The sequence below is a fragment of the Cryptomeria japonica genome, chromosome 8, assembly GCF_030272615.1.
Source record: "Cryptomeria japonica chromosome 8, Sugi_1.0, whole genome shotgun sequence".
Classification (NCBI taxonomy): domain Eukaryota; kingdom Viridiplantae; phylum Streptophyta; class Pinopsida; order Cupressales; family Cupressaceae; genus Cryptomeria; species Cryptomeria japonica.
This window is the reverse complement of record NC_081412.1, coordinates 135,537,368-135,609,456: the sequence shown is the minus strand read 5'-3', so window position 1 is coordinate 135,609,456 and position 72,089 is coordinate 135,537,368. Positions and strand designations below refer to the sequence as shown.

General features: G+C 38.5%; 1 protein-coding gene across 1 annotated transcript; it reads right to left on the bottom strand.

The window, feature by feature from the left end:
* Positions 1 to 45,498: 45,498 nt before the first annotated feature.
* Positions 45,499 to 47,274, bottom strand: LOC131041645 (E3 ubiquitin-protein ligase ATL6). The gene has a single exon (XM_057974802.2). It carries the CDS (start codon positions 47,008 to 47,010, stop codon positions 45,886 to 45,888), a length of 1,125 nt encoding a protein of 374 aa, XP_057830785.2. The 5' UTR covers positions 47,011 to 47,274; the 3' UTR covers positions 45,499 to 45,885.
* Positions 47,275 to 72,089: the final 24,815 nt, after the last annotated feature.

Sequence of the window (72,089 nt, the reverse complement as noted above, 5' to 3'; positions counted from 1 at the left end):
TACCTGTTCGTGTGCGAAGCATAAGTTGTACTAAACAAATCAAAAAAACAATATATTTATTTTTAAATTGTAAAGAATCAAGTGCACTACAATAATATATAATTTTTAAAAAATTTGGATAAGTATATCAAAAGTTATTAAAAAAATGGTGCACCTATGTCTGTGAGAACTATGGAGACACTGGTAAAAGAAATTCAATAATAATATGTTATTGTTGTTCAAATTGAAAAAAAATTATATGGTTAGAAATCTCAGAAGATGGGTGAAAATATGGTGGCAATTTTAGAAATACCCACTTGATGAAGTGTAAACCTGATGATGACAAAGTCGATAAACCGAGTTGATAAAATAAAACACGTCAAAAATGAGAGAAATGGAGGGAAATCAAACTTTCAAACCATAGCTTTTCATCCAGGCCTATTTCCAAGTCTAAATAGTCAAAAGCGTGTACGAGGTACTTATGGTTTAAAAAGTGTGTACGGGGTACTTATGATGTAAGAAGTGAGTATGCGCTATTGTATAATATGATATTTTATATATAATGTGTATATACATATAATATATGTAATATATAATATGTGTATATACATATAATATATAATATTTATATATATATATATAATATATAATATATTAAGTATATATATACACATATAAGTGTATTGTCTCCCCCTCTCAAACGCATACAAGGTCTCTCTCTCTCTCTCTCTCTCTCTCTCTCTCTCTCTCTCTCTCTCTCTCTCTCCCTTTCTCCATACCCCATCCCTCTCTCCCTCCCTCCCTCTCTCCCCTTCTACCTTCCTCCATACCCCATCCCTCCCTCTCTCCCCTTATCCCTTCCTCCATACCCCATCCCTCTCTCTCTCTCTTGCTCTCTCCCCTTCTCCCTTCCTCCATACCCCATCCCTATTTCTCTTCTTCTCTCCCTCCCTCCCTCCATACCCCACTACAACTGTGTCTGCACTTCTATAAAAGTAAGTAAATTTATTTCTTGTCTGCAACTTCCTCTTTGATTTTTATCATGTAGGCTCTCCTAAGAAAATTAACTGATGGATTTGTGTGTGTATATTGAATAGGAGGAATAGGGTTTGAAATTGAACCATGGGTTCATTACCGTGACAAACAAGAAAACCTGCAGCAATATTCTTCTTGAATGTGTTTTTAATGAGCTGAGCAGATGTGGAAAATAGTGTCAACAAAGCAACATGATGAGTCAGAGTAACTACAATATGTTTTTCAAAAGAAAACAACCGGTAGGAAGAGAAAGAGGGAGGGTAACATAGATGATGTCTTGGAGAATGATAGTGGTGGGTATGCGAGAGTTCCCATATTTTTACACAACACCTGTCACCTAAAGAAATTAAAGTTTGTTGTATGCATGGCAGTGGTAGTATATGATGATCATCACTTGTCAAACGGCTTGGAACGGTACATACCCATGAAAGAAATCAAGTGTGTAATTCCTATAGTCACAATCGAGATCAATCCTATAACCTTGCAAATTTAATAGCATCATATGTTTTAGAACTTAGGCAGTACTCTTAGGGTTAGGTCAATCTCTTACACTTTCTTTTTAGCGAAGCCTCATTGTTTGTTCTCTTGGAGTCTCTCTTATGCTGACAATGGTCTAACTTAGCTATATCAAAACTAAACTACTGATGTTCTATTGTATGATGTTCTATTGTATGATGTTCTATTGTATGATGTTCTATTCATAACTTTAAATTTAATATATCATTTTATTAGCCCACCATATGACCCCGTAGGTGTCATTAGAGGTCGTATTGTTTCCTAAGAGGTCATATGGTGTTCTGTGACCCCTTAGGACACCATATGACCTCTTAAGACACCGTACAACCCATAACAACACCATATGGTGTCCTAAGGAGTCATAGGATGCCATATGACCTCTCGACCCCTTAGGACACCATATGACCTCTTAAGACACCGTACAACCCATAACAACACCATATGGTGTCCTAAGGAGTCATAGGATGCCATATGACCTCTCGGGACACCAATGACCTATAACAACACCATATGGTGTTCTAAAGGGTCATATGGTGTTCTATGACCCCTTAGGACACTATTTGGTGTCATTATAGGTCCTATGATGTGCTAAGGGATAATATAGTGTCATATGACCCCTTAGGACACCCTATGACCCCTTAGATGTTGTTAGGGGTCATATTGTGTTCTAAGGGTCATATTGTGTCCTAGATTTGATCTCTCTTCCTCTCCCTCCCCCCTCCTTCTTCTCTCCCTCTCTCCCTCTCCCTCTCTCTCTCTCTCTCTCTCCCCTTCTCCCTTCCTCCATACCACATCCCTCTCTCTCTCTCTCTCCCCTTCTCCCTTCCTCCCTTCCTCCATACCCCATCCCTCTTTCTCTTCTTCTGTAATTCCTATAGTCACAATCGAGATCAGTCCTATAACCTTGCAAATTTAATAGCATCCTATGTTTTATAACTTAGGCATTACTCTTAGGGTTAGGTCAAGCTCTTACACTTTCTTTTTAGTAAAGCCTCATTTTTTGTTCGCTTGGAGTCTCTCTTATGCTGACAATGGTCTAACTTAGCTATATCAAAACTAAACTATTGATGTTCTATTGTATGAGGTTCTATTCATAACTTTAAATTTAATATATCATTTAATTAGCCCACCATATGATCCCTTAGGTGTCATTAGAGGTCATATTGTTTCCTAAGAGGTCATATGGTGTCTTATGACCCCTTAGGACACCATATGACCCCTTAAGACACCATACGACACATAACAACACCATATGATGTCCTAAGGGGTCATAGGATGCCATATGACCCCTCTGGACACCAATGACCCATAACAACACCATATGGTATTCTAAAGGGTAATATGGTGTTCTATGACCCCTTAGGACACTATTTGGTGTCACTATAGGTCTTATGGTGTGCTAAGGGATAATATAGTTTCATATGACCCCTTAGGAGACCCTATGACGCCCTAGATGTTGTTAGGGGTCATATTATGTTCTAAGGGTCATATTGTGTCCTGGATTCGATCTCTCTTCCTCTCCCTCCCCCCTCCTTCTTCTCTTCCTCTCTCCCCTCTCCCCTTCTCCCTTCCTCCATACCCCATCCTGCTCTCTCTCGCTCTCTCCCCTTCTCCCTTCCTCCATACCCCATCCCTCTTTCTCTTCTTCTCTACCTCCCTCTTTCTTTTCTTTTGTAATTTCTATAGTCATAATCAAGATCAGTCCTATAACCTTGCAAATTTAATAGCATCATATGTTTTAGAAATTAGGCAGTACTCTTAGGGTTAGGTCAAGCTCTTACACTTTCTTTTTAGCGAAGCCTCGTTGTTTGTTCACTTGGACTCTCTCTTATGCTGACAATGGTCTAACTTAGTGTGTGCGAGAAAAAGTGACACTAAGCAAACATGCCCTAATCTCACTTTCAACCACACACTTGTGAAATACGAAAGAGCCTAGAGGTATCACACAATTGGCTACTTCTTCTTGTGGAAGAGAGAGCCACGGGCTACCTATTAGGATTTCTATTCCTTTGTTGTAATTGAAAGATGAAATGATGCAAGTTCAATCCCTAACCCCAAAGTGCAAGTATGAACTAATAACAAGATTGCACAATTGAACTTAAACAATGGAAAGCTGTAAACACAAGGACAAGACAAGAATGCAAATGTGTACCCGAAGTTAAAATCTGACTGAAAATGTTCGGGACAGGGGCGTGGGCGCCATTGTCCTGATTCTGCCCCTGAAACTGCTCCGGAAACTGCTATTTTGCAAAGCTGTCAAAAATGCTGAAAACTGCTGTCAGAAGGACCAGGGCGCCCAGCGCCCCTGTCCTGGCAGGACCAGGGCGCCCCACGCCCCTGTCCTGGTCTTTTGCTCTGAGATTTGGTGTGAAGTTTGGTCTCCGTTTGCTTCTTCCGGATCTGTAACTTGCGGCGTCGTCCGAATTCTGAAACCTGCACTTATATCTGAAAAGGTGTGGTGGGCAGCTATATAGGGTTTTGCCTTAGTCAAACCCCCGCTTCGGTGATTTCCACCTCCACGAATAGCCAAGTTGTATTGTAAAATGTATTGTGTGTGCAGACCTAGTGTGTGTGCAAGGTCCTTAAATGCAAGAAAGCAAACTAGAGCAACCTAGAAAGTAAACCCTGATTGCTTGTAAATGATAATGTAAATGCTCTAAATCAAGATACAAAGTGATCTAAAGCATGAATAAAGGATATATTGAAGCTTATGCAAAGACATGAAAACAACATGAAATCATACCCAACCCTCAAGGGAGGAGTACAAGCCAATCTTCAGTCGGTAATCTCCTATTGCTCTTCAATGTCTTCCAAGCCCTAAGTGGATGAATGAAATTGATGAATGCTTGATGAATGAATGTTGAATGTTGTTGAAGCCTTCAAAGATCTGCTCTTTCGCTGCATATGAGGTTCCTGAAAACAAAAGTCGGATCCTTTCAAATGAAGAAAGAGAGCTCTTATGTATGAAACCCTAGGTCTTAATTTCAACTTTAGGCCGACTTAGAGATTGAATCTCTCGCCAATTTCTTGGGGTTAAGCTTTATTTTATGATTGGATCGCGCTCCTAAAATTTCGGGAAAAATGTCCGGGACCATGTTGCAATCCGGGCGCCATGGTCCCGACAACTTTTCACCAAATTTTCAGGGCCGTCGGATATGATGATTTTAGAGAGAATCCCAAAGTTATAGCTGATTTCGAGATGTTTTGACCCCCGAAATCAAGCCCCCAAGTTCAAAATAGGACCTAATTAGGGTTTTTGATTAAATGATGTATTGGAGGAAAAGGGCACACTTTAACGAAAGGGCCCAACTTTATGATGTGAAAGATGATGAAATAGAACCTTAGACCTAATTAATTTGATTAATTAAGTGCTAAAGGGGAAATGCAATGCAAAATACAAAATGCGCCAAGGCGGGTGCTAAACTAGGTGTGAAATTGTACCACCCTAGCAAGTGCGTACAATTTACGACGCTACATTTAGCCCCCACTTTAGCGGTCATATGAACACTACGTGCATATGCAAGCTAAAGTACAGAAAAGTAAACATTATTTGAAAAAGGATATATCCATAAGTCTGTCGAACGAAGCCCCCAGCGGTATCTGCAGTACACAGTTAGGAACCGCACCCTACAAAACACACGTTAGATCACAAAATCACCTAATGCTTACTAAGGAAGGTGATGAAATTCGAGGGTAGCTATATGCCCCCCCCTGTTTCGGCTTGCTAATTTTAGTGAGTTGAAACAGGGTATCATGTTTACCACTTCGAATTGTTAAAGAATATTGATGACAAATTCTCACAAGAAGATTTGATATGAGATCAAAAACTAATGGAGAATCATTTGGTAAGAAAGAGGACTAAATCTCAATTCCAACACAACAAAGAGTGTGAGGATTTGAGAGTTCTCTAACACAAGATGAAGGATGTAAATGGAAACAAAATGCAAAGAGAAGAAAAGAAAGGAAAAAAAAGTATGAATACACACATTGGTGATCCATGAGAAGAATAGTGAGAGAGAAAACATGGACTTCTCGCCCCTAGATCTTGTCTAGGTGATCCATGAGAAAAAGGACATGGAAAACTAGCCCCTAGAGTCTGTCTAGGTGATCCATGTAAGGGAGGAGAGTGAGAAAGTCTAGCCTTATGCCGCTAGTTCCACTCCACCTCATGCATGTGTGTGTAAGGGAGGTTAGAAGCATCTCATAGGAGTCTATGCCCGAGTATGCTACAACCTATATATGTATAGTACAAAAGCGTGACATCTCGCTCTAAGAGTCTGTGCCCTGGTTCCGAGAATAATCACCTTGCATAAAAGAAAAATGGAGACATCTCACTCTAAGAGTCTATGCTCTGGTTCTGAGAATGACCCATTGCTCAAAAAGTGTAATGTTTATGTCATAAGAAAAGTAGAACAAGGATACCTACCTTCATCACAAAAGAAGATACCCCAAAAATGCAACAATGTCATAGATCCAAGCAAGAGAGTTTTGCACTCTTTAAGCAAGGATAAGATAGTTGGAAAGGGATATCTTGTAGTATGTGTAAAGGAGATCCTTAGAGGAGAAGAGATCTTTGTACAAAAGCCACCTATCCCCGAGAGGAATTGTCTTAGATAAATATAACATCTCCTAGAATAAGACAAAGCAGAGAATAAGAATGCAATACTTCCTTCTTTTGCGAGGTGAAAGTGATTCTTAATGAAGGATGACGCTCTTTTTAACCCAATTAGGAGAGTGAATTCGTTATGGATGTATTTTACCAAGTGCAAAAGAGGTTGTAGTCAAGGACTTACACCTCTTGTAAGAGAGAATCCTTGAACAAACAACAACAAATGCATACAAGGAATAACATCAAGTAATAAGGTTCACACCATCCACGAAATAGGAAAAAGTGGATCCTTAGATAAAATAAGGAAAGATCATTGCCTCAATGAGAAGGACTTACATAATCTTCTAGGGAGAGATTTGGACATAAGCAAAAGAAGAGATGTATGAAATCACTCTTGTCCCCATAGGAACAAGAGATAACATAGAAAATTAGGCTATTATGTTGCTTCAAAAATATGATTGCACTTGAAATTGTACCATCATGAATGACAATGAGCCCCCAGTTAATGAGCTACCAATGTCACATAATGATGAGCAACATAATAGCCATTAATGTTATTTAAAGACATGATGGATTGAATGAGGTATTTGAATATGACATGCTAAATGCTCAACTATAAGTGAGATCAAAAACATGTGTAAAATGATAAAAATTGAACAAGAAAAGTCACAAGAAATCTTAGGAGAGGGATGAGTGTAATTTATTAGAGCCTTATCCTTGGAGGAAAGGACTTTATGATGAATAGGAAATAAAGATTCATAAGTGGATTTAGAAATTTGAGGGGAGTCATAAAGAGATTTGTTCATCGCCAAGATTTCCTTATGAGGGGAATGAGAGTTGATAGAAGTAGAAGATGATTTAGTTGAAGTGAGATCATCATCACTACTAAATATAGCATTCACATTAAGAGATGGTCTTTTAGATGCTTTAATGTGTTTTCAGGGATTATAGCCAAGTCCAAAGGCATAATTGTGAAAATTAGTCTCTAGAGGAACTTTTATCCCTTGTTCATGAGCACCACAACCATTTCCATGATACACATGCTTAGCAAAAATGCGAAAACCATGACCATAACGATCAGCCATTTCAGGAAGAGAGGGTGGTTTTTCATAAGACAAAGAATCAAACTCTTCATAATTAGAGGTGTGAGGAGAAGAAGTTTGAGAGGTGGCCACAAAATTATTTCTCATAGGTTCAGGTAAGACTGATTGATCTCTAGTTTCTTCCTTCTCTTTAACTTTAAGCACTCTAGGAGGAACCCTATACTCACCTACAAAGGTGGGATTAAAGTCAAGAGATCCCCAATCATATTCTGCGAGAACCTTCTTAGGATCAAAAGCCTTTTCATGTGTAGATTCAAGTTGAGAAGAATCTTCTTCAGGAACTTCAGACTCATCCAAAGAATTTTGATTATCAGAGGATGATGATTTGTTCATAGGTATCTTGTTTAAAGAGTCATCATTAGAAGAGGAAGATTTAGAAGAACTCCCTCTGGAAGTAGATGTTTGCAAACAAGCCTGAAGATTAGTATCACCTATCAAGGTATATGTCTTATTGTTATAGATAAATTTAACTTGTCTATGCAATGTAGAGGGGACAACTTGCATACTATGAATCCAAGGTCTCCCTAATAACAAGTTGTATGTTAGATTCCCCGACATAACATGGATAGGAGTAGGCAAAGTAACAGGTCCCACTGTGATGGGTAAGGTGATAATACCTAATGAAGACTTAGCCACATTATCAAAGCCTCGAATGGGACGAGAGTCAGGCTCAATAAGGGATGTATCCACATTCATCTTATGCAATAGATTAATGCTACACACATTAAGGCCAGAGCCATTATCTACCAGTGTTCATCTTATAGCAGTGTCATTTATGATAACCACAATCATCAAGGGATCATATTGATGTTGAATTTCACTAGTAGGCAACTAGTCTTGGGTAAACACAATTTGAGCTTTAGGATTCATCAGAGAGTTAAGCAAAGATGCTATATTACTAGATGTATTCGGTGGAGGAACATTCAAATCTTTCAAGGCATCTTGTAACATTCCATGATGAGTGGAAGAAGTTTGAATCAAATCCCAAAGGGATATCTTAGCAGGGGTAGCTTTAAGTTGTTCTATGAGATCATATTCCTTACCAAGAACTTGTGAAATACGTGGAGCTTGCGGAAGAATTGGTTGGGAAGGAGGAAGTGAAGTTGGGATAACTGGAGGAGGATTAGGTTGCCTATTGTTTCTTGTGTTATAGGTATGAGCAACCGCATGATAACTCTCTCTAGTTAGTTGCTTAGCATACTCATAAGGGCTCTTAGAAGAATAACCTCCTTGCACAGTAATAATAGGTTTCTTAGGAGTGCAAAAAGAATCATTAGCATAACCACCTTGAACCACTAAGATAGGCTTATTTAAAGGTTGATAATTTTGAGAAGGACAAGCACCTTGGATAGTGAAGAGAGGTTTGTTAGGTGTTTCATTCACATGTATCAAATTGATTGAGGATGGTTTAGAGGAATGGACAAAAGTGTTGGAAGAATTATTGATAGTCTTCTCTTGCACTAAAATCTTATCACAGATTAAATCAATTTTAAGAGAGAGACAAGGGGTAGGCATTGATGTTCTAGTAGGAAGAGTAATACTAGGAAAGGTCATATCATCCTCTATCATCAAAGGATCTACCTGGGGAATGAACTCTCTAGGAGAAAGATCAACATTACTCTCTAAAGTCTCACTTTTGAGAGGGAGATCTTTGAAAGAGATGTTAACCATCTTTCTTTGAACTAGGGTTTCCTTATGAGTAGAACCAAGTTGAGGAGAGGGAGATGCTTTATTTTTAGAGGGAGAATAATTGAGATTCAAGGAAAGTGAGGAATTATCAAGGGAGAGAGAATAATCTACACCTTCTTCTAATGGTTCATCCCAAATAGTGAAGTGGTTGAAAGGAATGTTTGAAGTATTGTCAATTTCGGGAGAGGGGATAACTTTGTTTATTAATTCCTCATCCTTAGGAGGAAGAGCATCAATAGATGTGTTAAACTCATCCTCTTTCCTCAAAATATGTTCAATATGATCTTTAGGGGAGAGAGAATTAAGGAAATTGCTTATTATTTCATCTTCTTTCTCTAAGGGATGCTTATGTGTAAGACAAACTTTAGGAGAAGGGTAAGCATTTATCACTAATTCATCATCTCTAGTGGGAATTTTGTTGGAAAAGGAAATGCCATCACTAGGAAATGTAGGGATAATGGCATCTTCTTGCACAAAAGGATCCTCATGAAGGGAGTGTTTTTTAGGAGGAACATGAACATATGTCTCCAAAGATTCATGCTTAGGAAGGAGATCTTTGAAAGAAGTGTTCATAACCTCTTGTTGCACTAACATGCCCCCATTGGAAGGACCAACTTTAGGAGAAAATAAGTCAATATCCATCAATGCCTTTTCACTTAGAGAGGCATCATGTAGGGAAGATGAAGTAACATTAAGAAAGGTATTTATGATATCACTCTCTTCCTCTAGGATAGCTAAATAGGAAGGACACATTTTAGGAGAATTGTCAAGATCACTCTTAAAGTCTTCATCCTTAGAGCATGGGAGAGTCTCAAAGGGATTGGTAGCAACTCTTTTAGGCACTAAAATGTTGTTATAGATGAGGGGAGGTTCTTTAGGAGAAGGAAAAATTGAAGCAAAGGAAGCTAACCCATTATCACATCTATGAAATGAATGCATCATGACAACAATTTTCCTCTTTCAAATGATAACACATGCAAAATAGAAGGAAATGTTTAACCAATGCAAGCACTTAGAATGTAGATTTAGAAAATGAAATTTATGATTCAAATGAGTTCCTAAATCAGATTTGAAATTATTGATCCCAATTAAGCTATCCACAAGTTCAACTTTGAATTGAAAAAAATTAGGGTTTTAGCAAAAATTTCCTCTAATTTTTTTTTATTTTTTTTTTTTTGAATCTTGCAAGAAATTAAAACTTGTAAATACAAATTTGAATTTGAAATAGCATAAACACTCAAATTTGAAAACATAAATCAGAATTAGAGAAGATTGGAGTTCACGTCGGGTTCACCAAAATGTGTGGGAGAAAAAGTGACACTAAGCAAACATGCCCTAATCTCACTTTCAACCACACACTTGTGAAATACGAAAGAGCCTAGAGGTATCACACAATTGGCTACTTCTTCTTGTGGAAGAGAGAGCCACGGGCTACCTATTAGGATTTCTATTCCTTTGTTGTAATTGAAAGATGAAATGATGCAAGTTCAATCCCTAACCCCAAAGTGCAAGTATGAACTAATAACAAGATTGCACAATTGAACTTAAACAATGGAAAGCTGTAAACACAAGGACAAGACAAGAATGCAAATGCGTACCCGGAGTTAAAATCTGACTAAAAATGTTTGAGACAGGGGCGCGGGCGCCACTGTCCTGATTCTGCCCTTGAAACTGCTCCGGAAACTGCTATTTTGCAAAGCTATCAAAAAAGCTGAAAACTGCTGTCAGAAGGACCAGGGCGCCCAGCGCCCCTGTCCTGGCAGGACCAGGGCGCCCCACGCCCCTGTCCTGGTCTTTTGCTCTGAGATTTGGTGTGAAGTTCGGTCTCCGTCTGCTTCCCGGATCTGTAACTTGCGGCGTCATCCGAATTTTGAAACCTGCACTTATATCTGAAAAGGTGTGGTGGGCGGCTATATAGGGTTTTGCCTTAGTCAAACCCCCGCTTCGGTGATTTCCACCTCCACGAATAGCCAAGTTGTATTGTAAAATGTATTGTGTGTGCAGACCTAGTGTGTGTGCAAGGTCCTTAAATGCAAGAAAGCAAACTAGAGCAACCTAGAAAGTAAACCCTAATTGCTTGTAAATGATAATGTAAATGCTCTAAATCAAGATACAAAGTGATCTAAAGCATGAATAAAGGATATATTGAAGCTTATGCAAAGACATGAAAACAACATGAAATCATACCCAACCCTCAAGGGAGGAGTACAAGCCAATCTTCAGTCGGTAATCTCCTATTGCTCTTCAATGTCTTCCAAGCCCTAAGTGGATGAATGAAATTGATGAATGCTTGATGAATGAATGTTGAATGTTGTTGAAGCCTTCAAAGATCTGCTCTTTCGCTGCATATGAGGTTCCTGAAAACAAAAGTCGGATCCTTTCAAATGAAGAAAGAGAGCTCTTATGTATGAAACCCTAGGTCTTAATTTCAACTTTAGGCCGACTTAGAGATTGAATCTCTCGCCAATTTCTTGGGGTTAAGCTTTATTTTATGATTGGATCGCGCTCCTAAAATTTCGAGAAAAATGTCCAGGACCATGTTGCACTCCGGGCGCCATGGTCCCGACAACTTTTCACCAAATTTTCAGGGCCGTCGGATATGATGATTTTAGAGAGAATCCCGAAGTTACAGCTGATTTCGAGATGTTTTGACCCCCGAAATCAAGCCCCCAAGTTCAAAATAGGACCTAATTAGGGTTTTTGATTAAATGATGTATTGGAGGAAAAGGGCACACTTTAATGAAAGGGCCCAACTTTATGATGTGAAAGATGATGAAATAGAACCTTAGACCTAATTAATTTGATTAATTAAGTGCTAAAGGGGAAATGCAATGCAAAATACAAAATGCGCCAAGGCGGGTGCTAAACTAGGTGTGAAATTGTACCACCCTAGCAAGTGCGTACAATTTATGACGCTACACTTAGCTATATCAAAACTAAACTACTGATGTTTTACCTTCCCTCCCCCCTCTCTCTCTCCCTCCCTCTCTCTCTCTCTCTCTCTCCCCCTCTCCCTCCTTCCCTCCTCTCTCACTCCCCCTACTCTCTCTCTCTCTCTCTCTCTCTCTCTCTCTCTCTCTCTCTCTCTCCCTCTCCCTTCCTCCATACCCTCTCTCTCTCTCTCTCTCTCTCTCTCTCTCTCTCTCTCTCTCTCTCTCTCTCTCTCTCTCTCTCTCTCTCCCTTCCTCCATACCTCATCTCTCTCTCTCTCTCTCTCTCTCTCTCTCTCTCTCTCTCTCTCTCTCTCTCTCTCTCTCTCTCTCTCTCTCTCTCTCTCTCTCTCCTTCCCTCCTCTCTCCCTCTCCCTTCATCCTTACCCATTCTTCTCTCCCACCCTCCCCCCTCTTCTCTCCCTCTCTCCCTCCCTCTACCTCTCTCCCTCTCTCTACCTTCCCTCCCTCTCTCTCTCTCTCTCTCTCTCTCTCTCTCTCTCTCTCTCTCTCTCTCTCTCTCTCTCTCTTACTCTCCCCCCCTCCCCTCCTTTCTCTCTCCCTCTCCCTCCCCCCTCTCCTCTTCTTCCCCCCCTCCTTCTTCTCTCCCTCTCTCCCTCCTTCCCTTCCACCCCCTCTCTCCCTCCCCCCTACTCTCCTCCCTCTCCCTCTCTCTCTCTCTCTCTCCCTCCCTCCCTTTTCATTCACATTTTTTCTACTACCAATAGCGTGTATGAGGTACTGAACCTATTAGTTCACTGCCTACCATAACTTTTTTAAGGCGCAGGAGCGCATACGTGGTACTTATTACTTGTAATCACATACGAGGTATTGAGTCCATTATTCACTACCCTGTAATAACATTTTTTAGGCTTAGGAGGACATACGTGCTACTTATTAGTACAAAATGGGGAAAAAATACCGTTGGGCTTGCCAACATTTTATGTACTACCAACCCATATGCGATTATTAATGTAGCGCGTACGTGGTACATAGACATAGTTTTAGTTGCCCAAGAGCCTCAATGGCCTCAAAAGAAGTTTTTGAGGTCGTTGAAGGCCCCATTGGAACTGTGTCTGCACTTCTATCACTGTTTTATACATAGAAGTAAGTGAATTTTTTGTTTTTGCATGATTTCAAATAATTGAATTGTTGTTCTTATTAGTTTTGTCAATAGTATTGTGAATGTTTAATAGTTTGATTCCAAAAAATAGTGATAAGATGCATATTTATGGTTATTTGTTTGTTTATGAACTTTTGTTTACATATATATGTAATATGATTCTTTTTAGGACAACTAATATCAACCATGGGAAAGAACAAGTGAGGAACGATGGAACAACAAGAGGTTGAAAAGGAAAGACAAAGGTAGCGTATGAAGAAATTACATGACATAAGAACAATGGGAGAAGAAGGTATTTCATCCTCAACATCTCAATTCGATTTACCAAATGAACATAATGCACCTAATGCAATTGAAGAAGAGACATTTAATTTACCATATGAACCTAATGCAATTGAAGAAGATACTGCATTGAATAATCAATTAAATGATGAACATACACCTTGTCTATTTGATGAATTGAATATACATAATGCACCGATGTTAACACCTCCTAGAATCATTCAGAGGAAACCAAAGTATCTAATTGACATTGATTAGAATATATTGAAGCCAATGCCCAATAAAAAGAATGAACAAGCTTGTAGGAGAATGGTTAAAAGAATATGGCAAAACTATTTTGAAAACTTAAATCAAACCGCAAGATGTCAATTAATTGTTTAAATGATTAAAAATTTGAATTTTAGAGACAATGAAAATTCTAGGCCTAAGATCATCTGAAAGTAACAATGAAAGAACTATTGTGACAAATATATTTGATGCATATCAAGCTATTGGTTCAAAATCATGTACTAAAGATTCTAATGCTACTCAATGTGTCATTACATCAACCATAATGAGCAAGAAAATAAAAAAAGATCGTTTGATAACTAAAACAAGTAAGTCATTCAACGTTAGTAGAACAACATTAAGTAAAGCATTAAAGAGGTGGGAAAAAATAAAGGAACCTAACAATAATTCTCTTTGGGCATTCTCGGGTAGACTACCACACAAAGACAAGGTTGTTGTTGATGCACTAAGAACATTAATTAAAAAAATTTGGCATGACAACACAAGAGTATCTCCCAACCAAAGAGATGTTGTTAGAAGGCGAATTGGGTCTAAAAATTATGAGTCACATGCCAAACACTACTTGGATATGACTCAAACTAAATTTTATGAAGGATTCCTTCAAAAGTTTCCTCAAATAACAATTTCTCAAAGATTTTTTGAAATGACAAAACCTTTTTATATTAAGATCAATCATGTACGCACCACGTGTTGTTGTAGGATGCATATTGAATTTTCCATGCACTATGATATTTTTTGTCATATTTGTTCTACTTTGCACACTAACGATGTTTTGCAGGAATGCAATATACAACCACCTCCTAAGTCAGTATGAGAATTTATTTCAAGTGTGCTATGTAATAGACATGATGGTTGCATTTATTATAAGATGCCTTGTTTGGAAGGTTCTTGTGCTATATGTGGTGGTTTGCAACGTTTACCAAGATGCGTACATTTTGAGAGCACACATGAAATTGGTACGAAACTAGTTTCTTTCAAAAAATACAAGACAATCACATATGGAGTTAAAGATGGAAAAGATTTGAAGAGATGTGAGCTAGTGAAAAATGATATATGTGTAGCTGAATTTATGAAAATGTTTCAAGAGAAACTAGTTTATGAGTACATAATGCATACACATAGAGCTCGATGGTTAGATGAGAAATTCAAGTTATGTAAGGACACATTTCCTCTTGGCACCATTGTCTCTATCGTTGATTTTGCTGAAAATTATACACTACAACCTCAAAATGAAGTGCAATCTATGTATTATCACTCTACACACGTTTTTATTTTTGTACACATAGCATTAATGCATGTAGATGATAGCACAGAGAAGGATAGAAAGGTTGTAAGAGAGTATCACTTCTACATAAGTGATGATCATATGCATTCATCGAAGTTTTTACAAGGATGCTTTAAATTTTTGTATGATAGTTTAAGGGAAAGGAACATACAATACAACCGACACTTAATATGGTCAAATAATTGCACCACACAATTCAAGAATGCAAGAATGTTTTATTGATTGATAAGGATGCATATGACAAGCGGTGTACAACATTTTTAGAATTTCACTAAGGCTGGACATGGTAAGGGAGAGCATGATGGTGCAGGAGCATGTGTGAAAAGAGCCCTAGCTAGAGAAGAATTAAAGTATGAAGGTGGTGCTAAGTTGATAGATGCAGAAACAATTGTGCGATGGTGTAAGTCTACGATGGGTCAAGGTGATCCAGGTACGTCAATGGTTCATAGATATTTTTGGCTGATCATTGAATCTAACATTGAAAACTATCTAGATTCTTGTACAGTTGCAGGATCGAGTGACATCCACTCATTTATGAGTTCAAATTCAAGTTCACTGGTAATTTATATGAGACAAATGGTATTTCTCTTCATGCATGTATTATTTGTGGGAAGAATGTGAATCACAAGGGTGGTTGACAAATGGTCTTGTAGACCGTTGGTTCCCATTGATTCATATCAAATTCCCAAAGCACTACAATTGAACCAGATGGAGACATCAATGGATTTTGACCATGTATCCGACCTAGTGGATACGGGTGATTTTTTGAGTTAATTTTTTTGCAAGTATTCTTTTTGGTTCATTTTGTTGTACATCATACTTTACTTTTGGTATTAATTAACACTTTATAAAATGCAGGTCATGTGTATGCAATTGTTGCAGAAGAGAACAATGAAGAAGGAACAGATTACTATTTGTGTTGTTATGTTGAGCCAAAAAGAAAATTGACAACCACAATCATTGATGGAGAGGGTATTGAGTACCCAATAGGGTTTGTTGTCATGACAGGAACATGGCTTCGGAGATACCCTATCAAGAATTCTGATGTTTGGTTGTTTGAGAACTTTGAAAAACATAGACATATTCTTCATTTCTCTAGCCTTGTTGTTGCAACAAATATTCATTTGATGAAGTATCGTGGTAGACCTCATAACAAGTTTTTCTAGAAAGTTCATGAATCTGACCACGAGGCAATACTTGACACAATATAGGTTAGAGCTGGTCTTGAAGGCTCACTTGATTGATTCTACAGTTCAGAGTACAATGATTTTGAGAATTTTATATAAATCATCGACAAATTGTTCTATATTCATTTTTTGTATATATAAATGCCCATGGGCTGATTTTTACATATTTAGGGGCATAATTTTGTATATTTAAATGGCAATGAGCTGATTTGTACATATGTACATGCCAAATTTTGTATTAAAATGGCGATGAGATGAATCACACATATTGTAATGCCAAGTTTTGTATAAAAGTCCATGAGATGATTTGTATATTAAAATGGTGATGAGCTTAATCACACATATTATAATACCAAATTTTGTATAAAATCCCATGAGATGATTTGTAAGACATTTTTTTGTATAATCAAATAGCCAAGAGCTGATTTGACCATATTTAGAGGCAAAATTTTGAATAATATGTGACTATTTTGTGTGTCAATGTTTTGTGACTATGTTTTGAGTATATGTGATGTGTCCCTGATCAATCATGAGCATTCTTGATTCTTGTATAATCATGGAGAATTATTTGAATCATTATCAGGTCATAGGAGTCATAGATTGAGACTAGATACAATTTGAGCAAAAATTGTCATTGTTGTCAAAAAAATTGTCAAAAAAGTTGTCAAGCAACTTCTACATTGCGTCGGTAGGGTATGCCTCTCGATGTTCTGGTGCTTTGGGATGCATGATAGGGGCATGCCTAATGTAAAACAGCCCACTTGGATGCGCTCATGACGTCAATTTGTGCACACAAAGAACCGAATCAATTCTAGCCAATCCTGCAACTTTGCATTGCATGCAACTGACGACTTTTGCAGCAGGCAAAAAAATGCTACCAATTGAAAATGGCTCCAAGTCATCCAAAACCAAGATAGGCCATTGTAGAGGAGCCTTACATGACCCAATGGGTTCAAACGGATTGACCATATGTGTCATGAATTGGAAGAAACAGTTTGTCAATTTTTGACAATTTTTTGGACTCATGGCACTTGAGAGATTGCCCCGGTACAGTATGACTCTCAGTGTTCTAGCATTTTGGGATGCATGATAGGGGCATGCCTATCGTAAACATGCCCACCTAAACGTACTCGTGACGCCGGTTTGTGCACACGACGAATTGAAACAATTCTAGTCAATCTTGCAACTTTGCATTGCATGCAACTGACAATTTTTAGAGGTGCCTCACATAACCCCAGGGGTTCAAATGGATCGACCATATGTTTCCTGTATTTGAAGAAACAGTCCATCAAATTTTGACAATTTTTTGGACTCAGGGCACTTGAGAGATCGCACCGGTATGGTATGACTCTTGACGTTTTGGTGCTTTGGGATGCATAACAAGGGCATGCCTAGCATAAAATTTCCCACCCAGACATGCTTGTGATGTTGGTTTGTGCACATGACGAAACGAATCAATTCTAGCCAATCTTGCAACTTTGCATTGCATGCAACTAGCGGTTTTTGCAGCAGGCGAAAAAATGCTACCAATTGAAAATGGCTCTAAGTCGTCAAAAAATGAGATAGTCCATTGTAGAGGAGCCTCATGCAACCCCACAAGTTCAAATGGATCAACCATATGTGTCCTAGATTTGAAGAAACAGTCCGTCAAATTTTGACAATTTTTTGGACTTATGGCACTTGAGAGATCGCCCTGATAGGTATGACTCTCAACATTTCGGCGCTTTGGATGCATGACAGGGGAATTCCTAGCATAAACTTGCCCACCCAGATGTGCTCGTGATGTCAGTTTGTGCACACGACGAACTAAATCAATTCTAGTCAATCTTGCAACTTTGCATTGCATGCAACTGACAATTTTTGCAATAGGCGAAAAAATGCTACCAATTGAAAATGGCTCCGAGTCATCAAAAAAGAGATAGGACATTGTAGAGGAGCCTCACCCAACCCCACAGGTTCAAAGGGATTGACCATATATGTCCTGGATTTGAAGAAACAATCCGTCAAATTTTGACAATTTTTTGGAATCAGGGCACTTGAGAGATTGCGCTGGTATGGTATGACTCTTGATGTTTCGATGCTTTGAGATGCATGATAGGGGCATTACTAGTGTAAACCTTCCCACCCGAATGCACTCGTGATGTCAGTTTGTGCATACGACGACCCGAATAAATTCTAGCCATTCTTGCAACTTTGCATTACATGCAACTGACAGTTTTTGCAACACATGAAAAAATGCTACCAATTGAAAATGGCTCTGAGTCATCAAAAACCAAGATAGGCTATTGTAGAGAAGTCTCACACGACCCCATAGGTTCAAATGGATCAACCATATGTGTCCTGGATTTGAAGAAATAGTCTATCAAATTTTGACAATTTTTTGGACTCAGGGCACTTGAGAGATTGCACTGGTATGGTGTGACTCCCGATGTTTCGGTGCTTTGGGATGCACAACAAGAGCATTCCTAGTGTAAACCTGGCCACCTAAATGTGCTCGTGACATTGGTTTGTGTACACGACGAACTGAATCAATTCTAGCCAATCTTGCAACTTTGCATTGCATGCAACTGATGGTTTTTGCAGCAGGCAAAAAAATGCTACCAATTGAAAATGGTTGTGAGTCATCAAAAACCTAGATAGGCCATTGTAAAGAAGCCTCATGCGACCCCACAGGTCAAATGAATCGACCATATGTGTCCTGGATTTGAAGAAACAGTCTGTCAAATTTTGACAATTTTTTGGACTCAGGGCACTTGAGAGATCGTACTGGTATGGTATGACTCTCAACATTCTAGCACTTTGGGATGCACGATAGGGGCATGCCTAGCGTAAACCTCCCCACCCATATGTGCACATGACGAACCGAATCAATTCTAGCCAATCTTGCAACTTTGCATTGCATGCAACTGATGGTTTTTGCAGCAGGCAAAAAAATGTTACCAATTGAAAATGGCTCTGAGTCATCAAAAATCGAGATAGGCCATTGTAGAGGAGCCTCACGCGACCCCACAAGTTCAAACAGATTGACCATATGTGTCCTGGATTTAAAGAAATAGTCCGTCAAATTTTGACAATTTTTTGGACTCAGGGCACTTGAGAGATCGCACCAGTATGGTATGACTCTCGACGTTCTAGCACTTTGGGATGCACAACAGGGACATGCCTAGAGTAAACCTACCCACCTGGATGCACTCGTGACGTTGGTTTGTGCACATGATGAACAAAATTTGACCATTGCAAGCGTGAGGGTGCTCTCGCACCAAACACATATTGTTGTTTATATTCATATTGTCGATTTTTGTTGTTTATATTCATATTGTTGATTACATATGCAAATATTCATTTAAATTTATAAAAGGGAAGTCACCAAATACAACAAATACATAATAATGAGCTAAATACAAGGAGTTTTGTAGGGTTAATTCAACATTTTAGAAATTTTATCAAATCATATTCCACGATTGCAATGTTTTATATCATATATTTTTGTTATTTATATTCATATTGTTGATTACATAGGCAAATGATCAATTAAATTTATAAAAGGAAAACCACAAAATACAACGAATACAAAATAATAAACTCAGTACACATTTATTGGATCGAATACCAACATTTTTATATATATAAAAAAGGCATGCCTGCCAAGTAAATACAAGTAATACAAAAATGTGGCATATGCCATGTCCAAATCGATATACAATTAAAATGTAAAATATATCTACATGTATTGGTCATTATATTACCAAAAATAACACTATATAATCCTAAACTTGTGGTGGATCATCAAAACCAAGCCTCTTTGATGTATTACACGACTCTATAGATGGCTGCAAAACCACAATTCAAAAGCCAAGTTAGAATTCTTTTGTAGAAAATAATTCACAATTAACAACATAATTATGCATTTAACTATAATTCCTTTGCAATTGAAATGTAGATTACCTCATCGGCTGATCTAGGAGCTAATGTCTTCGCTCTCCTCTCCTTGTCACTCTTAGGAGTTTTCTTGAAGACATACTTAAATGGATCCACGTTATGGTTGTACCGTGAAGGGGTCTATTGTAGATTTAATATACTAACATAAATATATCAAAAACACTTAAAATCTATAATATAGAGCACAATGGCGTACTTGTTCCTGAGATGCTTCTCCAATGGATTGAGGATAGCTCACCATCCATGGAGAAACTGTTGCTATTACCTATACAAAAAATGTTCAGAGATTAAATACAATTAATATAATGATAAGTATTGTAGGTTAAAAACAATTAATTTTACATATCAAACAAAAGTGTACCAGATCCTGAGATGCTTCTCCAGTGCACAGAGGAGGGTTCGCCATTGATGAAATAGGTATGGATATTTCTTGTATGAAAAAATTATAAGATTATAATATATCACAAGTTCACATGTACGCGTGCATATAATCATGAAATCAAGAAAATAAATTAGAGATACATACCTCTGCCCTCTCTTGATCCACGGGCGAATCAAGTGCATTCAACAAATCCACATAGCTCAATGGTCATTGTACATGTAAAATAGACAAAAACACTAATCAATCTAAAAACCTCAACTAATACTTGATTTCAACATTTTCAAACAATTGTACAACTAAAAATGTGTTCAATTACCTTCTTCCCACGTTTTGGCGTCTTCGAGGAATTCTTTCTCTTAGGACGAGCCCTAGACGTGGAGGGGGTACCCTATAAAAACAAAATTAACATGAGATATTAGTACAGATAATAAATTAAACATAATTTTAAAAATCTAAAATGAAATGACTTGCATATTCCATCAAAACAATACACAAAAAGGGTTGTACAAAATATGATACTGTATAGCCTTGTAGGCCAAAATCGATCGCTAAGAGTGTGATGTCAACAATTTGAGATATTTGGTCCCCTGTCAACACCTACAAACCAAAAATTGGACCAAGCATTAAAGATAGTTAGTATATCTTGTATTTTTTTGAATTCAAAGTGCACTATTCTATTTTAACATGTTACAAAAATTATACCTCATGCATCGAAGTTGTAGTTATAGTAACTAGGGGAGGATTATGAGATACCGCTGCTGCATCCTGAAATGCATATTATTTGTCTCAATTTAAATTGATGTATAAATGAAAATTTAGTTATGGAATTACAAATTTAAAGTGACTAATAAATAAAATGCTATGAATTCAAATAAACACACATGTGTCTGTCACTCATGGGCAAACACCATGTCCATCAACTCATCTGTCAGCGTGAAATCCTCAGTCGTGCAGGCCTAACATCTACTCCCGCAAATCGTACATAGATGAGATGAGGATCCATCTACACCGGCTGAATCATCTATCCTCGAGCATATCCCTGAGCAACTGACACACATATGCTAGATGGGCTCTCTGTCGCCACCTAATGGCTCATCATCCAATACAATAGGGTGTGGTAACGAAGTCTCATGCTGGATGATGGCACCTGTCAACATTGTGGCCACTTGAAGAATCTGTAGCTCCATTGACTCTTTCATATCTATTGGGACAGCCTGATGCACCTTGGGTTTGAGTGCTAGGGGGCGGCGATTCTCCACGGGTAATCGCCTATGAGCTCCAAGTCTATCTTGGGTAGAGCCACCACCTCTACCATGGAACTCTCTCATGTCAAAATAGTTTGGGCGCACATTGAGCACAAACTCACAATATACTTTTCTCAAAAAATATAATGGCACCTCATAATTATTACAAGCTTGATCATAAAAAACCATCCACCACCTCTGCCAAAAAAGATTCTTCATCTGCACATTGGTACACCAATGTATGGGAAACCTCTTTGCATTAATTGGTAATGGCTGACTAGTTTTGGGATCAACAAAAAGGGCACATATTTGTTGTTTACTAATATTTTTGTTTTTTACTCCCTTGTATGATAGCCCATCGACATAGAATTGATGACACCTATCCTTAAAGCTTCCCCATTTGGTAATTTGTGTGGAAACAGCTATGGCACCACTAGCTAATTTTTCTAGGCTAGTGGTGAGGGATTGATGATGCTCAAGTTTGGATGTTTTCAATTTAACAATCAGTCTATTGATTTTAGACATATTTTGTCCTAACTGATTAATTAATTGCTCTTGTGTTTCGGGTGTGCGGTCAAAAGGAGCAATCGGGGGTGTATCTTGTGGGTTTTCAGGAGGTGCATTTGGTTGTTCTTGTTGTGGATTAGAAGAATCTGGTTTTTGAAACAAAAAATAAAAAAACCTAATCAAAATTAATGAAATTAAATTCAAAATGTAAAACAAACAAAAACTAACCTTGATCCATATTCTGGAGGAGAAATATAGCACCCCGTTCATAGTTTAGGAGAGAAAATGAAGAAAAAACAAAGTAAAAATGCACTATTCATGGGAAAATAAGACCCAGTTTTTAAAATAAAATAAAAATTGACAGGAACCACATATGCGGTTCTCTTGGGATTATTAGCATGTACACGCTCATTTTCCTATAAGTAGCACATGCATGCTCATTTTTCTAGAGGTAGCGCGTACGCACTCATTTTCCTAAAAGCAGCGCATACGCACTACCTTCTCTAGGCTCGGGAACAACAAACCTAAGTGCGTACGTGGTGAATTCAAATTTAAGAACCATGTATTCGCTACTTGTTTTTCCATGTTTTTTTGGGTGGTATCCACTTTTCTGACCACCATCTTTGTGCACATACTCGAAAGTGGTGTTGAGTTGATAGATGCAAAAACAATTGTGCGATGGTGTAAGTCTACGATGGGTCCAGATAATCTAGGTACATCAATGGTTCATAGATGTTTTTGGTTGATCATTGAATCTAACATTGAAAAATATCTAGATTGTTGCACAGTTGCAGGATCGAGTGACATGCACTCATTTATGAGTTCAAATTCAAGTTCTCTTGTAATTTATATGAGATAGATGGTATGTTTTTTCTCTTCACGCATGTATTGTTTGTGGGAAGAATGTGAATCCCAAGAGTGGGTTGACAAATGGTCTTGTAGACTGTTGGTTCCCATTTATACATGTCAAATTCCCAAAGCACTACAATTGAGCCAGATGGAGACATCAGTGGATTTTGACCATGTATCCGACCTAGTGGATTCAGGTGATTTTTTGAGTTAATTTTTTTGCAAGTATTCTTTTTGGTTCATTCTGTTGTACATTACACTTTATTTTTGGTATTAATTAACACTTTATAAAATGCAAGTCATGTGTATGCAGTTGTTTCAGAAGAGAACAATGAAGAAGGAACGGATTACTATTTGTGTCATTGTGTTGAGCCAAAAAGAAAATTAACAACCACAATCATTTATGGAGAGGGTATTTAGTACCCAATAGGGTCTGTAGTCATGACAGGAACATGGCTTAGGAGATACCCTATCAAGAATTCTGATGTTTGGTTGTTCAAGGACTTTGAAACATACAGACATATTTTTTGGACTCAGGGCACTTGAGAGATCGCGCTAGTAGGGTATGACTCTCAACATTTCGATGCTTTGGGATGCATGAGAGGAGCATGCCTGGCATAAAACTTCCCACTCGAATGTGCTCGTGACGTCGATTTGTGCACATGACAAACCAAATCAATTCTAGCCTATCCTGCAACTTTGCATTGCATGCAACTAACAGTTTTTGCAACAGGCGAAAAAATTCTACCAATTGAAAATGGCTTTGATTCATCAACAACCAAGATAGGCCATTGTAGAGGAGCCTCACACAACCCCACAAGTTCAAATGGATTGATCATATGTGTCCTGGATTGGAAGAAACATTCCGTCAAAGTTTAACAAGTTTTTGGACTCAGGGCACTTGAGAGATTGCACCAGTAGGGTATGACTCTCGACGTTCTGGCACTTTGGGATGCACGAGAGGAGCATACCTAGCATAAACCTTCCCACTTAGATGTGCTCGTAATGTCGTTTTGTGCACATGACAACCAAAATTTGACCATTGCGAGCGTGAGGGTGCTCTCGCACCACACACATATTGTTGTTTATATTCATATTGTCGATTTTTGTTGTTTATATTCATATTGTTGATTACATAGGCAAATATTCATTTAAATTTATAAAAGGGCAACCATTAAATACAACGAATACACAATAATGAACTAAATACAAGGAGTTTTGTAGGGTTAATTCAACATTTTAGAAATTTTATCAAATCATATTCCACAATTGCAATGTTTTATATCATAGATTTTTGTTGTTTATATTCAAATTGTTGATTACATAGGAAAATTATCAATTAACTTTATAAAAGGACAGCCACAAAATACAACGAATACAAAATAATGAACTCAGTACACATTTATTGGATCAACTATCAACTTTTATATATATCAAAAAAAGGCATGTATGCCAAGTCAATACAAGTATTACAAAAATGTGGCATATGTCAAGTCCAAATCAATATACAATAAAAATTTAGAATATATCTACATGTATTGGTCATTCTATGACCAAAACTAACACTATATGATCCTAAACTTGTGGTGGATCATCAAAATCAAGCCTCTTCGATGCAATACGTGGCTTTGTAGATGGCTGCAAAACCACAATTCAAAAGCCAACTTAGAATTCATTTGTAGAAAATAATTCACAATTAACAATAGAACTATGCATTTAACTATAATTCATTTTCAATTGAAATGTAGATTACCTCATCGGCTGATCTAGGAGCTAATGTCTTCGCTCTCCTCTCTTTGTCACTCTTAGGATTTTTTTGAAGACATACTTAAAAGGATCCACATTATGGTCGTACCACGAAGGGGTCTATTGTAGATTAAATGTACAATTAATACAATGTACTAACATAAATATATCAAAAACACTTAAAATCTATAATATAGAGAACAATGATGTACCGGTGCCTGAGATGCTTCTCCAATGGACTGAGGATGGCTCACCATTGATGGAGAAACTGTCGCTATTACCTATACAAAAAAGATCAAAGATTAAATATAATTAATATAATGATAAGTATTGTAGGTTAAAACAATCAATGTAATATATCAAACAAAAGTGTACCGGATCTTGAGATGCTTCTCCAGTGCATGGATGAGGGCTCGCCATTGATGAAACAACTATGGATATTTCTTGTATGAAAAAATTATAAAATTATAATATATCACAAGTTCACATGTACGTTTGCATATAATCATGAAATCAAGAAAATAAAGTAGAGATACATACCTCTTCCCTCTCTTGATCCACAGGCGAATCAGGTGCATTCAACAAATCCACATAGCTCAATAGTCATTGTACATGTAAAATAGACAAAAAACACTAATCAATCTACAAACCCCAACTAATACTTAATTTCAACATTTTCAAACAATTGTACAACTAAAAATGTGTTCAATTACGTTCTTCCCATGTTTTGGCATCTTCGAGGAATTCTTTTTCTTAGGACGAGGCCTAGACACGGAGGGGGTACCCTAAAAAAAAAATTAACATGAAATATTAGTACAAATAATATATTAAACATAATTTAAAAAATCTAAAATGAAATGACTTGCATATTCCATCAAAACAATACATAAAATGGGTTGTACAAAATATGATACCGTATAGCCTTCTAGGCCAAAATCAATCATTGAGAGTGTGATGTCATCGATCTGGGACATTTGATCCCTTGTCAACACCTACAAACCAAAAATTGGACCAAGCATTAAAGATAGTTAGTATATCTTGTAATATTTTTGAATTGAAAGTGTACTATTCTATTTTAATATGTTACAAAATTTATACCTCAGGCATCGAAGTTGCAACTGTACTAACTGGGGGAGGAGTATGTGTAGGTCCCGGAGACAACTGAGAGGGGGGGGTGAATCAGTTGTCTAATAAATTCAAACCAAAAACTTATTAACCAACTAAATTCTTAATACCGGTAAATCAGTTAAGTATGTCGGTAGACAGTGTTAACAGTAAATTGCTATACCGGTAAGAATTAATGCATGAAACATAAGCACAAAGTCATCCACAACACATGACACCAATATTTGTACATAGAAACCCTATAAGGGGAAAAACCATGGTGGGAAACCTTACCCACAATCAGATGATACTACTGTAGATAGTAAGTGTACAAAAGGGGTCTGCACATGCAGAAAGGCCAACAACCTAGAGCTCACTGCTCAATCACAAATGGGAGTCACACTAACTACAAATGGATGGTTAAATCCAATAAGAATGTATTGCACAAAATAGCATCTTCATATGCTGGATTCAGTACCAGTGTAATGCTGATATACTTCTACAAAAACCTAACTTCACCTTCAAATGATGTCTTCGTGTATGCCTCTGCTTTATCTCGCATATACCTTTACTTAAATCTTTTTCGCATTCCACACTTGATCTTACAAATAAGATCTTACATTTATATCATACCCTAAGACCAATTTTAGTAGGTCAACTCTACAAGATATTACAATAAAAACATTTTACAAACAATACAATATTTGATGCAATAACTGATTGAACATGTTGGCCTAATGCATTTACAACAATAATAAATCATCTCCATAGCGTGTCATGCTGATCTGGAAAAGATAAACCTGCTGGTGTAACCCTAGATAACCTGGACCTATTTGTCGATAAAAGCAAATATGCAAATAAGAATATACCAATGATTATTACTTCAAAATAAAGTGTCCACATGATGTCTTCGACATTACCAAGTGTCTTCCATGTCATTGCAAGTACCGGTGAACATTATATCCTACCTGTTAATCATATATCGATAACTATTGCACAGTTTACTGTTTGCTGGTGAATGTTGTTGGATCTCCAAAGTAGGTGTATTTAGTAGGTGTTGACATCAATGACAAAACCATACCAAAATACCAACAGTATGAGATACCGTTGCTGCATCCTGAAATGCATATTATTTGTCTCAATTTAAATCGATGTATAAATGAAAATCTATTTATGTAATTACAAATTTAAAGTGACTGATAAATAAAATGTTATGAATTCAAATCAACACACCTGTGTCTGTCATTGATGGGAAAACACCATGTCCATAAACTCATCTATTAGCGTGAAATCCTCAGTCATGTAGGCCTAACATCTACTCCGGCAAATCATGCATGGATGAGATGTGGATCCATCTGCACTGGCTGCATCATCTATCCTTGAGGATATCCCTGAGAAACTGACACACATATGTTGAATGGGCTCTTTGTCGCCACCTGGAGCAACTAATGGCTCATCATCCAGTACAATAGGGTGTGCTAATGACGTCCCATGCTAGATAATGGCACCAGTCAATGTAGCTCTACTAGGACAGCCTGATGCACCTTGGGTCTGGGTGCTAGGGGGAAATGACTCTCTGGGGCTACTCGCCTATGTGCTCCAGGTCTATCTTGGGAAGAGACGCCACCTCTACCATGGAACTCTCTCATGTTAAAATAGTTTGGTCACACATTGAGCACAAACTCACAGTATACTTTTCTCAAAAAATACAATGGCACCTCATAATTATTACAAGGTGGATCATCAAAGACCATCCACCACCTCTGCCAAAAAAGATTCTTCATCTGCACATTGGTGCACCAATGTATGGGAAACCTCTTTGCATTAAGAGGTAACGACTGACCAGTTTTAGGATCAACAAAAGGGGCTAATATTTGTTGTTTACTCTCCCTCGTATGATAACCCATCAACATAGTATTGACGACACCTATCCCTAAAGTTTCCCCATTTTGTAATTTGTGTGGAAACAACTATGGCACCACTAGCTAATGTTTCTAGGCTAGTGGCGAGAGATTTATGATGCTCAAGTTCAGATGTTTTCAATTTATCAATTAGTCTTTTGATTTTAGATGTATTTTTCCCTAACTAATTAATTAATTTCTCATGTGTTTCAAATGTGCGGTCAAAAGGAGGAATTGGGGGTGTATCTTGTGGGTTTTCAGGAGGTGCATTTTGTTGTTCTTGTTGTGGATTATCAGAATTTGGTTTTTGAAACAAAAAATGAAAAAAACTAAACAAAATTAATGACATTAAATTCAAAACATAAAACAAATTGAACAAAAGGAAAAGAAAAACAAAAATTAACAAAAACTAACATTGATCCATAGTGTCTGGAAGAGAAATGAGGCACCCCATTCGCAGTTTGGTAGAGAAAATGGGGGAAAAAATGTGGTTGTCATGGGAAAATAAGACCCAGTTTTTTTTTCTAACTTTTTTTGATAGGTACCACGTACGCGGTCCTTTAGGGCTTATTAGCATGTACGCACTCATTTTCCTAAAAGTAGCGGATACGCACTAACTTTCCTGATGGGATGGGGTTTGGGATAGACTAGCCTAATATATGCTCTTGGATCCTTCCCTTGGACCACCTAGTGTTCTCTTCACACCCTAGGGTCTCTAGGACTTCCCTTTTTGAGGAATCCCCTGACCTTGCCCAGTCCATCCACCAATGAGTTGCAATGCTACTCCTAACGTCTCACCTACTCATGGGACTCAAAACCCCTTACTATGGCTACTAAGGGTTTGGTTTGCTCCACACCTTCCTAGGTCTTAGCAAGGTTAGGTCGGGTCAAATTAATGGTTTCTCCACCCATTCATGTGCCCCCAAGAGGTTTCAAGCTTCCAACCCCTTACAAATTTCACTATTTTGTGTTTTGCCTACAAAATAGGGCTACAAGGATTAGGACCAATTAGGCCTCCTACCTGGTCCTTTAGGGCTCCCTCTCACAAATGATGCACAAACTACCCAAACTCTCAAAATGGACTACCATTCATTTGGCAAGCGCTCAAGGATTTCTCTGGTTTTGGGCCTCCAAGTGGCTATACAGTGCCTTGGGTGAATTTTGGGGTTTTTAAGGGTTTTGTGAGGGTTTTTGTGGTCTGCCTGGGTCACAATGTATGTTTTGAGTTTTAGCCACCTTGTTTGGATTGGTGGAGGCTCCTTCTATACACTAGTGGTGATTCACACACTCCTCTACACCTCCTCCAAAGGGTGCACTCTCCTCTGACCAACCGTGCTCTCCAAGACCTCTGCAACTTGACCTTTCCTAGTCGGGCATTGTTCAGTCTTGCCTAGGATTGGGTCTTTTGATGGCCTCTCTGCATTTTCAAGGGCCCTTATTTCATTTAACTATGGTATAGGGTCTTCACTTCCATTCCCCATGGTTTCATGGTAATTCCACAATGGGGAATGGAGTTATGATTCTATTTTCACAAACCAGTCCAAAACTGGACAGTGAGAATGCAATTTACAAACTATTTACAAACACACACAACCTGCAAATAAAAACCTAATCTAATTTCTCACAATGAAATTATTTACACCATAGAAGACACTCCACATAGTTTTTCATGCAAATCAATCCATTAACTTTCTCGGTTGCTTCATTCAAACTAACTAGTAACCAACAAACAGTCACAGTCAAGCTTTTCTTACTTGGGCCATACAATGTCTGACATCCAACCCATTAACTTAGGGTTTACAATTACTTATACTACCTTTTCCTCAGTCTATGTGCCCATATTAGGGTTGTCCATGCTACATTCAAGATTTGGACCTCATGGTGGAAAAGTTGCTTAACAACTTTCAAAAGTTGTCATGCAACTTTTGAGCAACTTTCCCAATGTTTCTTTTCTTGACTCCTAGACCCACATTGGGCCAACCTAAGGACACCACAATGCTATTAAGGACCCCTAAACACCACAAAGACACACATACCCTCTACTTTCAAGAAAATCTCAATCTTGACTTATGACCCCTAAGATCTCCACTAGGACCCTAACTAGGACCTATGAGCACATGGCTCTTTATTTTATATACAATGGATTCATAGAGAAGCAAGAACACAAACAAAACAAATTGTGGGAGTCCTTTGAAGGGTCCTCCTACACCATACTCCCCCTCTACAACAAACTAAGAAATTAAGGGAGTGAGAAGAGCCAGATCAATGCCAAGCTTCTTGAACTTGCTCTCCTCCACCCAGGTAGCTTCAGATACTAGTTGATCTGCCCATTTCACTAAGTGCTCCATGTAGACCTGGTGTCTAGTGGACTTCTTCACTCTTGACTCCAAAATCTCCTCCGCTATAGGCTGCTTCACTTGAGGTAAGGCATTCACATCCAAGTCATGTAGTACCTTGGCTTGGTTCTCAATCTGTCCTGCTATCTCACCCTTGTACATGATCAGATCAATTACATTGAAGACTGGTGAAATGGCTAAATCTGAAGGTAAATCAACCTTATAGGCATTCTCGCCATATTTTGCCAGAATTCTACAAGGTCCTACCCTCTTCATTTGCAGTTTGGTAGGCTTACCACTTTGCATCCTAGCTTTGCTCAAATGGACCATCACATAGTCACCCACCTTGAACTGAACTTATCTCCTTTTCTCATCCATTTTAGCCTTCATTTTTTGAGAGGATTCAAGGATGGCCTTCTTGACTTTCTCTTGGACTTCCTTGATGGTTCGAGTGAAGTCCTCTGCTTGCCCACTCTTCATCTCCAAACTACCAAGTTCTCTCAACTCACATACTCCCCTTGGATGTCTGCCATACACAACCTCAAAGGGACTTCTACTAGTGGTCCTATTCACACTGTCATTATATGCATACTTTGCTTGAGGAATGATTAGGTCCCATGTCTACCCATACTCCTTAGTTAAACACCTCAACAAATTGCCTAACACCCTATTGATGACTTCAGTTTGACCATCTGTTTGTGGATGGTAAGCTGAGCTAAATGAGAGGTTAGTTCCAAGCCTCCTCCATAATGTTTGCCAAAAATGGCCCATGAACTTGTTGTCCCTATCTGAAACAATGCTTAAAGGGAGTCCATGAATCCTAACAATCTCTTTGAAGAAGAGATGTGCAACATAGCTAGCATCATGTGTAGTCCTACATGGAATGAAATGGCTCATCTTGGAAAATCTATCTACTACCACATAAATGTTGTCCATACCTGTCTTTGTCTTGGGAAGTCCTACTACAAATTCCATGCTTATGCATTCCCAAGGCCTATTTGGGACTGGCAATAGTTGATAGAGACCAGCATTGCTTGATCCTCCTTTTGCTCTTTGGCATACACCACATTTCTCTACATACCTCTTCACATCTCTTGGCAACTTTGGCCAATAGTAGTATCTCTGTACTAAATCCAAGGTTTTGTTGACTCCAAAGTATCCACTTAAACTGCCATTGTGTTTCTCTTGGATGAGGTTTTCCCTCATGGATCCTCTTGGTACACACAACTAATTACCTTTGAACAAGAGACCATTTTGGAGAGTGTAATCTGCATACTCACCATGGAAATGGTTCTCAAACTCCTTGCAAACCTTGTAAGCTGATGAGAAGTCTTCATCTCCTTCATAGAGGTCCTTGAAACCTTCTATTCCTATGCTCTGGAACTGCAACTCTTGGACTGTCAACAACTTCCTGCTTAAGGCATATGCCACCTTGTTGAGTTGCCCCTTCTTATGCTTGATGGTGAAGGTGAAGGTTTGGAGGTATTCCATCCATTTCAGATGTCTATTGCTAATCTTCTCTCGAGTGTTAATGTAACTCAATGCCTGGTTGTCTGTGAACACCACAAATTCCTTTGGAAGTAGGTAATGCCTCCATTTCTTTAGTGATTGCACTAATGCATACAACTCTAGGTCATAGGTTGAGTACTTCTTCTTTGCTTCATTAAGCTTCTCACTGAAAAATGCCACATGTCTTCCCTCTTGACTCAATACACCCCCTACTGCAATTCCACTTGCATCACACTCCAATGTGAATAGCTTATCAAAAGTAGGTAGGAGAAGGATAGGTTTTGTGGCTACTTCTTGCTTCAACAATTGAAATGCTTTATTAGCTTGCTCAGTCCATTTAAACTTAGTTTTAAGGCCTCCTTTAATGGTGTCAAGGACTGGTGCACATATGCCACTGAAATCCCTCACAAACTTCCTATAGAATTGGGCTAAACTATGGAAACTTCTAACTTTAGTCCCTGTTTTAGGTGTAGGCCAATTCAAGATTGCCTCCACTTTGCTTGGATCCATCTTCAAGGTTCCTTTAGACACCACAAATCCTGAGTAGACCAGCTCTTGCTTCAAGAAGTCACACTTCTCTAGGTTGATGGATAACTTCTCCTCATGCAACCTCTCTAAGACTAACCTCAAATGCTCAAGGTGCTCCTCTTTGGTTCTACTTAAGATGAGAATGTCATCTAGGTACACCACCACAAATCTGCCTATGAAATATTTTAACACCTCATTCATCAACCTCATGAAGGTGCTTGGAGCATTGGTGAGTCCAAATGGCATCACAAGCCATTCATACAATCTCTCTGTGGTCTTGAAAGCAGTCTTCCACTCATCACCCTCCTTAATTCTAATCTGGTGATAACCACTTTTAAGGTCTAGCTTGGTAAAATACATAGCACCTCCTAAATAGTCCATCAAATCATCTATTCTAGGAATAGGAAAGCTATACCTTATGGTGATCCTATTGATTGCCCTTGAGTCAGTGCATAGTCTCCACTTGCCTCCCTTCTTTGATGCTAGTACTACCGGGACTGCACATGGGCTGATGCTCTTCTTAATCAGTCCTTGTTCCAATAACTCCTGCACTTGCCTTGCTACCTCCTTGTTTTGATTAGGTGTGAGCCTATATGCAGCCTTGTTAGGCAGGGATGCACCGGGAACAAAGTCTATTTGATGACTTATAGACTTTCTTGGTGGGAGTGTTGCAGGTGCTCCATCACTCACTATGTCCTTATACTCTTGCAACATGTGCTTCACCTCCTTGGGTATCTCTACCTGCAACTTGTCTTCTTCCTCCTTTGGTTTCAAAAAGATGGAACACTTCACTATCTCCTTCTCATGTAGCTAGTTTAATAACTCTTTACCAGTAGCCAATAAGACACTAGGTGTCTTTGAAGTTCCCTTTTCATTCTCTGTCAAAGATTGAATCTTGAAGGTCTTGTTGTCCTTCTTAAAGGAAATGGAGTTCTCCTCTCCATCATAGATTACCTTCCTATCAAATTGCTAGGGTCTTCCTAGCAGCAGATGACAAGCATCCATAGGCAACACATCACAAAGGATCTTGTCCTTATATCCTCCAATAAAAAACTCTACCCAAGTCTGTTCATTGGCTAGCACACTCTGCTCATGATTCAACCATGTCACCTTGTATGGGTTGGTGTGGGGTATCCTTGTGAGCTTCAACTTCTTGACTGCCTCCTCTGATATTATATTGTTAGTTGACCCTAAATCAACTATCACCTTGCAAACTTTACCAAGAATCTTGCATCTCACCATAAACAATGCTCTCCTATGCTTAGGTTCACTCTTGACTAGCTATCTTATCAAGACCCTATTGAACATTAGATTCTCTCCAATCTCTGATTCAGTATGGTCCACCTCAAGTGTCTTGCTTCTTAATGAGTCTTCATGTGCATAAGCAACCCTCTTTCCACTGTTTGATGAGGTAGGCTTGTTAGGGCACCTATATGCTAGGTGTCCCAATTGACCACAGTTGTAACATTTCATAGTTGCAAAGTAGGAGTTACCTCTATCGGTACCTCTACCCCTACTTGGACCACCTTGTGCACCTCTTCCTCTAGAATGGCCCCCTCTGAGATTGGTTTCACTACCATGCTCAGTCAACTTGGCTTCTCCTTGGTTCCTTTGCTCATTCGCCTTGCTTTGGTAACCACCTCGGTGACTCACTTGATCTCTACCTCTGCCTCTACCCCTGGTATTGGAGTCTCCTTTCCTTTTGTTCCTCTCTTCTACCTTGGTAGCAAGCTGATGACATTTTTGAATAGTAGTAGAAGTCCATAGGCTTATCTCCTCTTGAATGTTCCACTTTAGGCCACTTAGATACCTAGCCACCTTAAGAGATTCATCTTCTTGGACTTTGGATCTAAGGCAAAGTTTTTGAAATTCTTCAGTGTAGGAGGTCACATCAAGGTCTTTTTGCTTCAATCCCTATCTCTTCTTATGAAGTTGGACTTCATAATCCTCTGGTAAGTAGTTTTCCTTGACCTTACTCACCATGGCCTTCCAATTGGCAATGGGTAGCTTTCCCATGCTAACTCTCTCTTCTTGCAGGTACTTCCACCATGTCAAAGTTGCTCCCCTTAATCTTGATTTGGCAACTTTAACCTTTGAGCCTTTGTCGCTCCCTCACACTCAAAGTGGTTTTCCATGCCCTCAATCCATTCCATGACAGTGTCTATGTCCATTCTTCCACTGAAATGTGGCAATCCTTCAAAAGCTTTGGTGTTCAAAGCCTTAATAGCCTTTACAAAAGGTTCTTCATTGAACAAGGGATCTGGTTCAGGTATAATGTCATCTATGTCAATGGTTTTCTTGCCTTTATCTTTGGTGTCTTCACCCCAAGGTCCTTGTGTCCTCTGATCCACCACTTCCTGCAGCTTATCCCTTATCTCGCTCATAGCTTCTTCAAGGAGTCTATTCTTCTCCTTCTTCTCTTCTACTTCTCTAGCCAGCTCTGCATTGGTGACCATTGAGCTTTCCCATACTAATTCACCAGAATACAGAGACATACACAGTCCTCCAAGTCTTTAACTTGCTCTGATACCAATCTGATGGGATGGGGTTTGGGATAGACTGGCCTAGTATATGCTCTTGGATCCTTCCCTTGGACCACTTTGTGTTCTCTTCACACCCTAGGGTCTCTAGGACTTCCCTTGCTTGAGGAATCCCCTAACCTTTCCTAATCCACCCACCAATGAGTTGCAATGCTGCTCCTAAGGTCTCACCTACTCATGGGACTCAAAACCCCTTACTATGGCTACTAAGGGTTTGGTTTGCTCCACACCTTCCTAGGTCTTAGCAAGGTTAGGTCGGGTCAAATTCATGGTTTCTCCACCCATTCATGTGCCCCTAAGAGGTTTCAATCTTCCAACCCCTTACCGATTTCACTATTTTGTGTTTTGCCTACAAAATAGGGCTACAAGGATTAGGACCAATTAGGCCTCCTACCCGGTCCTTTAGGGCTCCCTCTCACAAATGATGCACAAACTACCCAAACTCCCAAAATGGACTACCATTCATTTGGCAAGGGCTCAATGATTTCTTTGGTTTTGGGCATCCAAGTGCCCGTGCAGTGCCTTGGGCGAATTTTGGGATTTTTAAGGGTTTTGTGAGGGTTTTTGTGGTCTGCCTGGGTCACAGTGTATGTTTTGAGATTTAGTCACCTTGTTTGGATTGGTGGAGGCTCCTCCTTCACACCAGTGGTGATTCACACACTCCTCTACACCTCCTCCAAAGGGTGCACTCTCCTCTAACCAACCTTGCTCTCCAAGACCTCTGCAACTTGACCTTTCCTAGTCGGGCACTATTCAGTCTCGCCTAGGATTGGGTCTTTTGATGGCCTCCCTGCATTTTCAAGGGCCCTTCTTGAATTGAACTATGGTACAGGGTCTTCATTTCCATTCCCCATGGTTTCATGGTGATTACACAATGGGGAATTGAGTTATGATTCCATTTGCACAAACCAGTCCAAAGCTGGACAGTGAGAATGCAATTTACAAACTATTTACAAACACACACAACCTGCAAATGAAAACCTAATATAATTGCTCACAATGAAATTATTTACACCATAGAAGACACTCCACACATTTTTGCATGTAAATCAATCCATTAACTTGCTCGATTGCTTCATTCAAACTAACTGGTAACCAACAAACAGTCACAGTCAAGCTTTTCTTACTTGGGTCGTACAATGTCTGACATCTAACCCGTTAACTTAGGGTTTGCAATTACTTATACTACCTTTGCCTCGTTCTTTGTGCCCATATTAGGTTTTTCCATGCTACATTCAAGATTTGGACCTCATGGTGGAAAAGTTGCTTGACAACTTTCAAAAGTTGTCATGCAACTTTTGCAACTTTTGAGCAACTTTCCCAATGTTGCTTTTCTTGACTCCTAGACCCACATTGGGCCAACCTAAGGACACCACCATGCTATTAAGGACCCCTAAACACCACAAAGACACACATATCCTCTACTTTCAAGAAAATCTCAATCTTGACTTATGACCCCTAAGATCTCCACTAGGACCCTAACTAGGACCTATGAGCACATGGCTCTTTATTTTATATACAATGGCTTCATAGAGAAGCAAGAACACAAACAAAACAAATGGTGGGAGTCCTTTGAAGGGTGCTCCTACACCATTTCCTAAAGGTAGTGCATACACGCTCACTTTCCCAAAAGCATCCCGTACGCACTACCTTTTCTAGGATCGGGAACAATGGACCTAAGCGCTTACGTGGTGATTTCAAATTTTATAACCACATACGCGCTGCTTGTTTTTTCATGTTTTTTTTGGGTGGTGTCTACTTTTCTGACCACCATCTTTGTGCACATACCCAAACTTTGCAATGCTTTATATTCTATGATGGCAATTGTTAAGTCTTTTATATGGGTTAGAATTCAACAAAAGGTATTTGTTTAGCTAAAGTAATTGATTAGCAAGACACTAGTTTTGGCAATACCTAGCTTGCAACTACTATTTTAGGTAGAGACAAATTTTAGTGATTGTGTGTTAGAGGCTCTTTTATTACAATTTTGTAATCTTTTTTGTTGTCATTCAAACTTATTTCATCAAGCGCTTTGGATATATTGCTCACATTATGAATTGTATGTCTTTGTTTGAGCAAAAATTAACTATATTAATTATAAATCAACATTTATATATATCAAAATGCACAATAATGAACACGATGAATAAATTATGTATGTACCAAATATTAATATCAACAAAATGCACAATAATGAACACAATGCACATTTATTAGATTGAATATCAACATTTATATATATTAAAATGCACAATAACTGAGTATGTATACAAAAATGGCATATATGCCAAGTCAATAAAAGTTTTACAAAAGTATGGCATATGTCATATTCAAATCGATATACAATAAAAATGTAGACTATATCTAGATGTATTGTTCCTTTGATGACCACATCTAACACTATATGATCCTATAGTTGTGGTGGATCATCAAAATGGAGCCTCTTTGATGTAGTACACGACTCTATAGATGGTAGCACAACCACAATTCAAAAGCCAAGTTAGAATCCTTTTGTACAAAATAGTTCTCAATTATCAACATAACTATACATTCAACTATAATTTATTTGCAATTTAATTGTAGATTACCTCATCTGTTGATCTAAGATCTACCATCTTTTCTTGCATTGCCTTGTTAGACTTAGGAGTCCTCTTAAAATAGAACTTGAGAGGATCCACATTATGCCCAAACTGAGAAGGGGCCTATTGTAGGTTAAATACAATTAATACAAGGTAATAACATATATAGATAAAAAAAAACACTAAAAATCTATAATATATAGAACAAAAGTGTATCGGAGCCCAAGATGCTTCTCCACTAGACTTAGGAGGGCTTGCCAATGATGAAGCAACTATGGCTATTTCATGTATGAAAAATGATAAGATTAAATACAATTAATGCAATGATAAGTATTGTAGGTTAGATATAATTAATACAAGGTAATAACATATATAGATCAAAAACACTAAAAATCTACTATATCTAGAACAAAAGTGTATTGGAGCCTAGGATGCTTCTCTAGTAGACTAAGGAGGGCTTGCCATTGATGAAGAAGCTATGGCTATTTCTTATTTGAAAAATGATAAGATTAGAATTTGTCTAAAGTTCACATGTACATGTGCATATAATCATCAAATCAAGAAAATAAAGTAGAGATACATACCTCTTCCCTCTCCTGATCCTCTAGTGTATCAAGTGCATTCATCAGTTCTACAAATTCCAATTGTCATTGTATATAAAAGAGACAAAAAAGACTAATCAATCTACAAGTTCCAATTAAGACAATTTCAACCTTTTCAAATAATTGTGTCAATTAAAAATATCGGGTAAGTGCACCAAGATGGTGAACATAAAAGTGGCCACATGCAAAAAAAAAATGAAATTTCTCATAACCCGTGTGTGTTCTATGAAATTCAAAAATGTGCTAGGCTTGGTAGCCAAAAATAATTAAAAAAAACTTCTCAAAACCCGTAGGGGTTTTGAGGAAAAATTTCTCATAACCCATACTGGTTAACTAGAAGTTTTGGCCTTAGTTCTACATAACCCGTACAGGTTATGTATAACTAGGAACCAAAGAAGAAGTGGGGAGAGAGAGATAGAGACAGAGAGAGAAGGAGATAGGAAGAGAGGGAGAGAGATGGGGAAAGAAAGAGAAGGGAGAGAGGATGAGAATAGGATTAAGAGAGAGAGAGAGAGAGAGAGAGAGAGAGAGAGAGAGAGAGAGAGAGAGAGAGAGAGAGAATAGGATTGAGAGAGAGAGAAAGAGAGAGAGAGAGAGGGGAAGGAGAGAGAGAGAGAGAGAGAGAGAGAGAGAGAGTAGGGGGTAGGAAAAGAGGGATAGAATAGGATAAGGAGAGGGGGAGGGAGAGAGAGTTAGAGACAAAGAAAGAAGGGGATAGGAAGAGAGGGAGAGAGAGAGAGGGTGAGAGGGTGACAATAGGATTAAGAGAGAGAGAGAGAGTAGAGGGTAGGAATAGAGAAATAGAATGGGATAAGGAGAGAGAGAGAGAGAGAGAGAGAGAGAGAGAGAGAGAGAGAGAGAGAGAGAGAGAGTAGGGGGTAGGAAGAGAGGGATAGAATAGGATAAGGAAAGGGGGAGGGAGAGTGTTAGAGATAGAGAGAGAAGGGGATAGGAAGAGAGTGAGAGAGATAGGGAAAGAAAGAGAAGGGAGAGAGGGGTGAGAATAGGATTGAGAGAGAGAGAGAGGGAGAGAATAGGATAAGGAGAGGGGGTGAGAAAGGAAGTTAGAGAGAGAGTAGGGGGAGAGGGGGTAAGATAGAGAATAGAGAATACGAAGAGAGGGAGAGAATATGATAAGGAGAGGGGGGGAGAGAGAGGAGATTGGGAGAGAGGGAGAGGGAGAGGGAGAGGGAGATAGAGAGAGAGAGGGTGGAGATGGGGAGAATAGGATAGAGAGAGAGAGAGAGTACAGGAAAGGCAGAGAGAGAACCAGAAGGAGAAGAGGGTGAGAGAATCGGTAGAGAGAGAAGTGTGAGGGGGAGAGAGATGAGATAGAACTCAAGAAGGATAATTAGGGCTCAGAATAGACAGAGATGGTGATGGGGGAAGGAAGATGAGAGAGAGGAAAATAAGAGAGACATGCATGTATACAAACATATATACATATATCTATATAAATATATGTATATATAACTATAGATATGCATATATACATACATATGCACATATTATATATGGATGTCTATACATATGTGTAGTATATGCTAATTTTACAAGCATACATTTTGATGTCTTCATAACCTGTACGGTTTTTGTGAAATTCAAAATGATGTTTTTCATAACCTGTACGGGTTTTGTGAAACTCAAAATGATTTTTTTCATAACCCGTACTAGTTTTGTGAAACTCAAAATTATGGTTTTTCATAACCCGTACGGGTTTTGTGAAACTCAAAATGATGGTTTTAGTTCTACATAACCCGTACGGGTTATGTAGAACTATGAATGGTACTTTTTGTTTTTCAAAACCTGAGTGGGTTATCTTGCACATCAGAAGTCGTGCAGGTTTTGGCCTAGTAAGAGGGTTGGAAAATGACCCTAAGGCTTGCAATCCCATTTTCCCTCCATTTTTGTCCCTTTACATGTTTTTTCATCTTCCAACATGATTTCTCGACTTCATCATCATCAGGTTTACAAATAATCAAGTGGTTATCTCTAAAATTACCACCATAATCTCACACGTCTTCTCATCTTTCTGACCATATAAAATTTTCTATTTTTAGACAACATTAGCATAGTAAACTTTAATTTTCTTTCCCAGTGCCTTGACAGTCCTCATAGACATACGTCTACCATTTTTTTAATAACTTTTGATATAATTGACCAAATTCAAAATAAATTACATATTATTATTCTACACTAGATTCTATACAATTTTTAAAAAAAACTTTTAATTTTTTATTATTTTGATGCAAGTTATGCCCAGCGCACAAACAAGTACCAAATTTTCAGGATGCGATCACTTCAAAAAATCATAAAAAAAAAAATACTCAACGAAAAATTACAAAAAAATACACAACTTCTAGATCTCAATCTTACCTATCATCGTACCAAAGGGTTTTGCAAAATACTGAATCTAATTATATATTTTGTGCAGTGCACAAAAACAACTATGTTATGTTTTTCAGAAAAAATCAGGAATAGTTTTTCGTGCGAGAGAGGTTTGACCCTCTTAATCTTATCCAATTTTAAAAAACATTAGTAGTTTAGAAACTAGATTTAGAGTAATACAATTCTTATTCTTTTCTCAACTCCTAGTTTTGAGTGCGTGACCTTCGAATATCTCTTTGAAGTTCAGGTTTATCTGTTTTCAGAAGAAGAAAAAAAGTGGCCACTTATACCCCCCTTTTTGTTCACCATCTTTGTGCACTTACCCTATGTTCAATTACCTTTTGATGTTTAGGCATCCTTGAGGATTTATTTCACCGAGGATGTGTCCTAGACACGTGTGGGGTACCCTAAAAGAAACAAAATTAACACAAGAGATATCAGTAGATAATATTAAATATAATTTAACAAATCTAAATTTAAATGACTTGCATATTCAATCAAAAGAGTACATAAAAAAGACGTGTGCAAAATATGATACCACATAGTTTTCTAGGCCAGAATTGATGGCCGAGAGCATGACATTATCAATCTGGGACATTTGATCCCCTGACAATGCTTATAAAATGCAAAATAAATATACATTAAAGAGAGTTATTATATCTTATAAAAAAAATTGAATTCAAGGTACTATTCTATTTTAACATGTTACAAAATTAATACCTCAAGCATTGAAGTTGCAACTGCAACAACTCCGGGAGGAATATCAGATGGTGCATTAACACCCACTGTTGCATCCTGAAATGCATATTGTTTGTATTAATTTAAATAGATATATAAATGAAAATTCATTTACATTTACAAGATTTAGGTGATTATTAAATAAAATGTTATCAATTCAAATCAACACACCCGTGTCTACGTGTGACCAGTAAACACCATATCCATCTAATCATCAGTCAACACCACATCCTCTATAGTGGTACTCTGACATCTACTCCCGCAAATTATACATAGATGGGATGTGGAGCCAGTTGCACTGGCCTCGACATCCACCCTAGAGCATATACCTTAACAACTAGGACACACATGTTGAATGGGCTCACCAAGGCCAAATGGCTCAACTACTAGATCATCGTTTGGGTCAAGAGGTTGTGATAACTATGTGCCATGTTGAATGATGACATCAGTCAATGTAGTGGCCGCTTGAAGAGTCTGTAGCTCCATCGACTCTTTTAGGGCTACTAGGATCGTGACATGGACCACAAGTTTTGGTGCTAGGGGATGTGACTTTGGGGGTTTAGTACCCTCCGAGCTCTAGGTCTATCTTGGGTAAAGCCTCCACCTCTACTCTAGAACTCTCTCATATCAAAATAGTTTGACCACTCAGTGAGGATAAACTCACAATATATTTTCCTCAAAAAATATAATGGAACCTCAAAATTATTACAAGGTGGTTGGTCAAAGACCATCCACCACCTATCCCAAAAAGCATTTTTCATCTGCAAATGGCTACACCAGTATATAGGAAGCCTCTTTGAGTTAAGAGGTAAGGTCTCACCCATTTTGGGATCAATAAAAAGACCACATATTTGTGCTTTACTTATGTTTTTTTTTTCACTTCATTATATGACAATCCATTAGCATAAAAAGCACGACATCAATCCCTATAGCTTCCCATATTGTAATTTGATTGGAAACTTCATTGGCACTACTAGCCAATGATTCTAGGGTTGTGGAAAGGGATGCATGATACTCATGCTTGGATGCCTTCATTTTATTCACTAGTCTAGTTATTTTGGCAGTGTTTTGTGTTAACTGGTTTATCAAATCCTCCTGTGTAGCTTGTGAATGGTCTACTGGAGGAGCTGGAGGGTTTTCATCTTGAGAGTTTGGTTGTGGGTTCTCCTGTGGGTTTTGTCGTAATTTTTCAAGAGGTGTGTCTTTCTCGGGAGCATTATTTTCCAAATCTGATATGCATTCATAACAAAACATAGAAAATAATTATAAAAAATGATGAATTTAAATTCTAATTGTGAATATAATTTATCAAATGCATACTATAGATGAAAAAATTTGATCTCATACCTCTTTCCATTGTGTGTGTTTGATTTTTTAAAACCTTGTTCACGTATTGTGTTGCTTGAAACCCTAAGTATTTTTTCTTGCGACCACGTGAAAATGACCCAGCGATCGCAGTAAAAAAAAAGATTTATTGATAGAAAAACACGTACGAGTTTTGAAAACTAAACCACGTACGTGTTTAGTATAAGAAAAACCTCGTACACGGTTTTCCTTCATTTAGGCTCGACAAAATGAGCCAAAACGCGTATGGAGTTTTTAAGATTTCAAATAACTCGTGCGCATTTTGTGTTTTTCAAACTTTTTTGGGGGGTGTGTCCACTTTTTTGCACACCATCTTGGTGCACACACATGCATGTTATAATGTTCTTGAATTATAGTCTCAATTGACCATGGAAACAAGAAAACATTGAATCCTAGAGAGAGATGGAGAAAGAAAAGAGGGAGAGGGAGGGAGAAACAGAGGGAGAGATGAAGGAAGAGAAAGGGAGGGATGAAGAGAGGAAGTGGGAGGGAGCAGGGTAAATAAAAGGGGTAAGGATGGAGGGAGGCATAGGGAGAACCTCGCCCCTCCAACATTAATTGTAAACCCTAAACAATGAAACTTAAACCCTAAACATTATACACCAAACCCTAAATCATAGGCCCTAAACCTAAATCCTAGGCATTAAACCCTAAACACTATACACTAAAACCTAAACCCTTAAACCTAGATCATAAACCCTAAACCATAAACTAGTATAAATTGACCTAGAGAGAGGTTGGGGGAGACGTAATGACATAGTGAGGGGGAGATGTAATGACTTAGTGAGGGGGGGAGAGGGGGCAAAGAGAAGAAGAGAGGGAGATTGAGAGAATATGACAAAGAGGGGAGAGGTGGGAGGGGAGGGGGAGGGAGGAAGTGAAAGAGGGGAGAGGGGGGCAGGGGGAGAGGGGAGGGAGGAAGTGAAAGAGGGGATTAAGGAGGAAGGGAGGGAGAGGGGAAGGGGGAGAGAGGGAGAAACCTAGAGAGAGACAAAGACCCTCAACCATACATCATTAATGGTAAATTGTAAACACTAAACACTAAACCCTTAGCCTTAAATACTAAACACTAAATATTTAACCCTGAACACTAAACACTAAACCCTAACCCATCAATAATTTAGAGAGCTAGGATAATAGGGAGATGGAGGGAGAGAAGGATAGAGAGGATGTAAGGATGAAGGGAGGGAGAATTAACAACCTAAGGAGTGAAGAGAGAAAAGAAGAGAGGTAAAGAGGGTGCCCGAGGAAGAGATATAGGGAGGGGAGAAAGAGAGGGAGAAAGAGAGAGAGAGAGAGAGAGAGAGAGAGAGAGAGAGAGAGAGAGAGAGAGAGAGAGAGAGAGAGAGAGAGAGAGATAGCGACATAGAGATAGACCCTTAACCCTGCATCATCAATCATAAACCCTAAACCATGAATAATTTAGAGAGAAAGGAAGAGAGGGGGATAGAGGGAGGGATGGAGAGAGAGAGAGGGGTTACAAGGAAGGGGGGAAGGAAGGGAGAGAGAGAGAGAGAGAGAGGGGGGGGAAGGATAGATGGAGGGAGAGGTAGACCCTCGACCCTCAATCATCAATTGTAAACCCTGAACACTATTTTAAACCTAAACCTTAGGCCCTGAAACCCAAACACTAAACTTTAAACCCTAAAAATTAAGCAATAAACCCTAAACACTAGGGCATAAACTATAAAACATGAATAATCTAGAGAGAGAGGAAAAGAGGGAGAGGGAGCAAGGGATGGAGACATTGTACATAAGGAGGGATGAAGGGAGAGACCTCGAGAGAAAGTTGGAGGAAAAGTTAAAGTGGGAATAGAGATAAAGAGAGGGGTAGGGAGGGAGGGAAGGATACATAGAGAGGGAAGGAGTGAGGGAGGGGGAGGTACGTAGAGAGAGGGGCAAGGGAGATAAAGAGAAGTAGAGAGGGGATGGAGAGAAGGAGAGGTAGGTAGGGTGAGAGGGTTAGAAGGAGAGCGAGATAAAGAGAGGAAGATGAGAGATAGAGAGTAGAGATGGAGGGAGGGGGGAGAGAGTGAATGGGGGGATTGAGTGAGAGATAGAGAGTGGGAAGGAGAGAGAGAGAGAGAGAGAGAGAGAGAGAGAGAGAGAGAGAGAGAGAGAGAGAGAGAGAGAGAGAGAGAGAGAGAGAGAGAGAGAGAGAGAGAGAGAGAGAGAGAGAGAGATGGGGGTTATAGGGAAAGGTAGGTAGAGAGATGTAGGGGAGAAAAATAGAATTAGAGAGGGAATGAGGGAGACATTGAGAGGAAAGGGACAGGGAGATATAGAGAGGGGAGATAAAGAGAATTAGAGAGAGAGAGAGAGAGAGAGAGAGAGAGAGAGAGAGAGAGAGAGAGAGAGAGAGAGAGACCATTCAATATGCTTAATATGTTGATGTAAGTCAACAATGTAATGTTGATGCTCTATGATGGTCCTTTAATGAGAATATGAATTTTGAATGATAGCTTGTGGTATTTATTTTTTGATGTCGATAATGGATTAGGGTTTGTTTATATAACACCCTAGTGTGTAATTTAAAATATTTTGTTCTTTAGTTGGCTTACAATGGTTAGTCAGAGAGTAGGGATATAATTCTAGTTTTGAATTCTAAAATTAAAATCTCTAAAGTCATTTCTACAATATGTAAATTCAATCCAAGATAATTTTGTTTTGTAGATGTGACCTAAGATGATAAATAAATAAAATATGTAGTACGATTGATCCATGGGATATTGTGGAGATGGAATCTAGTTAGGATTGGATTATATACCAACTTTGACATAAGAATAAATTATATTTGACATACTAGTCAATACATCAATAATAGCTATCTCAAAATAGAACCTAAACGTAAGGAAAAAGTATAATTTGCCTTCTTCTTTTTAACAATTATATTAACATAAATAAAATTATTATTAATATAATAAAAATTTATAATTATTATTAATATTATTGAAATTTATAATTGTAATCCAAGTCAAGCTTCTTATATTGCAATTATTATATTGTCTATTCATAAAAAAAAAACATACATAAAATTCAAAAGAAATAAAAACTACGTTTTTTCCTATTAAAACATGATTTTAAACATTTTAAAATATCATGTAATATAAAAATATAACTATACTTTTTAAAAGAATGCCAATATAAATATCTAAATCTATACAGTCTAGATTATTATTCTTACAAAATATACATATAAAATGCCGAAATCTATATAAAAAAATCTTATATGATATATTTGTTGTATAATTTTTCCATCCAATAAACTATACAAATAAAATACCCTAATCTATATAATCCCGTCAAAAAATCATATATAACATATTTGTTATATCATTTTCCCATCCCACAAAACATACATATACAATGCAATCCCACAAAAAATCATATATGACATATAGTCCTTCCCATCTCTAACCATGAAGTTTCCCAGTCGTTGCCGGACATGAAGGGGAGTGCAGGTCATAAACATTTGTCTACGTGTGGGCCCGGCACTTGAACGGAGTTGGTGGGCTGGAACTCGGAAGTCGGCAACGCTGATGCAGCCCCGAACAACGCAACCCGTGTGGGAACAGAGCCACAAACTGTGAATTCCCCTACGCTTACAGCTCAACGTTCAGAGAACTTCGATTGACATGCCTGGAAGATCCCGATCTCGATCCCCTCTGAGACTCATCTCTATCTCGCCCCCTGTCTCTTCCTGTCAACCAACTCAGCGTCCTCTTCAAGTAAGCTCTGCGATCCGGCTGCTCATTCCCACCTTGCTCGTCGGCCTGAAGGGCAGAGCGCTCAGAAAACGTTCTTAAAAACGAGCCTGGAATGCTCCCCCGTCTTTCCGAGTTCGATCTGCTCCCTGTGTCGTTAATAGAACCGTCAGGCTTAGAGCACGAGGGCGCTGCCCTAGAAGTGGATGCCCCGTCCGCAAGATCTATTTCGACGAAGCTGCAGTTCCTGTGCAACCCAGGCTTAAGCCCCTCCGCGGTGGCGATGTACCACTCGGGGCCCTTCTCCGACTCCTTGCGCACCCTTACAAGCGAGTGCTCCACTGGACCGTGGCTCGTCTCCGGAGCTTCATTCGTTGCTTCGTCATTGGAAATATCGATGCGGACGGCTCCGTTGTCTATCGCCTGCTCCTCGACAACACCGATTGGGTTTCCTGAGGGGTTGGGCTCGTCTGTGGGCACAAGGCTCGTACGGCAGACTGGACATGTGGTGTGAGAGCAGAGCCACATATCGATGCAGTCTGGATGAAATGCGTGGTTGCACTTGGGAAGCAAGCGCACCATTTCGTCGTCCTCAAAGTCACTGAGGCAGACCGGGCACTCCGATCCCTTGGCCTGAGCTTTTAGCCCTTTCACCAAATCGTAGCTGAATACTGGAAAGCTCTCAATGACACTACGCTCCAGGCCCCGAGTTGCCGCAGTCCTCACATTATCGTTGCCCATCGCTCGTCTGAAAGCTCTACTGCCGTCTCCGCCGAGCGATCGGCGGCAGGCGCAGGTGCAGCAAAAGCCGATGAAGAAAACGAGACAGAATATAGCCAGAATAACGATCGCTACAGCAGGATTGAAGCGAACCCTGTAATAGCCGTAATCAGTGCTGTTGCTGTTGTCACTTGCTAAACGCACTACGGAACTCAGATTGTAAGCTAAGGAAAAATTTCCATCGTCCGCCGGAGACAATGCAACAAGATTCTCCATTTTCGCATAAACCATTCGTACGCTCATCGTGACCAGACAAATATCATAATAAAACCCAAACAACCAGAATGTAGGAATCCCCAAACGGAATTCTGTAAAACCGCCTGAACGGAGCTGGAACTAAGAAACAATAGCTCTAAATCTGTGTTTGAATTTCGACTTTGTTATTGGTTTCTTCTCTTCTAACCCGCATACGCTATATACTATTCCCAACACACAAGAGGATTGAGGGAGAAGATCAATGCGGTTGCCTAGATTGACTCTCAAACTATTACCGTGCTGTTCAAGCCAGGAGAAGCTCAAAGATGTTTGACTAGTGCGTGCTTGGACTTCCAGGAAGCTTCTGAAAACATGACATTCGTCTACCTTCGTTGCTCCCGCCGGCCCCCTGGGTCCCAGTACAATTGACTTCCAATACGTGACGGCTAAGCAAAAATTAAGGCACGAGATTCTAGCGTATTATTTGAACTTTTCCTCGATTCGAACCAATCGAAATCACAACGAACTGGATGAATAAGCCCCTCTCATTTCTTCTAGCAAAACGGTGTTACGTTTCAAAATTTTCTATTTAATCCCAAACAGTTAACATCGGATTATCCGTAAAAAGGTATGTACAACTGTCGATGGGTGGCTTTAATAGTCAAGACAAAACGATTTTTTTTTTTTCACAATCTGATTTTCTTAAGTAATTGTTGAAAGGAAAAAAGGGACTTTTTATAACTGCACTACAAACGAATGGATTGTACCCACTAGGCCACTAGACCAATTAAGACTGTACTTGAATGAATGAGAAGTATTTGTTAAAGAAAAGTGGATCTTTATAGCTAATTTCATGCATCTTCAGATTTTAAATGGTACATCGAATTTTGATAATTTTTTTATGGTTGTTTTTTAATGCAACTGTTAATAGCTATTGTTTTGGCTTCTAGATAGTAGTGACGCACGCATGGAATCTGTAATGCATGGAAGGGTCAAAAACTACACATTTTAAAGTGTCGCCTAACATCTTTTTAAAGATACCCTAATAACCGTGCACTTGAAATTGCCAATACTTATGCACAAATGCCGGTCTATAATATCAACACTTGACATGAATGCCAACAACATCACCGCCAAGGTTCAAACTTGCACACATTAGATCACTCAAAACACAAAAGATTTGAACTTTAATAAAAACAACAATATCACATGAACCCCTGAATCCTCATTTACTAATTAATAAATTATTATTTTAATTTTTTATAATTTTAAAATTACTAAATAATAAAATAATTTCTTCTTATGACTTTAATATTTATATATTAATATCCACACACAACATTAATAGAACTGCAAGAAAGGTATGAGTTTGACTAATCTCAAATAACATCGTTGGCTCACGTGTTGAAAACTGCCAAAGTGGACAAAATCTCGTTTAAAAAAAAATATACATTACTTACTTAATTCCAAAGTTGCAAGTGGAGGATCAGTTCATTTATTCATCATCGCATACGTAATCATCGCCACCTCAGAAAGTTCTATAATCTTCTCCAAATCCACGATTTCGGAATTCGGAGGCTTTTCTTATCCTAAACTATAATTTCACGGAAATAGATTTTGTTCAGTTAACTAATCCAATAAGTAATGTCCGCCCTGAGTAAAGTTAATCTAAAGTTAATTAATCAATTTAATTTTCCTCCTCATTAACGATTAAATAGATTTTATTTATTTAGTTAATTGAATTAATTTTAATTATTAATTAGTTAAATATTTTTTATTTAATTTATTTGGTCTTATCTTTCTTCTAATTTATTAATTAAATAAATATTATTTATTAAATCAATTAGATTAACATGTTTTTCTAATCTCTTTCAATTTTAATTATTTCATCTTTTAAGTTATATAATCTATTATTCCAAGACATCTACACCTTATATTGTCACACATGTTTGAATTTTTTTTCTTATTATTATCAAACAAATCCCTATATTTCCACAAACGTGGAAGATCTCCCAATTGGCATTACCATGCAAATCCTCAAATTCTCTCACATGTGCATGAGATCTCTCACTTGTCATTTTCACACACATTCATGTATTATCTCACATGTGTGAGTCTTCCACTTATTACTCTCACCCTCTCATCTTCTTCCATATGTGTGAATCATCATCCATCATAGATCATCAATGAAGCTCCACTCTACATTCTCATACATGTGTGCGAGCTACTAAATTTTACCCTCAACTCACCATCTTCCTCCACTTGTCACATTGAAACCTTGCACAACTAACAAGTTAATCTCCACCCTTGATCTCCCAAGAAATTCCTTACCCTTCATCCTCATGGCTAGAGGTCTATTTTTAGCACCTCCTCCAAAGGATAATCATAAGAAACTAACTCATGTCTTGAGCACATTCTATTTGTTCGAGCAACTTTCAGGAAAGAATGCCTCCATTAATACTTAAAATTATCAAAACAAAGTATTATTTTTTACCTCTATAGAAAACTCCATACCACCAACTTATTTCATAAAAATACCAATATAACTAGTGATCTACTCCTCCAATATCCCCAACTCATCAACTAGGACCAACATGATCATATACCTTGATATTTATTTCAAAATGACAAAGCTATTGCATTATTTTTGTGTCTTTGAGAGTATATAAACCACCTAGTGACCACAAAAAAGGTTTCCAAATCAATCTTAATGCATTGACATGTTTTGGGGAACATAAATAGTTTTATTTATGAAAAAAGAAAAAAGAAGTAATTGCATAGTACAAATCTAGTTGAGGCACAAAAGGATTTAAAATATAAAGAAAATAATGATGTTTCTTTTAGTGAAATTTTTTTTGAGGTGCTAATAGATGAAAAAATAAATCTTCTCCATATGCCCACAAAATAAAAATATTATAAAATTATAAATATATGACTTAAGAAATCAAAATAGCATTACAATGTTAGTCTCCAAGAGAGTAATGCAATTATCAAGAAGAAAAATAACAGTATGAAAGCACGACTTGGTATAAAGCTACATGAATGTAAAAGTAGCTGGAAATAAATGAGGTTTTCTATAAATTGGATAAGTAAGAAGAAAGAGGTGGCAAATGCAATTAATGAGAGGAATAAACCACAAGAATATAAAAATATGAAAGTGTAACTCCCATGGACATCACACTCCACTAGCACTAATACACACTTTGTTAACCTAAGAAATCTTAAATAAAGGGGTAAATACATAAAGTTGGGTCCCAATCCCAAGGAAGTTTGCGGGTTGGGAAACAAACCTGCTAGAAACAGGTGCCCGATTTTTACAAATTGGCCACCTGTTTTGCTTCGAGTGCTTGGGGCATTCAAAAACAGGCGCACATTTTGGTTCGAGTGCCCGAAGCTAAACGAGCGCCCGTTTTTTAAATGTATTTATTTTATTTTTTTAAACCATTTTCCATCATTTTCACTATTTCAAAAATGGGTAAACATTTTAGAGGAGCACAAGTACCCATTTTTTCATCCCAACTGACCCCCCCAGACCATTTTTTACCTCCTTCTAGGTACGTAGTTTTGTTTTTTATATTCTTTTTTATTATTTTTCATTAAAAAAGGTTAATTTATTGTTATTTTTTAATTGTAGTGTTTTAAAGTTTGAAAAACGTTTTTTATTTTATTTAATTTCATGTTTAAAATAGTTTTTATTTTTTAAATATTGCAAAAACATGAAAAGTAAAAAATAATAAAAACTTAAAACCGTGGGAAAAAAACAAAAAACAAAAATGTAAATGAACAATAAACATTAGACACAAAAAACAAACAATAAACCCTGGACAGAAAAAAGAACAATAAACCCTAGATAGAAAAAAAATGAACAATAAACCCTAGAAAATAAACGAACAACAAACCCTAAAAAATTAACAAACAATAAACCCTAGATGAAAATCAACAATAAACCCTCCTTCTCTCACACGCACACACGTACACATTACCCTCTCTCTCATTACGATCTCTCTCTCAATCTCTCATTACCCCCTCTCACACACACACACACATTACCCCCTCTCTCTCCCTCTCTCTCTCACACGCACATTACTCCCCCTCTCTCTCACACACACGTTACCCTCTCTCTCTTTCATTACCCTCTCTCTATCATTACCTACTCTCTATCTCTCATTATCTATTCTCTCTAACTCATTGTATCTCAAATTACCTACTCTCCCTCTCTCTCTCTCTATTTTAATCGTGCATAAAAGTTTGAATGTTTAAATTTATATTTCTAAATTTTGTATTTAATTATAGGATTCTTTTGTAAAAGTTAGATATTTAATTTATGTTTTGATGTTTAATTTATGTTTAAATTGAACTTTAAAATGATAATAAATATGAATGTGCTTTTTTTGTGTGTGTGAAAAATAGGGTTCTTAAATTTGATAATACTCTAACTATCACTATTAATCCTCACTACTTCCTAACTTAGCCCAATTTCTAAAGATATACTATATATTTACAAACACGATAACATGTCATATAATTTGACTTAATAGTGGAAAGAGAAACCACAACCTATCACCTACTCATCCAACTAATTGCACCACCACATAGACTAAATACATAGTCAATGTTAGACTTCCTAATGTCAACATCCCATATCCAATTTGAGTTTACAAGTCCCTATATTTTTAATAACATGTGGAACAATCCTACTACTAAACTTTCTTCTTTCCAAACTTTTTGCTTTGAAAACATGGTTGTTGAAAGCATTTTTTCTAAAGATCCTTGATAACAAATGAAGAAATCCAAAGTACCATAAAGATATCTAAAAAATCTCTTGAATGCAACCTTGTGATTCTTTTTAAGATTAGCCATAAACCAACTCAAAACCCCCATTGTTTAGTAATTTATTGTCTAGTGTAGGCCATAGCATACATGAGGCTCCCAATCACACTATCACAAAGCACATGACTCATGTCCTCCAAATCTTAAGCGTAGACAAATATAATTGCTCAAATAATTCATGTTTTTTCATAATTCGAGGTGTAGCAAAATGTTGTTTCTAGTTAGTTTATATTTTTTCCATATTTATAGGTATAGACATATCTCTAAGTATATCTCAAATAAAACTAGAAATAATTTTTTTCATATATACAATTATCACAAAAGTGAAAATAAACAATAATTAGTTGATCCCTCAACAAGAATTTTATTTTTCAAATATCTAAGTTCTTTTTCACTAATGTGGCCCATGTGTTCATGCTACACCATAGTATATTTATTTAAAACCTTATGGAACTCTTAGATGTAAGGGTGAGTCATTGAGATGCCAGATATTAAATTCCAACCTAGAGGTAGTATGTCCATAAAGTCTAATGGCTACCAAAGTGATAGATTTCCACTAAATGTTAGCTCTTATTGAAGTAAAAATAAATGTTGTTAAAGTGTCATAAAAAGTTGTCAAAGTTTCAACTTGTCATAAAAGTGGCATTATTGGTGAAGTATCCCAATTGTTTCTAAAATGACATTATTATACTAAATTTCAACTACTCCTAAAGTCCACCTTCTACCAATGTCGCAATGTGCATCTAAAGATGTTTTTGAACTTAAAAAATATTACACTAAATGTAAAAGTATGCCTCAATGAGAAATAGAATGTCATGTGGAAAGAATCTCTATATTTAATCATCCATGTATCCTCACATATATGCATTCCAAATATATAATAATTATATCACTATTGTCATCCTAATAATTTATTGAATCTAAATCATCATTTAATTCATTCTTGTAATATTTTTCTTGCATTCATTTTCATGTGGATTTTCTTGACATAACTATAAAGCTTAACATAGGATTTATTGAGAGACTTAGATCTCACTTTAGATTTGGAGCTTTGTCCTTTTTCTTATTTTTTCTCTTTGCTTTATCCTTTTATCTTCGTCTAATAACCAATGAATCCTTTAAAAAAATTAGAGTTTTTTTTTGTTTTAACTCCTCCAAGAGTAGAGAACCTACTATTTATTCAAGCTTCAACTTAGTGTAGTACTACTAGTTGTGATCACTAAATCATCCCATGATTCTAGCAAAGAACACAACAAAGTAGTACATGCATTGACAAGTTCATAGATATAACTTATGACTTTAATGGATTTAGTTAAAACTGAAAGAGAGTAGTTGAATCGATTCCTATCAAGTTGAAAATATAAAGTGGTAGCCTAATTGAAGATAATGGTTAAATATTGCAAGGGTACTAAATTATAATTCCATGGAAGTTACCTTCTTTGAAAAGATGAAACAGAGATCACTATATGAACCAAAAATCATAGGCTTTCCAATTCACCCATAGTCCTCCCCAATCAAATAAGTTATTGGAACACTAAGATCTTCCAAAGGGTAGAGAAAAACCATGATATCCAACCAAGAAGATAACACCAACTATGTAACTACACAACGCTACCATTAAACTATGATTAGAAGCCTCTCATGACAAGATGGTCAACTATTATGGGTCCCAAATTACAACTATCATAGGTATTGTAATTGTATATGGTGAAAATGGATAACAATAATAACAATATTGAAAGGCTAAATGAGTTCAACCACAAAACCCTAGCCTAACAACAACAAAGATCCACCGTAACATATGAAGATTACCTAAGACAATGCAAAACAAACGAAATCACAAAGATTATACCATCACATGTCCAATAGGGTTTGAATCTCCATTCTTCCTATCTCCATTGATCTTGCTTGATATATTTGCTCTCAGATTTTATGTGCACAAGAGCTCAACAAAGAACGAAATGTGGTTGTAAGTAGGATCGTAGTGTAGTCAATTGCATAAAAGATGATTAGGATGCATTGAACAATTAGGGTTCGATAATGAAGAAAGCATCTCCTTATATAGAAGACACAATAAGAAATGGAGGGATAAGATTGAAATGTGTAAAAGGAGTTCGGCTATGATTAGAGGGTAGGTAAAAGAAATAATAAAATAATGAAAGGGGTAGGTAGTGTATGAATTAAGAGATAAATGACATGTGTCATAGGTAGAAAAGGTTAATGAATTAATTAAATAAATAAATATTTATTTAATTAATAGAAGAAATGAGATCAATTAAATAAATAAAATATTTATTTAATTTAGGAAAAGGGTAATTTAAATAAATAAATGTATTTATTTAAATGAGAAATAAGGCTAGAAGAGGATAAATGAATTAATTAAATAAATAAAGATTTATTTAATTGATAGAAGAATTAGGCTTAGATAATTAAATAAATAAAATATTTATTTAATTAGACATGACAATTTTAGGTGTCTACATTTTGCCCCTCTTTGAGACAATGCAGCTTGTCGCGTTGTTTCAAAGAAGATAAGATGAACTGATACAGAGTTGCCCCAAGATGGGAATGATATGCCCCCTCCAGAGATTGGATGAAAATGTTTGAAAAGATTGCAGACAATCTCTCGATAAGAAAGAAAGGCTAGAATGGACTAACCGGATAAAATGACAGAGTCACAGGATAATGAAGACTGACTCGGGAAACGAGGGCTAGGGGTAGGGTAGGCTATAAGATAGACCACGGGGGAAATACATCCTCATTGTCATCTACACATCCACGAGAGCAGATTGCAGAGAGAGAAAAGAGCAGCAGCAGTCAGCAACGATGGCCTTCGTTCATAGATTCGACCGCGTTCGCCGATTTCAGAGGCCAGCAGAGGCAGGAGAGCCGGTAAGTACCACCAAACCTCCTCATACTTTGATGCATTTATTCTTGTCATTAATGCATGCTAGGTAGAACAATAAATGTGCTTAGAATAGGGTCCAAAAAAATGTCCAAAAATGTCCAAGCACGTCTGCGTTGGTGCCAGGCGCGTCTGTGTTAGGCGCGTCTGCGTTTGAAACTGCGTCTGTGCCAAATGCGGCCGCGTTTGTGATGGTCAGGCACGTCTGTGCCAAGAAGGCACGTCTGTGTCGCCCAGGCGCATCTGTGCAGAGCATAGGCACGTCTATGTTTGTCAGGCACGTCTGTGTTTTTCAGGCGCATTTGTGCAGTCTTTGAGCACGTTTATGTCAGGTAAGTGCGTTTGTGTTTAAAAATGTGAAGTTTTGTCTTCTAGGTCAAACCGGCAGTTATGTGATGAACATAAGCTGTCGATTGGATAAGCTGCTGAGAGGATACACTCAAGCTGGTCCTCTAGGAAGACTAGGATAGATCAAGGCACTTTGTGATGAACAGTGAGTACCAAGATATAGTACTTTGTGATGAACAGGGAGTACTAAAAAATATGAGCAGCACTTTGTGATGAACAGTGAGTGCAAATGTGAATAACACTTTGTGATGAACAGTGAGTGCCACACACGTAGTACTTTGTGATGAACATGGAGTACCACTAGGATAGAAGCAACACTTTGTGATGAACAATGAGTGTCACTAGGGATAGATAACCATAGGCATTTAGATAAAAAGTGGCATTTTGTGATAAACAGAGAATGCCACTATGACCGACATGATTGATTTGCTTGACTGCAGGAGTATTTGCCGATGCTGGAGTCACGGGAGAGATTCCCGTCGACTCAGAGATTGCGACCTGAGTTGATAGCCGAGGAGCGAGCTGCTATCGAGGCAATGGGATTGAGACATGTTCTATATGTGCCTGAGTTTCAGGCGAACATGGGATTGTTGACTACGCTGGCGGAGAGGTGGCACTCTGAGACATGTACTTTCCATTTGCCGATGGGGGAGATGACAGTCACCCTCGAGAATGTATATAGGATTCTGCAGATACCGATCGATGGGGAGCTGATCCCATACGATCGAGATGGAGATAGGGAGGCCCTGAGATGAGTGTTCCAGGACCCAGGACTAGAGATGAGGGCCAGACATGTGGCATGGGATATGATGACAGCTACAGGGCTAGCGCTACCAGCAGTGGTAGGAGGAGCGATCAGTGGGTTCCTATGTCCAGATAGAGCGACACGGGGGTTGGCTGTGGGTTGGGGAGGAGCACTGGAGACACTGGTGACACAGCACACCAGATATACTTGGGGACCGTGTGTGCTGGCACACCTCTATTATGAGCTGCATCAGTTTGTATACCATGGATCAGTGGGATTAGGCTGCGGGGTGACATTGCTGCAGGTGTGGGCTTATGAGCATCTGTCAGTGATGAGGCTGATACACTTCAGAGGCAGGGGTCATGGACGCAGTTTTGTGCATTTGTATGACATGATCACGTCACAACCACGGATTGGCAAGCTAGAGCATTGGCGGCGGGTGATAGATGATATTGATGTGGTCATATGGAGACCATACCTGGGATGTGAGTAGTGAGAGGATGATGTTGTTGAGCTTCCTTACACCTTCCAGAGCAGGTATCTGATTGGGCGGACACCCTATGTGCTGGAGAGGTAGCTAGTGGACAGGGTTGGCCGACAGTTTGGTAGGATCCAGAGGATGCCATGGGGCTCAGGCATGTATGCACGAACTGTGAGAGATCAGGCGCAGTTTGGACCCCTATTGTCATATGATCAGGTAGTTACACAGCTAGTAGAGATGATGCCACTACCCTGGGACATGTGGCCAGAGATTGAGGATGTCGGCATGGATGCCGAGTACACAGCATACTGGGCGGAGCATCCATTCCCACGCCTGACAGATCTGGGAGATCCATTAGATGGAGATGGTGGTGGGGATGATGATGATGGTGGAGGTGATGGGGGCAGAGGCCGACGGAGGAGGAGAGGAGCAGTTGGAGAGAGGAGGGTTGCACCTCGGAGGGAGGGTGGAGAGGAGAGGCAGGCTCGGGTGGTGAGGGGTCGCGGTGGATTGCCACTACAGGTGCCAGCAACACAGGGTCCCAGACAGTTACAGGTACAGGGACAGGGACAGATACAGGGACAGGTACCAGTACAAGAACCAGTACAAGTACAGGCACAGGGGCAGGCACCCGTACAGGGGGAGCCACAGGCAGAGGCGGAGGGGGCTGACGTAGAGGAGGATGAGCTGATAGAGCTGAGAGAGATCTGCCAGGGATAGGCATATGAGATCCAGGAGTTGGAGAGGGAGAGGGATCGGCTCAGGAGGAGGCTCAGAGATACCGAGCGGGAGCGGGATCAGGCTATTCAACGTTATACAGAGGCTGAGACAACACTGAGGGTGGGGAGACAGGCAGCGGAGGACACAGGGGCAGGATATGCTTATGTCCTGCGGGCAGGGGAGGAGATTGCCTACTGGTGGGATCTCTATTATGGTGCAGTGCCAGTAGATCAGCGGGCGAGGAGCTTCCATAGACCGTCGCGTACAGCGACAGCTACGGGAGGGAGCCAGAGGAGACAGGCATCGAGTGGTGGGGTTATGGGTCCTCCACCACCACCAGATAGAGGGGACAGGAGGGATGATCCTGGGGCGGGTCCTTCAGGGGCTCAGATTTCGTCAAGGCTAGGCGGCTCTGAGGGAGGGAGTTCATCATAGCCATAGAGGGCTCCCTATATATCAGTATTGTACCATTTTTGTATGATGATGTAGACACCTGCGGGTGCTTTTGTAGCCATATGATTTTGACATCATTGTATCATGACACTTTATGATTATATATATGAGATGATTCATCTTTGCGGCAGTTATATGCATGTGTACCTATATGATCAGATGTTCTTAGGTGATGTTTGTTTTATGTTTTATGGATGCAAATATGTATATGATGCAATGCAGTATTTTTGTTCTTTTATGTTTTATATATGTATGCATGATGGAAAATGTGAATGTATGAAATGCAGATGAATATGATAATGCAAATGTAAATTGTGCTAACAGGTGTTGTGTGCAGGATGTGATGCAATTGTGATATCTATATGTATGTATGAAATGCTTATATGCAGTAATGCAGGTGCAACTACATGAGATGCAAATGTTTTTTTTGGCGTGTCATTATACTCAGTCATGTGATAGCAGGCTACGCGGACTCGAAAAGGACAATGGACGTCAATCAAGAAAGGGGGATGGAAGACAGAAGATATGAAAGTGAAAGAGCTTCTTGTGCGTTATCATCATTGAGCTCTATTATGGTGAGTAGGTTATGACAATCGAGGCATATGTTCGACCCAGAAAGTCATTGTACCTGTTTGCATGGAGATAAGACATTCACAAACAAGGAATGCCCCAGTTCATACTAGACTCACAGTGTCCTCATATCCTTGGACAAGTCATAGCATTACTAAGAGACAATCCACAGATAGCAAGTACAAATAGGTGACGATACCCCATCCTCGCCTTTCTAGTCAAAGACATCCTGGAGATAGAATCTCTAGTCAGAGACATCCTGGAAAAGCTAAAAGACATGTCAACAAAAAATAGAATCAAAAGAAAACCAAGACTCGACACCAACATCCACTGTAGTCCTCAAGTTTAGTGTCTCTTGTCACTTGTATAAGTCTTATTTGATTGTGGTCACAATGTTTACTTTCACAGATAGAATAGATAGCACTAAACCATAATGTTGTCTGAGTATGTTGAAAGATTTGATTTGTTGAAGCCCATTGTTGCTGCTGTGTCTCATCTGAAACTGACTGAATCCATGAAACTGATACTTTATTGCGGAGAAGATGAAACTTTATTGTGAATCTGTGATGCAAATGTTGCTTTATTGCGGATTGTGCGTGGATAGACTAAAGGAAGCTGGAAGAAACTGTACTCCTCGAAACATGTGATGTTCTCAGTTCCACACCCATCACTAGACGTAGGATTTGTCTTAGCCATAGATAGGATCTAATTTATTATGGATGGAAAGGGAGGTTTATTATGAATGGCTAACCAATCTTGGGTAGATCAATAACAAGCCATGATGGCATGGGTAAGTTTATTATGAATGAATAGGTTGTGAGTGTGTGCAAAGTGAAAGGATGAAAGAGAATCCTGAAGGAGGGAGGAGCAATGTCTCTACACATGGCGCTGGTGACCCAGTTTTCACCATGGTACTTGCCCAAGGCGCCACCGAAGTGGTTTTCACCGTTGGACGAAATTATTTCTCTTTACTTTTTTCGATTTTTCAATGTTTTTTGTGTCACAAGGCCCCTGTTTGCCAGGTTTTCACCAAGTAACGATTTTTTTGTTTTATAATTTTTTTGTATTTTTGAATTTTTTTTTTTTTTTTTTGTATTTTTGAATTGGGATACTCTGAAGAGCTATGTGTAGAACCTGCAAAGGTGCATACTATTGATAGGATCCTCCAAAGGTTCACCTTCTATAGTTGAGAGCTAATATACCCCAGATCCATATGCTGCTGTAATGATGTAAGGACCAAGCCAATTTGGTTCGAACTTGCCCTTCTTCTCTCTGTCTTGCTGATTTTTGGGGTTTTCTTTGAGAACCAAATCGCCTACCTCAAATGTGCGAGGTTTGATCTTGTGATTGTAGCTGTGACTCATTCGTTGTTGGTAAGCTTTGAGATGATTAAAAGCAGTTTGTCTTCGTTCATCTAGTAGTTCCAGCTCTTGTAAGCGAGAGACCCTATAGTCTTCATCACTGATGATGTTTTGCAAAGAAACTCGTAAAGAGGGTAGCTCGACCTCAATAGGCAAGATGGCTTCAGCGCCATAGACAAGTGAATAGGGTGTAGCTCCTGTAGGTGTGCGGACACTCGTGCGGTAAGCCCAAAGTGCAGGATTCAGTTGGATATGCCAATTACGGCCAGCATCGCCGACTGTCTTCTTTAAGATTTTAAGGATTGTTTTATTAGACGCCTCAGCTTGACCATTACCTTGGGGATAATATGGCATGGAGAAATGATGAGAAATATGGAAGCGGTCACAAAGTTCATGAACATCCTGATTTTTGAAGGGACGCCCGTTATCAGTGATAATGGAAAAAGGAATACCATATCGACAAATGATATAGTTGATGATGAATGTAGCAATTTGTTTTCCAGTGACTTGTGTGAGAGGCACGGCTTCAATCCATTTTGTGAAATACTCTGTAGCAGTGATAATGAATTTATGACCATTGGGCGAAGGAGGGTGAATCTTGCCTATGAGATCAAGTCCCCACTGACAAAAGGGCCAAGGAGACGCAAGTGGTTGAAGTTCTTGTGTTGGTGCATGTATGAGGTCTCCATGAATTTGGCATTGCTTACATTTCTTGACAAACTGATATGAGTCTTTTTCCATATTGGGCCAGTAATATCCAGTCCTGATAAGTTTCTTGGCCAAGGTAGGACCACTAGCATGTGGACCACATATCCCTTCATGCACTTCACGTAACGCAATCTGAGCTTCATCACTTTCTAAACATCTAAGAAGAGTGCCATCTAAACCTCGCCGGTATAGGATATTAGCTAAAATGACATATCGAGAGGATTGGCAGATGAAAGTGCGACGTTGGTTATTTGATAGATCAGGAGGTAGAGTATTGTCACATAGGTATGTGAAAATGGAACCATATAACTGGGATTCGGGACCGACAACACATATCATCTTAGTAGGCATGATCTCATATGAAGGAACCAAAAGGTTATCCACTAAGAACTCATAGCGGGTCTCGTTTGGAGGTAGATCAATCAGTGAAGCAATTGTAGCCATGGCATCTGCGGCATGATTCTGCTCTCTTGGTATCTGCTCAAAGTCTATCTTTGTGAAGTGTTGTTTCAGGTCATCCACCATTTGTTTATAAGGCATTAATTTTTCATCTTTTGTTTGGTAATCATCAGTAGCTTGACGGATGACAAGTTGGGAGTCCCCAAAAACATGAAGTTCTTGGATCTTCCATTGAACTGCAATTCGTAATCCTATTGTTAATGCCTCATATTCCGCTATATTGTTAGTGCAAGGAAATGATAAGCGGTATGATTTTGGTATAGAATCCCCTTGAGGAGTTATAAAGAGGATGCCAGCTCCTGCCCCATGCTGTGTGTATGAGCCATCGAAGTACAGTTGCCATGGCTTTGCATGTGACATTGTTAAAATAGATTCATCTGGAAATTCTAAACTTAGAGGAACATCATCTATCATGGGAGCATCTGCTAATTGATCTGCGATGGCTTGTCCTTTTATTGCTTTTCTATCCACATACTCGATGTCAAATTCACTCAAGATCATTACCCGTTTGGCCAATCGACCAGTAAGTGTTGCTTTATTGAGAAGGTATTTCAATGGATCGATCCTTGCAACTAACTTAGTCTTATGAGTGAGCATGTAATGTCATAATTTATGCGAAGCAAAGACCACAGCGAGACATGCATGCTTAATTGGTGTGTAGTTTAGCTCATATCCTACCAATGTGTGACTGATATAGTATACTGTTTTTTCTTTTCCCTCAACAATTTGTTGTGCTAAGAGTGCCCCCAATGCTGTTGGAGTAGCTGATATGTATAGTAACAGAGGTTGATCTGGAACTGGTGGCATCAGAACTAGTGGATTTAGAAGATAATCTTTGAGCATCTGGAAAGCCTGTTGACAATTATCATCCCATTTGAATTTGATGTTTTTATTTAGCTGGTGCTAAAAATGATTACACTTATCTGCAAGTTGTGCTATGAATCTTCGGATGGACTGGAGTCTGCCTTGTAAGGATCGAAGTTGACTGATATTTCTTGGTGGTTGCATCTCCAAGATGGCCTTGAATTTTGCTAGATCAGCTTCAATTCCTCTTTTGGATACAATGAATCCTAGGAGCTTCCCAGAGGTTACTCCAAAGACACATTTCTTGGGGTTTAATCTTACTTTGTATTTTTCCAACCGATCAAAGACGACTGAAAGTATGTCCAAATGTGTATTTTTGTCTATTGATTTGCCCAAGAGGTTGTCAACATAATCTTCCACAGTTACGTGCATGAGATCATGAAAGATAGTAGTCATGGCTCTTTGATATGTAGCACCTGCATTCTTTAGCCCGAAAGGCATGACATTCCAGCAGAAAGTTCCCCACGGACAAGTAAATGATGTTTTGTGTCGATCCTTGGGCGCAATCCTTATTTGATTATAACTAGAGAATCCATCCATTAATGATAACATTTCATGACCTACTGTGAGATCAACAATCAAGTCAATATTTGGTAATGGGAAGTCATCCTTTGGACAAGCTTTGTTGATGTCTCTGAAATTTGTGCAAATTTTGATGCTGCGATCTGGTTTACTGACAAGCACTAAGTTGGAGATCCATTCGGGATAATCGATTGGGCGTATGAATCCGACATCCAATAATTTCTCAAGTTCTGCTTTGACTAGTAATGCCACTTGTGGATGCATTTTTCTTAATTTCTATTTCACTGGTTTTGCCCCCGGTTTAACTGTCAAATGATGCATTACTAAATCCGGATCCAATCCAGGCATATCAGCGTATGACCAGGCAAAGTTGATTTGTCATTCTTTGAAGAAACTTGTGAATTTTGACCTTTCAGACTTTGTCAACGATTGAGCTAGGAATATGTTGTGTGGAACCTCTTCTGTACCAATGTTTGTTTTGATAGTCTCCTCTACCAACATGGATGACTTTTCCTCATATGATGCTAGGAGAATGTCGAGCCTTCCATCTTCGGGTGCCTCAAAGAGGTTTTCGCCCTCAGGTACGTCTTTTTACTTTTTTGGGGTCAGACAGCGCCACAGTGTGGTTTTCACCATAAGACCCTTGATTTGTTCTTATTTTCACATTTTTGCGACTGGAAGGTCCGACACCTTCACCAAAATATGCCACGCTGTTGAGTTCTATAGTGTATCCCGCCTTAAGGTCCCCAGGAGGAAGATCATCTCGTATGCCAAGATAGTCAATAAAAGCTTCATCATTTTGAAATGTGTCAAACTGTGTAGGTCCTTCATGATCCCAATCAATGAGTTGGTGGTGAACAAGGGGAAGGCCGTTAATGTCTTCGAATTTAACGAGGCTAAGAGTGAAGATGCAGTTATATTCGGGTATGTCAAGGTAATTATCGAGGTCATCGATGGCACTCTCCTCATCAGTCTCGATCGCGAACGAATCCAAATTATCATCACTAGTAGTGCATTTTGGGACAGGTGTTCTCATCCTATGTGATTTCAACCTAGAACCTTGAGACAAGGACTATGTGGAATCCTCATGGGTTGTTTCTTGACCAACTCTAAACTTGTTATAAAATTCCTCTTCTTCTGTTGGTTCATCTGGCTCTCTGAATGTCTCGGTGAGCGCATAGTCACTAGAGGACTTGTTTAAACCCCATTCCCATTCGTTGGAATCTGTGGAATAGTAATCCTCTTGTTGAATTCTAGCGGCTTTGATTTGCAAGGCTTCTTCTGTCCTTTGGGTGTGGACCTTGGAATTTAAGAAACCAAGTCCTTTCGAGCATTCCTTTTTGAAAGTCAATTCAGGTTGTAAAGGTTCAATGATGCCTTCCTTTTGTAACCCAAGAGGGCTTTTTCCATCATACCTGAATTTTTGTAGAATTTTGAAGCCTTTGTCATATTTCTCACATGGTAGACTGATGTGATCTTGTGTGTCCTCTTCATTGTCTTTGTAAATCATTTTGTATAAATCTTCCTCTTCTAGTTCACCCCATCTTTGAAAGGTAGTAGGGTCCCATTTGACTATCATGATGGATACTTGCTTGTTAGGATGTGGTCTTCCATATTCTTTTGGGGAACTCATGACTTGTCGTAAGTACATGGTCTGATTTAAAGTATATTCCTCCATGCCCTTGTCCTGAAACTTGCCTTTAAGCTCACCTTGTTTTGATGTCGAAGGTTTTAATGACTCAGGATCAATGTATGCCGACGAAGGAACAACCTCACGATTACTAGGAATGATGGTCTCAGTTTTTTATTTCAGGTTATTGCAGTATATGAACGGATTAGGATCACCATTAACTATTACCTCCACTCCATTATGAGGAAACTTAATGCATTGGTGATATGTGGATGGGACTACTCTCATTTCATGAATCCAAGGACGTCCTAGTAATATGTTATAAGTGAGATCTAAATCCAGGACTTGACAAACCACATCCTTTGTAACTAGCCCAACTCTGAGAGGTAAGGTGACTGTGCCCTTGGATGAACGCTCTTCGTCATCATATGCCTTAATAGTGATTTGATTTGTAGAATTCACAGCTTTATCAGAATATCCCAATTGTTTAATAGTGCTCAATGTGCAAATGTTTAGACCTTCTCCTCCATCTATCAGGACTCTTTTTATTCGATGTTTGTGTATGAAGGCTTCAACGTGTAGCGGTGCATTATGTGGCTAACTTACAGAGGCGTCGTCAGCTTCTGTGAATGTAAGGGAGTGTGGAATGGAAAGGTATCCCACCATGGCTTGAAACTGGTCCATGTTCAGATCAGTAGGGACGACAGTATCTCTCAAGATTTTGTCAAGAATAGCTTTATGAGCAGGGGATATGCGTAATAGCTCAAGGATGGAGATGAGTGCGGGTGTCTTCCCTAACTGTTCTACAAGGTCATACTCAGGTTTGGTTGATGAGGAAGCGGTGTTCTTAGTTGGAGCACCTTGCAAAGTGATTTTACCTCGGCGGGTTGTAACATTACATTCAAAGGTAGGTTCAGAAGAAGATCCAACACCTTTTAGGACAATCCTGGGTCTCTGGGTAGAATTCTCAAACGTTTTGTCCTTGATGATAATGGTAGAGACATAATTGTCCATCGAAATGTGATTGATAGTTGAATCATAGTTGTAGGATGCTCTGGTATAATTGGTTTGGTCCTCTGTGGCTTTAGCTTTTCCCTTGTCATGCTTTGGGAATGGTTCCTTAAACATCTCATGTTCTTGATTAGACAAATGTCCCTCAATCTCAATATCACCTCTATCAATAAGATCTTGTATGATGTTCTTCAGTCGATGACAATTTCCTATCTTATGACCCTTGCTCTTATGAAATTCACAATACTCATCATCATTCCACCAATTTGGCTTAACCTTTGGTTCATATGGAGGAAAATCTAGAACTGTGATTACCTTATTTGCCACTAGCTTCTTAAAAACTGACTCAAGTGGTTCTCCCAAGGGAGTGTATTTCCTTCGTGATCTGGAAGTTGTTTGAGTATTCACTTGATTGTTTGTAGAACTTGATCCCGAAAAGATGAATTTGGGTCGCACTGTGTTGGCGTCAACAACACCATCATTGACTGTGTTCTTGTTTCTATTCCAAAATCTTGGCTTGTCTTTTCCTTTAAAGTCATCTTTGTTTTCCTTGAATATCTTAATGACTCCTTGTTCAATTAGGACCTTTTCTGTTGCTAAGCCTTTTTCAATGACATCCTTGAAGGTGGACAAACAAGCTTTCCTTAGATCATAGCCAATTTCTTTGTTAACATTTTGGGTGAACATCTCTACCATTTGTTTTTGTGGAATTTCACAAGAGCATCTGCTGGCTAGATTTCTCCATCTTTGTAACAATGATGCAAAAGACTCTCCCTCTTTTTGCTTAGTATTGCACAAAGTAGTGACTGATATGTCTGTCTCTATGTTGTAGGAGAAATGTTGAATAAATGCCTCTGCTAAGTCACCCCATGACTTAATTCTAGGTGGAAGTTGGGAGAACCATTCCATAGCTTGATCGCCTAGGCTTTGTGGGAATAATCTCATCAAATATGTCTCTTCTGAAGCTACCTCAATGCAAGCTGTGAAAAACTATCTTATGTGTGCCTTAGGATCCCCTTTGCCTCTATACTTATCAAATTTAGGCATCACAAAGTGTGTAGGAAAAGTAGGCATTGGAATGCTCTTGTCAAATGGATAAGTACATATGTCTCTCATTGTGTATGTTGGCTTCGGTGTATTTATGTCCTCCATTTTCTTTTGTAAGTCCCTGATTTGTTGTTCCAAATTGCTCTTAGGTGGAGATCGACTTCTTGGACCATACACCATGCTTGAGGCACCAATTGGAGGAGAAGCATGTTGCATATATGGATGATATTGATCATACACATGTTCATATGGAGGAGGTCTATAATGATGCTGCATATATGGACCACTTGGTATAGATTCATGTTGAGGAATGAAATATCTGCTTTGTCCATGTATACCATACTCTACAGGCATGTCATGTTCTAATGTGTTGCCCCCAAATTTGACACGGGGTTTCCTTGTGTCCAAATTTTGAGCATGCTTTTGAATATCCAATTGCTTTGATGGTTGATCCTTAGCATTGGTATGTGATTGAGCATATCTGTCTGCATAAGACTTCCATAATGGTCTGTGAAGGTGAGTATCATATGCTTGACCATGTGTATGTGGGACCTCTAGTTTTTGAAACAAAGATGATGATGATTCAGGTACCATATGTGGTCCTCTATTGCCTCCACTATCAGGCCTCCTTTGATCCATGTTGGAGTGAGGTTGTTGCAAAGGTCGATTTTCCATTATTTGAGACATGTCAAAATCATGAGGGATCTTGGCTCCACTTTGTGCCATCATTTGTAAGAAGTATTGTCTATCCCTCCTCATTATTTCCTCAACCAATCGATTGAAATGGGGATTCATAATGGATTCTTCCACATCTGCTAAATGTACGGAAAAGTTGTCCATATTGTCATTGTGTGTAGCATTGTTGTTTGTAGTATCCATGTTCTCAAAATTTGGAATGTTTCTATAGGCATCCATGTCAGGTAATGTAGTATGATTAGAATTGAAAAAGATATCATTCTCATACTCATAAGAACTCTTGTTTGCGGACTCTTGAGCCTCTTTAGTTTCTCTCCTAGATTTTTGAAGACGGGTTTCAACCATGAATAGGTATTGACCGAGATGTGTGAGACTAGATGAAAAATGGAAAAAGTATGGAAGACCAAGAGTTGGATGGAATGTAAATGAATCTGAGGTTTACTTGCAATGTCCAAAGTGTAAGACCAAGTATGTATGTAGTAGAGTAGGTGTGACTTCCAAAGAGAGGATAGTTTCTCTTGATGAGGTAAGTTGAAATTGACTCTAAGTAAGACCAAATGAGACCTAAAGGTAAGAAACCTTGATGAGGGACCAATTAGCAAGATGTTGTTGTATGTAGTATGTTGACAAAGTATGATGAGGACAAGCAAGTGACCTTTTGACTCAAGTTTAGACAATTGTGAATGTAAAGTGAGATGTGAAGCAATGATGGACTTTGTGAGACCCAAGACAGGTTGAATGCTAAATGAAACCCTGAAGAAATGACCTAGGAAGCTCAAGAATTTCGAAACTGACTGTGTTTGTTTGCTGGACTGTAACAGTTTTTCAATTCTGAACACAGACGCGCCTGTATACTTCACAGACGCGGTTTCTTGACGCAGACGCGGCTCTGTTTAACACAGACGCGTTTCTAAGATTTTTTACAAAGTGTAATGTTTATTCTGGGAACACAGACGCGATTCTGCCCTTCACAGACATGGTTATACAACACAAACGCTATTATGTCAGACACAGACGCGTTTCTACAAAATTTGTGCAATTTTTTCCAATCTGTGAAGTTGTTTTGTTGTGACCAAATCTGACTGTTTGACTGTTTTTCATGACAAGAGGACACAGTGTTGATGAGGACTCAATGTTTACAAGTGTCTAGACTCAAAAATGACTCCAATAAAAGTGTGTTGTTTGATGTAAAAATGTTTTACATACACTTGAAGACACAAAAGACACAATGTTTTGTTGTTTGGTCTTGAATGTTTTGAATGTTTAAAATAAGTCAAGCACAATTCTTATGGCTGGCCAAGACAATAGTTGTTGATCCCACATGGGGTTTTACCCTTGAGGCTACGCTATTCAGAGCGGATACTTAGATGCTTGACCTCACTGGCTCCACCCTCGGCACTCACTTCTCGGGTCAACCAAGCATCAGTCCCCACGAAAACTCCCTGTGGCGAACTTTGTATCTCTACTAAGAACTATATGTGTGTGGGCCGCTACCAGAGGTCCGACCTCCTGCCCCAACAACTAGAAGGATTTGGGCTTCTAAAACAAAAAGGTGCTAGTAAGGGCATCCACTCGTGTGGCCATACATGCGGCACTTTCAGCTCTATAAATACAGAAGGCTCCCAGCCGGTAGGGGTTACGCCCTACAAATGATCAAATAAATTTGATCAAACGGGTTTATGGGGAGACATAGTGTCGGTATGAACTAATCAACACACGTTATTCATAGTTTTCACCATGAATACAGTTATTTATAGTGGTTTGGAAGAAGATGGCCTTTCTTTTGCTACCACTTGGGTCGTTCTCTTCTCACTAGTAGTCCTAATGACCACACGGGAAGACAGACCCTCTAAAGATTAAACAAAAAGAGCCTATTGCTCAAGACACAAAAGACAATGATTCAATTTTAGTGCACCAATTGAAGTGTTTGCTAGTCTATGAAAACAAGGCACACAATAAAAATTCCAAAAACCCTTGCCAAGGACCTGCAACAAAGAGTTGTTAGTAGTTTGGATTGTTTGAAATAATCACCCCTTCCTGCAAGCACACAAGTTAGGTAAATTTTAAATCCAAAAGACTTTGTGAAAATAGGGGCCTTCAACCAAACGATTTTGCTTTCAAGACAAGCTGCACCAATTTTGTTAGCTAGATCTGAAAATGTTAGCTCAAAATAAACTAGATCCGAAACATTAAATGCAAGACAAAATGGGGAAAAATGAAAACCTAAATTTTTATTTTTTTTGAAAACACAGACGCGATTTTACCTTACATAGATGCAATTCCGCCCTACACAGACGCGATTCCACAACACAGACGCGTTTTAACACCTCACAGACACGTTTCTGCAAAAAAATGCAAAACAGAAAATCCTGCAAAGCATAGACGCGATTAAAATGATCACGGACACGACTAGATCTCACAAACATGATTAAATTGCCCACAGACGCGATTCCACAACATAGACGCGATTCCACAACACAGACGCATTTTAACACCTCACAGACGCATTTCTGCAAAAAAAATGCAAAACAGAAAATCCTGCAGAGGACAGACGCGATTAAAATGATCACAAACGCGACTAGATCTCACAGACGCGATTAAATTGCCCACATACGCGATTCCACAACACAGACGCGTTTCTGCAAAACAGAAAATCCTGCAAGACAGACGCGATTAAAGTGCCCACAGATGCGCCTATAATGAAAACCTGCAATTTGGAAAATGAAAATACTGCTAGAAACACAGACGTGGTTCAGAGGTTCACAGACGCGGTTTGGGAAGACAGACGCGATCCGAAAGTGCACAGACGCGATAGAAATCCAAAAACGCGATCCGAAAGTACGCATACGAAATATCAAAATGCTGTCGAAAAATGTCAGATCTGCAACTTCAAAATACAAAATCTACAACAAGGATGTTAAATGCAAAAGGGACAAGAGTCCCACCGCGCGTGCCAAAATGTATATGGTGAAAATGGATGACAATAATAACAATATTGAAAGGCTAAATGAATTCAACCACAAAACCCTAGCCTAACAACAACAAGGATCCACCATAACATATGAAGATTACCTAAGACATTGCAAATCAAATGAAATCACAAAGATTATACCATCATATGTCCAATAGGGTTTTGATCTTCATTCTTCCTATCTCCATTGATCTTGCTTGATGTATTTGCTCTCATCTTTTATGTGCACAAGAGCTCAACAAAGAACGGAATGTGGTTGCAAGTAGGATCGTAGTGTAGTCAAGTCCTTAAGATCATTCATTAGAATGATTGATTAGAATGATTGATTATAATGATTGATTAGGATGCATTGAACGATTAGGGTTCGATAATGAAGAAAGCATCTCCTTATATAGAAGACACAATAAGAAATGGAGGGATAAGATTGAGAGGTGTAAAAGGAGGTCGGCTATGATTAGAGGGTAGGTAAAAGAAATAATAAAATAATGAAAGGGGTAGGTAGTGTATGAATTAAGAGATAAATGACATGTGTCATAGGTAGAAAAGGTTAATGAATTAATTAAATAAATAAATATTTATTTAATTAATAAAAGAAATGAGATCAATTAAATAAAAAAATATTTATTTAATTTAGGAAAAAGGTAATTTAAATAAATAAATGTATTTATTTAAATGAGAAATAAGGCTAGAAGAGGATAAATGAATTAATTAAATAAATAAAGATTTATTTAATTAATAGAAGAATTAGGCTTAGATAATTAAATAAATAAAATATTTATTTAATTAGACATGACAATTTTAGGTGTCTACAGTAATCATCCATCTCTCTATAACAAACATACAAATGCACCATGATGGCCCAAAATGACAACTAAAAAAAATCTTAATCGAGAATGAGCCCTCAGTGGAGTCTAGAGGAGATGATTATTCATTATCTAAATCAGTGGAGTCATTTTATTCATTGTCTATTCTCTCTCTCTCTCTCTCATGACTATTTTTATGATTTTGATAGAACTTATACTAATGCATCTTTAGATGTTAAATCAAATTCATGTTCCTTATGTTAAATCAAATTCATGTTCCATATTAAAAATGATTTATATAATGATTATTAAAAAATGATATGTATTAAGAAAAATAGGTAAAAAAGTATTGTTTGAGTTGCATGGGCATTATGATGTTTTATTTTGTAGAATATTTCTTATACTTTGATTTAAGTGGACAATATTTCTTAAAGGATGCTTATTATTAAAATAGACCCACCTATTAATAATATATATCTATGTGAGTTTACTTTTTTCATATTTAAGTTGGTAAATTTTGTATTTAATTATAAGTTTTTTTGGAAGGTGAAATGTAAATTAAATAGTAATTGTAAATTTTTATGTTTGTATATATGTGCAGATTATTTTCACATAATGGATGAGTTTGAGATAGATGAGCTATTAGGTCTAGCGCCACCTCCACCTCCACCCCCTCCACCTCCACCTCCACCTCCACCTCCACCTGATCAGTTGAGGCAAACCATTAGGAAGAATATTGATTCTTTGATTAGAGATATCCAACAATTAAACGCGAGCCTCATCCTCCTCCATAGTTGTTACGCCTTGCAGATAGTATGCAAGGGATTGTTCAGTCTATATAGTCTTTAGATAGCGAGTTGGATAGCTATCATAGTTGGAGGGAGGGATTGTGTGCTTTTTACGTTGATGGCCTATCATACAAACAAGTCAATGAATTAAAAATAACAAAAATGGATTTGAAACAATATTTTATGAACCCTATGTTGCAATATGCACACTCCAATGAGACATTGTAGGTGATTGAAGGTTTTGTCATTGATGGCAACCTTACAATCCTATGGCACCGACAAGGCATTACACCAACAAGATAGTGCACCAGCATCAGCAAATCACACTCTACACCGGCACTCAGAACACCGACACTGGTACAAAGAAAGGAAGTATACCGGCACAGAGGCCGACAGGATTTTGTTATATTATATTTTGTTTATTATTGGAAAACTTTGTAAGTCGACTTGGCATGTTGTAAAATGACTCTTATATATAAAAGAGATCATTGTAGACATTTAAAAAAAAAGAGTAAGGAAAGGAAGTAAGTGAAGAAAATGATGTATGCGAAATATTAAGGTAGACCTATTATGCGAAATATAGGTTGAAGGGTTTATGTAAGAAGCAGAGCAGCAACCGGTACTGGATCAAGCATTATAGATGCTATTGTAAAGCAGTACAAGATATTGGATTTGTTTAATCCACATTGTAAGTTAGTGAGACTTCCTATTCAAGCAATGAGCTCTAGGCAGTTGGCCTTCCTGCATGTGCAGGCCCCTATTGTAAGTAATATTCTCTTATTGGTCAGTGAGTGAATATTGTCAGTCACAAATCCCACTGAGGTTTTTCCCACATCGAGTTTCCTCATTAAATCCTTGTGTTATGATGTGTTTTTCATGTGGATGTTCTTAATTCTATTTACTACATTATTTCTTGCATATCGGTAAACTGCTATAATATGTTCTGCATGTTTTAAGTTAAGAAATTCTAATTACCAGATAGATATTGATTCACCCCCCCCCCTCTCAATATCTGTGGGACTCCTAACAATTGGTATCAGAGCCTGGTCCTCTATTTTCTAAAGCCTAATAGCTTGAGGAAGATCTTGACACCGGTATAGATGGAAAATCTGATGAAGCAACTTGAAGGAGCTCTTTCAGACTATGATACAGAGCAATTGAAAAATATCAAACTAGAAGATGATTTAAGGGCAGCTCAGGATATCATTCAGGCAC

What these genes read in the sequence shown, in the direction of transcription:
- LOC131041645 (XM_057974802.2), bottom strand. Translation starts at nt 47,010, where the DNA reads ATGAGCGTACGAATGGTTTATGCGAAAATGGAGAATCTTGTTGCATTG.